Source organism: Cynocephalus volans, chromosome 1, assembly GCF_027409185.1.
Source record: "Cynocephalus volans isolate mCynVol1 chromosome 1, mCynVol1.pri, whole genome shotgun sequence".
In the NCBI taxonomy this organism is placed as follows: Eukaryota; Metazoa; Chordata; class Mammalia; order Dermoptera; family Cynocephalidae; genus Cynocephalus; species Cynocephalus volans.
The window spans coordinates 75,057,846-75,129,934 of record NC_084460.1 but is presented as its reverse complement, the minus strand read 5'-3'; the positions used below and the strand labels follow the sequence as shown (position 1 = coordinate 75,129,934).

At 38.1% G+C, this 72,089-nt stretch overlaps 2 protein-coding genes across 2 annotated transcripts in view; both read right to left on the bottom strand.

The window, feature by feature from the left end:
- The window catches only part of CPA3 (carboxypeptidase A3), a 23,107-nt gene extending 11,270 nt beyond the window's left edge, over positions 1 to 11,837 (bottom strand). The window contains exons 1-8 of the mRNA XM_063077422.1: positions 11,770 to 11,837; positions 11,600 to 11,675; positions 8,810 to 8,934; positions 3,857 to 3,959; positions 3,653 to 3,754; positions 2,527 to 2,628; positions 1,037 to 1,147; positions 35 to 128 (exon numbers count right to left, since the gene is read on the bottom strand). Coding sequence (XP_062933492.1) covers positions 35 to 128; positions 1,037 to 1,147; positions 2,527 to 2,628; positions 3,653 to 3,754; positions 3,857 to 3,959; positions 8,810 to 8,934; positions 11,600 to 11,675; positions 11,770 to 11,837 — 781 coding nt within the window. The remainder of the gene's footprint in view (positions 1 to 34; positions 129 to 1,036; positions 1,148 to 2,526; positions 2,629 to 3,652; positions 3,755 to 3,856; positions 3,960 to 8,809; positions 8,935 to 11,599; positions 11,676 to 11,769) is intronic.
- Positions 11,838 to 17,935: 6,098 nt separating this feature from the next.
- CPB1 (carboxypeptidase B1) lies at positions 17,936 to 51,277 on the bottom strand. Its single transcript, XM_063115730.1, has 11 exons — positions 51,207 to 51,277; positions 51,025 to 51,100; positions 44,545 to 44,669; positions 35,860 to 35,959; positions 35,671 to 35,772; positions 34,655 to 34,756; positions 31,790 to 31,900; positions 31,611 to 31,701; positions 30,746 to 30,948; positions 19,926 to 20,010; positions 17,936 to 18,123 (listed from the first exon to the last, which is right to left on the bottom strand). Exons 1-11 carry the CDS (start codon positions 51,275 to 51,277, stop codon positions 17,936 to 17,938), a joined length of 1,254 nt encoding a protein of 417 aa, XP_062971800.1.
- Between the last annotated feature and the right edge of the window lie 20,812 nt (positions 51,278 to 72,089).

Here is a 72,089-nt window from a genome sequence, read left to right as displayed (position 1 = left end):
TATAGCAATTTTCCTTGAGACTAAGTCTGCTACTCACCGTTCCATGAAATATTAAAATTCCTGTTGAGGTCAGTGCCGATGCATTTGGAGTTTTGGTTCTTGGAACGATTTTTTCTCCACATGCGGTTCTGCCGGGTTGAGTGATGGAAGTGTTTACACAAGACCCATTTGCATTCTTCAATTCGATCACTTCAGATTCTCTCTCCAGGTGCCTACAGCTTTATTTGAAACCTAACCAGTTAACTTGGGGCCTTTTATTATTAAAAAAATTGTTTTCTTATAATTTGTGATATTTTCAGAAGCATGGTTTTTAATATCAATATTCTTAGGCCTTGATGAAATAATTCAGTTAGGCTTTTAAGACTGTTGATTAGTTCTCAGTATTAGAAAATGTAGAAAGTGATCAATGGTGTTTTGAAATTACTTATAATTTAAATTATAACTTCATTACAACTTTTACCATTTATAGATTCAGATATAGGTCAATTTTGACTGTTGGAATATAATTTTCAGAAAAGAACTTGATGTGATAGTATCTGTCTAAAAGTTCAGGATTAATTGTTTAGCAACAGCAGGACAATAAAAGATCCTGTTAAAAGACAAATAGATGTCTGTATCTCTCTTTTATTTTTTGATACAATAATTCCACCTTAAATTCTGCCCCCAATTGATGTAATACAATGACTCTTGCTTAGAAATTAATGTTTTCATAATGCCTGTAAATGACTTTTATTCTCAGTAGAATATGCTTTTGCCATATCATATAATTATACATTTCCTTTATAAATATTGCTTTATTTCATTTTACCACATTGCTAGCTTCAACAGCAAAAATTTCATATTATTCTAAGAGCACCTATGCAACCAGAAAACCACTCTTGACTTAGTCTGAAATTGAGATTTTAAAAAAGTTACTTTTCTGAAGTGTAATTAACCTAGTTATCCAAACCTTAAACTTCATGCATAACAATCAGTGTGTACTAAAGCCAGTAAGAAGTCTATCATCTAATGTAAATAAGACAGTACAGAGTAGTACCTTTGTCCATGACCAAATATATCCATCAACGTTGAACACAGGAAGAACATAAAAATTCATTCGATCCAAGAGTTTGGTCATAATTTTGTTTTTTCCATAAGTTTTGGTTGCCTGTAGGGGTAGGAAAAGAATTAAGCTATTAGTGTAAAGTATAGCTACGGTGTGGAAAGCAGTGGTTATAATAGTAATAACTACTATTCCTTGAGTAGTTTGCCCAGTGTCACATGATTTTAACATATTTTTCCTAAACTGCACAAAAGTAAATGACCCATATAGATTACTGAAAGAAGCAAACAAACAAAAAACTTCACCTATTCAGACTAATGACACTAATTGAAATGCACGTTCTTTAAAGGATCATTTAATTATTGAGAATTGTAGCATTTCAAATGCATCATGCAAGATACATTTTACAGGAAAAATGTAAGATACATCTTACAGGAGGGAGGCCAGGTGGAAAATTAGCAGTACAACTTATTTTAAATGAATTCTTTCCCTCACATCCTTTATGTAAATATAGATTGAGTCTGTAAGCACAGGAACATGGAAATATTGAAGAGGACTCATAAAATAGTTATATATAGAATTAAAGAAACATTTTTTTATTAATTAAAAACTTAAGAATTTAGAGATTGACCAATCAACTTTTTTCTCATATCTTACTGAAAAGTTTTTTAATTATTTGGACTTTCTGTGGCTGACTAAAATTTCTCTTCCCACTTTTGGGAAATCTCTTTGAGGTACATCTCTATTGGAGCTAAGATATTTCTGGTAGCCATGTGATGTGTATTCCTTTATGGGTTGAGGAAGGAGGACTCTTGGTCCTCTGCTGGGAGAGCTAAAACAACTGCAGGGATAAAGTCAGTCAATTCTACTGGCACATTCTTTCCTAGTGAAAATATCCATGCCTGGAAAACCGTTGTCATGCATATTCCATCAGTGTGTTATGTGCAAAAACTGACAGAGAAAGTTAAAAGATAGTGGGACTCCAGAATACAACAGCAATAGAGTGAGAGAAATAACCAACACAATAAACTATTATTTTTTAAAAAGTGAGTTATTTTTCACTTAGAAAGAAAATTTAAGTATGAAAATTTCAAGTACAAGTGTAACCAATTAAATATCCAAGCAGGAACTAAAGTTCAATGTTTTGAGCTCATTGAAGAAAAGTCAAATTTGTATGTTGTAATATGAAGGTGGTTTCAGATTTTCCATACTTGACTATAGAAAACCTTTCATATTACAGCCAAATAAAGTTTATTTTAGCTTCATAAACTCTCTGCTGGAGTTCAAGAAGTTTGAAGGAAGATGTCAATTTTGTAAAAACTGCAGTGATGAGTAAAATCCAGAGCATTTATTCCCTGACAGCACCAAATATGGGCTCTCCTCGTTGAGTGGAACTGTACTTGTTTGGAAAGGGGCGTCACCACTCAGTGAAGTGCTGGAGACTTGACATCAAAGGAGGACTGTGAGAGTTCTGATTCACTTACCTGGTAGACAAACCACTGGCAGAATGCTGGGGAGACCCATTCTCGTGCATGAATGCCACAGTCCATAAAAATAGCCTTTTTTCTTTCGTCCTTTTTTCCGATCTATTTAAAAATAAACTTGAGATATTATTTTGCACCAACTCACACATTGATTCCTTGTCATACAATAACTCATTCATATTCTCACAGCAATTATTTCCCCTGTCTATTGTTGAATGAGAACCGTGTATGCACATTTTGTTCTTGAGGAGGACCGTGGCACATATCATTAAATGTCTATACATAAGTCTTAATCTATTCCATTTATGTTTTTCAAAATTTTTTTCATAGTGTTAGAGCTACTTTTAGAGTTTTTTAAAAAAATCATTATCTATTTTTTAAAATTTTATTCCTAACGACCTATGTTTTGAGAAATAGATTATAAAGTCACCTCTGTTTCTGTCATTTCCTTCTGTTTTTCTGGTTTCAAAAACTGGGAATGTTTAGCCCGGAGTAGAGAAGATTCTGTGTTATGTTTGGAGTGGGGAGGAGGAATAGTACCAGATATTTGAAAGACTGATTTTGAAGAGAATTTAGATTTGTTTTAGGTGGTTGGAGACAGTGAATAGATGTGGGTTCAGGGTAAGGGTGGGCTTCCCAGTTATAAAGGGATGTACAAAAATCCAGTAGCAGCCGAAGGGCCATCATCAGCTCTGCTACAAAAGGGAATCCCCCGTCACTGTGGTGTTGAAAAGCCTTATGTGCTGTTCTGGGGTCCTATGAGTCTATGATGCTTAAATTTCTCCTCATGACATTCATTTATCAGTTTCACTGAATTTTAATGGGTGAAAAACAATTTTATACACCAGGGACATCACAAACTTTTGTAATAAAGTTGTGGGATGAGACATTTGTCTGTGTTTGTCCACTGTGTGATCTCTGACCAATGCTTATTAGACACTTTCTTGTTTCCACCAAAAACCACCTGTCACTTCTATTCTTGCATGGAGGTCTAGAGTTTAGATGCTCTTCAAAAGATAAGACTTCTTTTTTTGTTTCAAAATTAGCTCAGTTGTGTTACAAATTAACTTTTAAGTTTATGTTTTCAAACAATAATAAGAATCAGTGGTTCTTGAGTTATTTTTACCTTGAGAATGTATAGTGGATTATCGTCAACAGTAGATCCAATTTTAATACGAGAAACCATTTCAGGATGCTTGTTCACCATTTTTTCAGTCCAAGCCACAATCTTAAGAGCAAAGCCAATTTTGAGAATTAGAATAAGAGAAAACTAAATGAAAACAAATGCTGAGGGTCACTTTTTTAAAAAAATAGGCATTTTATACTGTACCTTGTCCCAGTTATTGTATTTTGCATAGCTGTGCCTACTGGGCATATCTTCTTTAACATCAAACTGTTTCTCGATCTCTTCTTGTAGATCATGAATCAGGATTCTGTTTGACAGGGGAATGATAAAATACACATTTTATCATGGGAAAGAAAAACACAGTTATCTTTCAATTGCAGAAACCTTCTCTTCCTTCTCCTCTATCTTTAATCACGTTTGCTCTTTTTCTTCATTATTCTCCTCTAGCTGTCTCCTTTAGACATGTCATGTGTCTCGCTTCTGATCTCCCCATTTATCTAGGACTTTGCTGTTAATATGATAGTCACTAGCCACCAGTGACTTTAGAGCATTCAAAATAGGGGTTGCCTGAAAAATAGAGATCGCTGTATGTGTAAAATATACACTGGATTTTGAAAACTTAGCAAAAAAATTATGTAAAATATCTCACTAATGAGTTTTATATTGATTCTATGTTGAAATAACAGTATTTTGGATATATTAGACTAGATACAATATATTGCTAAAATTAATTTTACCTGTTGCTTTTTACTCTTTTAATGTGGCTACTAGAATATTTAACATTACACACGTGTCTTGTATTATACTGCTGCAATACTCCTCATCCTTCCTGAAGCACACACACATTCACGTACACACAACACAGGCAACAATGGATATTTTATGTACAAATCTACAGACCATCCCTTATAATTTCACACTTCGAGAGCTGGGAGAAACTTCAATTACAGTAACAGTAATAACAATGGAAGCAGGTACTTAGCAGTGGCCTGCGGTCAAACATTCTTGGGTTTCAACCCCAGTATGGCTACTTGATACTTAATGTGATCTTGAGCAGTTTGATCATCTCTCTGAGTCTCAGTTTTCAGTTTTACAGTGGGACCAAATATACCAGCCAGGACTGAGGTGAGGACAAAATGAAGTGAAATATGGGAAGTTATTGGCATGCTTAGGCACCCAGTGAACCCAAGAAAAGTAGTGGAGTCACAGAGTTGACAACCACTGTACAGACTCAACACATCTCTAAACCAGGCTCTGACAGTATGTAGCTGCTTGACTCTCTGATTTCTTCAATTTCTTATGATAACGAGCTGTGACACTGCAGAGCTCCACACTACTTTGTTGGTTTCTCCTTACAGATGAACTGACTGATCTGAGTTCTGACGAGGAACACCATCATGGTATACTCCTAATTAGAGCTTATTTAGCGCATGGGACCAAGTACTGCTCATGAATATTGATTCCCATTAGCAGCACTGACAAGCACGTCATTATGTACATTATTATCTAACTAACTGTATGTTTTGCTTTTGACTTATGAATCTGGGATTTCTGAGAAAATAAATTTGTGATAACAATTTTGGAATCAGGTGGAGCATGTTGCACTAAAACTCAAAGGAAGTCTGAGGAGGTTTGAAATGATATTTTGGGTGGTCACTACAGACAATTAATTGCTTTAAGCCCTAAAGAGGGCATATGGCTTTTGCTTCACCTGCATTAACGAAAGAAGAGAAACCAGGCAAAAGAGAAATTTTATGGTCCCAGAGCTACACATCAATTTAGCTCTTGTAATAACAGCAGCAGCCAAAAAGAAAAAAAAAATTGCGTAAGCTGAAATACGACCTTTCCTCAAATGCAGCTGCGTGAGGACATCAGAATGGTGCCAGATTGTTGCTGATAGGGACTAGAAATTAAGCCTAAGGCTGGAAATTAAGAACTAGGGCCAGATGTTATTTTCATGAGACTTTCAGTAACCGGCAGCCAGGCTTAAGCAGATGAAACCAAATTACTTTCTCTCAAATATTATTTTAGTGGTCCAAGATTTGCCTAATTTGTTAAAAAAAATCCTTAAATATAGGTGAAGATAAATATCACTGGGAATTCAATAATGCAAATGGCTAATGTTTATTGAGGTTTTTTTTATATGCCAGGCACTCTGCTCAGCACTGTATTTGCATTTTATCACATCAAACTATTAACTGGGTACCATTATCACTCCCATTTTTATGGAGATTAGGTCGATTTCCAAAATTAACATGACTGGTAAAATACAAGAATTGGGATTCAAACCCACAGAAGTCTGACTTCAGTACCCCAGGTGTGAACCATTCTACAACAGTGTCTCCACCACGAGAGTGAAATCCGTGGGTATTGCCATCAGACCTGTACTCTTCTTAGTCCTCAGAGGCTTGTGCGAGGTTTGCCCAATCCACCAGCTGTCATGGAAGCCTGTCTCCCAAGGTCAGGCAGCAGGTAAGAGGTATAGAGAAGAGGCAAGATGAATACTCCTTCAAAAATTTCAAGGATCCCTCTCTCTCTTGCTTTTAGAGAGTAACAAAGAAGGACTGGAGAACTGTGGGCCAGTGTAGATGACTACCATAGGTTCTGGTGTGTGTGTGTGTGTGTGTGTGTGTGTGTGTGTGTGTGTGTGTGTGTGTGTGTGTGTGTGTGTGTGTGTGTGTGTGTGTGTGTGTGTGTGTGTGTGTGTGTGTGTGTGTGTGTGTGTGTGTGTGTATGTGCAGTGGCGAAGGATGTTTCGGGGTGGCAGAGTCAGTGTTAGGGAACCTTATAAACTGGTCTTGACTCTCCTGATGGCCACATTACAGCAGAATGGGGGCTATTCAGAAAGCATGTTTTCAGGTTTCCACAAGATCTGATTTGTAATTCCCTAATTGGGTTATCATGCATCAAATTCTGCACTTAGTGACTTGAATTTCCCAGTGTTCGAGGCATGCCACTGTGTTGGATAAAAAAACTTTAAGGCATTAATTTATTCATTAGGAGGGAAAGAGAGCATATGGGGATAGCCTCTAGTTATCCCCTGTTGCACTGTGTGTGTGTCTGGGGGGGAGGGTTTGTGTGTGTGCACACTCATGTGAGCATATATAAAAGTAACCTTCATTTACCAACATTAATAGAAGTAAAGGAACCAGGGAAAGAGTGACTTCATGGTCCCAGTTAATCTTCACGAAACCCTTGTGAAGTAGGTTCCATTATTATGTCCATTTTACAGATGAGGTAAATGAGGTTGAGAGAAGTTAATAAATTGTCAACATTAAATACCTACTGCATGGTTTGAATGGACTGGACCCAGACAGCCTTGCTCCAGAAGCCACTTTCATACCTATCACCACGACCAGTGTCATCAATATCTGCAGCAGGACTAACATACAAGTTATACTCTTGGGCAAGTAATACATAAAAATGTGGCACAGGAGGAAAAATGAATGGGATGACACACTAGAATGATTTGTTTGATTGAAACACTTATTTCATAGGACTGTGAGTATACTTGGAATATGAATTTGTGTCTGACTGAACATTATTAGGTAGTTAGACATTAATATGAAGCGTTGATTATCACCGTGTCAGTTTGGCATATATTTCTTTTGCATTTCCCATGTAGTCTTATGTGGATCTTAATAAGACTTTATGTAATTGTACCATTTGAGTTTTATTATTGTATTAATACTTATTTTCTGAATTACCTTTCATTAATGAGTTTTTATTTTCTAAGTTTAACTTTGATCAAAGAGAAGACAATGTTAAAGATTGACTATCTAAAATGCAAAAAAAAAAATTAGTAAAAACACAAGGGTATTTAACTGGTGAATCTAAATATGGCATCTGCCTTGAGGCTCAGCCCAATAGATGTGCTTTTCTTTTGACATTTGTTCCCAGTCTGTTTGGGTTTGTTAGTATATACAAGTTGTTTGTTTTTTGGACTTGTCCTTTAATGATTTTGTAAAAATGTAAATACAAAGGGAGCAGGCATGCTACTTTAAAATCAAATCTGGCTTAGTAATTTAATTTTCTGAAAATATAAAAAATATCACATGCAGTTGCCTTAAACTAAATAGTGGTTTATGTGCACTGTCTAATGAAGGGTGTCTAAGTAAATCATTGTGTCAAACCAGCCTCTTAATATGGTTTTATTCAGCCTGGTGCCTGGGTCCAACCAGATGTTTCTTTTCTCAGAATCCTCTTCTGTTACTGACTGGCACCAAGTAACATATAATTAATATGCAAATAAAATTATCTATTTAATTAGTACTCGGAGACAAGATTTTACATAGTTCTTGTCTGCACAGGCCACTTTACATATTTATATTTCTGAGGAAGGTAATATCTAATTATGTGGCTAATTTGGGCCAATTTCTAAAAATCATGTCTTAATTAGATAAAACTAATTTTTATAGGTAGTTTAACACTTTGGTTGTTGATATAGATAGTAAGAAACAATCTTGGCAAAAGACAAAATGAAAAAAATACTATCTATGGGAATCTGGATTTAGACCTCTAGTTGAGTCAGAATTGTTTTGGGACAGGAGAGGTCCAGAGGGTCAAAGAGGAGAAAGGGCTGATGTGCATTATTGACAAAATGGAAGGATGTTAGCCACCTGCCTAGGTGTCTTGCAGTGATTTACTCCGCTATTCATGCTCATGTCAAGCAGTTAGCTTTTTTGTCTATGTTACAGAGATATTAAAGAAAACATAATACTTTATTTTTTACCCTGCTGTCCTAGCCAAATTGCATAAAATTTGGCACAGCACTATTTTATTTTAGCTTGGGCTGCACACTTTGTAAGAATTAGTTGGTCATAAGAATCAATCGATATCAGGTCTGCATTAATGAAGTAAAGTGAGGAGTGTAACAACCAAAGCACACATTTGAGATGCTTGGCTATACAGTGAACCAAGAGGCAAAGTGACCAGGGGTTATGTAGAGTGGGATGATTGTTTTTTAGATGACAGAATCAAGACATCATTTGAACCTTAGCATAAGCAGATGGCTCATAATGTTTAGTTTCCTTCTCCTTTTTTTTTTTTCTTTTTTTGGCCCAATTTAAAAATACCTCCCTTGTAATGCTTACCTTTCATTTCAAGGTCCCAAAACTTTGAGTATCCATCACATTTGAATATTTGCATAGGACTTACTCATAGTGCATTTTATTTAGATCCAAGGCAGACTGGACAGATTGGGATTCCTTCCCACCAACTTGGAAATCCACGGTCATGTTAGCAGCTACATGGTGGATGGAATCTGGATACCAGAAGTCAAGCTGCAGATGTAAGTTCAGTCTTAGTCACCATCATTTATGTGTTCACCCAACACATACTTATTAAGAAATGACCATATGTTATACACCATGAGTGGAATTTGGGATTTAGCATGACTAAGGAATGGACCTTTTATTATGCTCATGAGATTTTTGCAAATATATTTAAAAACTGTTTATTATTAGGGAGTGTGAAAGAAACCATTTATTTGTATTGATCACTTTTCCAGGACATTGTATCTATCAATGCAAAAAAGGATGAACAGCTCTTTTTGTTAATCTGTTTGCTCCCACAATGTGTGGTTAAATGGGATTATTTCACAATTGATTTAGCCACAACATCTGGTTCTAATTGGGAACTTAGATTAAATGCTTGTCTCCCTTGCCCACCCTCCCTAACCCCCAAGTCAGACTTCAAAACCCGATATTCCTGTAAACTCTGGAATTCCTGGAAGGAATTTAACAACAGAAGGCATAGTCTCTTCACCCTGTCATTTTTCTAGCAATATGTCCTTGGACAAGTTACTAAGAATCCTTGACTACCAGACCTCTCTTCTGAAAAATGAGACTAGTGAAACTCCATGGGGGCATTGTGAAGATTGTGAAATGGGTCTGAGACATGCAGGCATTTTACACAGGCTGATTTTCTTTTCTTTTTCTACCCCTAGCTGAGAATTTCAGAAATGTGGTGTATAAGCCCAGAAGGATAACATTTAGGTTAAAACAACTTTAAGAAGATTCTGGTTCTTGTGGTTCTTCAAAATTATACTCAATTGTGAAACCAAATGAAGTACAAGTCCCCAACCTGGGAGATGTGAAGGAAATGCTCAATTTCCACCCATCACACCAAGCTCGTGGGTGTGTATAAGTCTGCCTGGTTGAATTCCTGTCTATCTTTAGGTCAATCAATTATGAGGCAATACGAGGCTGCTATGAACAAACCCATATGTCAAAAAGCTACAGCATAAGTTGGACATATGAGAGATGCAGTGTGACTTAAAGGCAAGTTAGGCAGGGTCATCTTATTATAACAGCAACTTCTTTGTTCTAGCAGGGTAATGCGGAGCAAGAGTTTAGAGCCTGGTGACATTTCATGATTATTTAAGCACCAGGCACAGAGTTGGGTGTGTGGCTGCAGAGGCTAATAAGGGACTTATGAGAAGCAAGAGGTTTCATGTGGGTGTCAGAGCCATATATGCATGTTTCCAACATGTTAACCCATGCCAGGGGAAGGAACAGGGTGTGCCAGGAGCACAAGGAGCAACCCAAATGGGCCATGAGAGTCAATGGACAGAGAAGACTTCCTGCTGGAGACACTGTCTGAGCTGGGTCTTGAATAAGTAGGACTTAGCCAGGTAAAGAGAGAAACACATTCCTCATGAGAAAAGGTATACAGGGCCAAGGTGGGTGAGTTTTTGGTGTTTATGGATCTTGAAGGGTGAGAAAGAAGGTGCGGGGCAGGAAACTTAGACTCTGGTGATTTGGCAGATCATGAAGGACTTTGCCACACCAGTGCCAACAGGAAATGCTTCTGTGGTGCTTATCACAGCCAGGCCTGCTTCTAAGTGCCACCCAAAGCTTATTTAGGCTTTTAACAACCTTAGGCAGTAGTGTGATTATTATCCCCTTTTTACAGAGGAGGAAATTGAAATCCAGAGAGGTTCAGTAACTGGACTAAAGCCACAGAGCTAGAGCAGAGCTGGGATTTGAGCCTCAGCATTTGGCTCTGAAGAACATACTGTTTCCATACTAGGTTGCCTCCCATATGAACTTTGGATGGAAGAATGTACCTGTCTAGTTTTAGAGACAGCAAGGAGGTTGCAGTACAGACTTAACTTTGTGAGAGGCAGGACTAAAACCCTGGGTGCTAGTTAAGGGACTGTTGAAATCGTCCCAGTAAGAGATAGAGTGGACACGAACATGGCAGTGGTATCAGAATGGAGAGAAAAGCATGGATTTGAGAAACATTCCAAATTAGAATAGTCAGGACTTTTGACTGATTTGATGTGGAGATAAGAGTGTGTGTGACTAGAATAAATCCCAGATTTGGTTCTGGTTTAAATCTGATGTGTAGTCTTGGTCATTCAATTTATTGTCTTTGAACTCCAGTTCTTCTGAAGTTGACTTATGAGCCAGCCATTGCAAATCTGTTGGAGAATTTGAAATGACGTATGTAAGGCGGCTGGCCCAATGTGCCTTGTGTAGAGGAGCAGCTGAATAAATGATAAAGTGACTGTCTTAGCCCTTTGGATTTCAAAGGAACGATCTAAGAGTCTCCTTTAAAACATCCCCTTCTTGGGAAGGACATTATCCTTAGTACTTTAACAAATTGTGCCACCCATGGAGATCAGGATGGGAGAGGGGAGAATGCATAGGGCAAGGCACCAGCAGAGAGCGCGAAGAGTCCTGCTAAAGGTGTCAAAAATGCCTACTTATTTTACAGTTTTACCTAGAAAAAGCTGTTGTTTGCAAAGCTTTTGGGAGGAAAAACAGAAGGGGTAGCTGGGAAAACAAAAACACACACAAAAACAAAGTATTGGCCATTAACTGAATCATCCAGGTAGCTCCTGCTGTTTCCCTTTTGTGGGCATTAAAAATAAAATAAAAAAGAAACAGCTTTTAGGGAACAGAAAGAAAGAAAAGATAACTATCCCCCTACATGATTTACCTCACTAGTTTTGGCCAAGTCCTTTATGATGTTTGCTTGTTTTTCATCTTGGGGCTTCACGCGGAACACCTTCTCCCTTTAAGAGTGCAAAAGATAAAAAATTTGAGCTGTAAAGAAACTTCCCTTTATCCTCCTCCCACAGAGACTGGAGCACAGGAGGAGAGATCTACCTGTCAAAGCAGACAGGAACCATCGCAAGGGTGGTTGCGATTAAACCCACGGGCAGGATGAACCTCATGGCTCTCGTCTGCCTACCTCCAGACGCTCTGCTGGTTTATGCCTCAGCCTTTATCTTGACGTAGCTGATTTCCTCTTAGGGTTTTGTTGGGCAAACTGATTCCTCCCCTTCTATGTTTTTTTCAGTTGGGGATGGAGGGAAAAACATTAGCACTAAATGCCTGTGCTACCCATCCACCTTTTACGATAGGGAATACCCATCTAACAGATAAAGGATGAGAGACAAATTACTTTAGCAAATGACCTGCCCAGGGTAACAGAGCATATGTTCACAGAGCTCGGGTTGGAATCCAGATCTGTTTGTTGTCAGACACGTACTCTACCACTCTGCTTGGATTGAATGATGGAAGGAATCAGTTTTTAAATTTGCTCTTGGAGCCTGAGATGAATTTGGGTCTCTGGCCCCAAAACCTTGGTGGATGGTCCGGAATAGTGTAAAATGTATTTTTGAAGGTAGATTGTAAGTTGTTAAATTAAAAACATTTAAATTACAAGGTACTTTGAATGTGCTAAAAGTGCTGTAAGTGCTATGGAAAACATTGACGTGAGTAACAAATGCTGGCAAGGGTGTGGAGAGAAGGGAACACTCCTACACTGTTGGTGGGACTGTAAATTAGTACAACCACTATGGAAAACAGTATAGAGGTTTCTCAGACAACTACAGATAGATCTTCCATATGGTCCAGCAATCCCTCTGCTGAGTATATATCCAGAGGAATGGAAATCATCATGTCAAAGGGATACCTGCACTCCTATGTTCATTGCAGCTCTATTTACAATAGTCAAGAAAAGGAACCAACCTAAATGTCCATCAATGGATAATTGGATAAGGAAACTGTGGTATATATACACCATGGAATACTACTCTGCCATAAAAAAAGAATGAAATCTCCCATTTCCAATAACATGGATGAGCCTGGAGAAACTTCTGTTGAGTGAAATAAGCAAAGCGCAGAGGGATAAACATTGCATGTGCTCACTCACAAGTGGAAGCTAAGAGAGAAAGGAAGGAAGGAAAGAAAGACCACAGTGGTGCGGTGATCTTACAGAGGGAGGGAACATTCCTAGAGCTGCAAAGCGGAGTTGGGCGGGGGACGGGGAGGGGGAAGATGGTTGGAGGACAACTGGGTGGGGACACGGAGTATAAAAGCAATTTCTGGTAATTTGCATCTCATGAATATTCATAATAAAAATCGTCGGGTAGATTTTACAACGGTAATACTTGTGCTGTATTTGCTCTATACCTGTCTTTGTAAAGGAGTAAACATTAAAGAGCTACAGCACCCATATTTCAACTCCTTTCCCTTCTCTTTTCTCTGTCCTCAGAGACAACTTCTATTCCTAAAGCAACTTGAGGACACTTGAGAGCAAGAAAATATGAATGCTATAATGTTTTTTCATTGGACACTGTCTTCAGAGTCTGGAATCTGTGGGTGCAAAATAACTGCTTTTTGAAAGTTGAATTAATAAAAGCCATCTGTAGACCATTTTAAACAGTCCCTGGGGGGATCTTTAGTTTTAAACCCAACTCAGTTAAATATGGATTATTTGGAGAATAACACCTTTACCCAGAATCATAGGTAACATAACAGTGTAAGTAAAATTATCTAATTTCCTTTTAAAAACTCCCTCTTCACATTGGCAAATATATAGATGGTCATATAAGAAACTTCTCAGAGTCATGGTTGTATATTTTTATTATCCAAATAATATTGTTGGGGAGAAGCCCCTGTTACATGAGGGTAGTTCCAAAAATTCATGAAAGGATTCTTGTTATATTTTAGTTCTGTTTTTCCATGAACCTTTTGAAGTACTCTCGTACGTACAGCAGCAGTAACTCCATTACTCTCCATCTGGTGGGTGTGTGATATAATTTAAGACTTTTTTTTCTCCCCCTGCCCCAACCCTGCAAGTAAGGAAGAGGAGGCTTCTACAAATGCCTTCATGTTCTCGGCACGGAGCGAGCTCATCAGCACTAGAACTCCCCAAATTCACGCTTGCTCCACTGCTTTAACATAAGGTGCTTTTGACCAGGGCACAGTGAAAAGGAAAGAGCTTGACTTTGGGTTGAGACAGACATAACCTCAGGTGGCTTCCAAGCACTAGCTACATCACCTTGAGCAGGCTGCCTAGTCATTCTGCATCTTGGTTTCATCATTTGTAAAATGGAGATGCTAATGCAATGCAACAAGTGGGCTAAATGAGACAGCATGTGTGAGGGACTCAGTACATGCATGTGCCCTCTGGGCAGCTGTTAAAGTTGTCAGGTTCTGTAAACAGAGACTCACAGTTGGGCACTGCCAGGCTGCAGAACTGATGAGTATCAGCTTATGTCATGTGATACACTGAAGTAAGTAGTGGCCGTGACCTTTAGTGATGGAACCTCTCTCTGTACTTGTTTTAATGCTTCAGGAACGTTTGTTTTTTAAGGTTATAGCTTTGCTTTTTGGAGTTTTATTTTCTGATTCTACAGTAGTAAGTGTTCATTGAAAATAATTTTGTTAAATACAGGAAAGTTGAAAGGAGAAAAATAGAAATTCCCCTTAAGTCTAGCTTTCTGATATATTTTCTTGAAATCTTTTCTGTGAAACTGATTCTAAAGCTGTGTAGAGAAGGCCTCTATGTCTGTGTTTTTGGTCAGGTAGGAAGGACATAAATTCTATTTTATTTGGATGTCTGGGTGAATGTTTTGAAGACCCTGGTATTTCTCATTTTAAGATTGTGATGATAAATAAAAGCACATCTTTGGCTTCTTAATATCAATTGCATATTGACAATTCTGTGTTTCTGGAGTGGGGTATAGGTGGGTGACGCATTTACAACCCACCCACTTCCTCCCAATCTAGTTAGCCTGTGAAGACAAGTGCAATAGATGGATTTCAAGAATGTTCTGGAGCTTTTTTTTCTCAGAATGGATGCTGTCTTTTGGCAGGCATGGTTCATTGCAACTTTTTATTACGCATCAAGATTTATAAAAGATCTTGGCATATGTATAGAGTAGCATGAGTAGTTGTTGGGCACCATATCATTTTAGGATTGACTATGTAAGACTGTATTTCATAGATTCAATTAATCTCTTTAAAAAGTAATTTAAAGTTGAATGTATCATATAATAATTTTCCATCTTTCTGGAGCTTTGCACTCCTAGGATTTTTGTAGTGGTGTATGTGTAGCCACAGCTTAAAAATATCACTTAATTTTTTTAGCTTTGCTCATCTATGTATTTTTCAAACATTATCACTATAAAAGAAAGATCCTGGAAAATGAAAGTTCTCTTGCCATTTAATAGAATCTTTCAAATAATTCTCCGTCTTCAAATCCAATGCAAAAAACTCTAGAATATGCTTATATATCTCATAAAGGATATGTTGAAAGAAAAATTTGTTGCTTGTAGTTGTAAATGTTGAATTCCTAGCATTAAAATAAAACTACTGTGCAAATGCTGCAGATAAATTTGTCTTCAAAGGTGGCCTTTCTGGACAAATGTGGGGTGTGTGATTCAGGCAGTTTCAGACCTAGTAGAGGGGGAGTGACTACCTGCTCTATTAAGATGTGCAAAGAGGCTCATCAAAACTCCATTTGACCATCAGATTAACTTTGTTGACCTATCATGGTTCTTTCTTCCCTTGCTTCTAGGCCTGAAATTCTCTCTTTGACAAATTCATGTAGGTTAGCTGGCCGAAGCAGATGTGGCATGTGATTCTAGGTATGGAGGAATTCCATAATCCACACTGGGAAACAAGTCTTGTTATTTTCTAGCCATACTATCTGACAAAGGAAAGATTCAGGGGGCCATTCCCGTGCTGTTGGTTAACTGCTGCTTAGGGAAGACAAGAGCCTGGAGCTGAAGGGAGGGCTCAGAGCCTGTCCTGGGCTGTCAGGGTGGGAGTAGGTTAAAGGAGGGGGGAGGAGAGGTGCTCTCACAGTCCAAGGGCTCCTGAGCAGGCAGGGCTAGGTGGGGACTCTGAGCAGTCTCTGCTTACCCAGGCAGGAGGGCACCAGGCACTTCTGCATTGGGAAGGACTAAGGCAGACTTTGCTCTTTCTGTTTTCTTTGGTTTAGCTCAAGCAAGTGGAACTCCTAGCCAGCTTGCTGTTAACTTTCAGTAGGCAGGAGTAACAGTTAAAAATGTCTCAGGGGCAGGAAATCTCAGATTTCAAACAAGAATATTTGCATATTTGCTTTCCTATTCCATATTCTTCCTCTTAAAAATTCCTTGGAATTTTAGAGAAGCCCACATATATTCCTAATTTCTATTTTAAAGCTCTCAATTTAGGGATTTTGAAAAGTTATTTGAGGTTTGCCCACATGAGTTCTAAACTTTGGGCCTCAGCATCTCTTGGTTAGGGGTTGGTCTTACCTGCCAGAGGCGGGCTAAGAACAAATCCTGTGGAACAGAAGTTGGATATACACTTCTAGCAAGATACCTTCACTTAGGTAACTATGGCTGAGTTAGCCCTCTATTTGCAACTTGAATGTCACATAGAGTGGGAAAGATAATTTAGCTAAATTGCATCTATTATTTTTATTACCTTCAATACCACTGAAGAATTCATAGAAATTTCTTTTTTGCACTTGAGGGTCTCGTTTTTTCCCCCTCTCTCTGTCTATTTAAATAATCTAATACTAAATTATTTTGAAGATGATTGCTTGACGAATTGTAGTAGCTGCACTGCTACCATCTAGTGGACAAGTAGTGCAATTAATCATTCTTTGGCTTGATAACTTTCAAACAGTATGTTGTGACTTCAAAGGATTTTTTTTAAAAAATAGAACACTGTTGTAGATATTTTAAGACATTGTGTTCAATACAGAATCCTATTTTTCTTGAATCCACATAGAAAATGTTTTAATATTTTGTTCTATGATTTTAAAGTAAGAGAAGCCCCTAAAGTGTAACCTAACTCCATATTCTATTTTAAAATCTGAACTTCACACAATACTTTTTAACATTTGTACATTCAGTTCTAATTCTAGAAAACTTCATGAGTGTGATGTACAAGTGATGGAGTAATTTTTGCCTCTTTCGTACTTGGACTAACTGGTCCAGCCAGGACTTCTGGTACCCTTTTGTCTCACTTCTAATCTACTTCCCACATCCTAGCCTAGTTGGTGTTTAAAAAAGACTCTGATCATGTCATTTGCAATATAATATCTTCCATGACTTCCCATTGTTCTTAGACCAATGTCCCATATCCTTAGCATGACCTCTGAACTCTGCCTGATATTGTCCACGCCTCCCCGCTCAGCTCCTACACGCGCCGTCTTCCCTCAACCCTCTAAGGCCCACCCTCACTGGCTTTTTTCTTATGCCTCCTGAACAGTCGTGGGCACGGAAGGGATGCTGTCTTTGTTTAGCTAATTGTGACTCATTTCTCAGGTTACAGCACTTCCTGAGAGAGCCTTTCCTACGTCAGGTGTGTATACTGTTATATGTTCTTTTTGTGAAGTCTGTCCAGCACTTATTTGCTTCATGTAAATGAAAACACTAATTATTAAATATTTAATTAATTGGTTAATTATTTGTTTAATGTCTGTCTTCCTGGATGGCCCATCTGCCCATGCAGGGCAGGAGCACTATCTTTCTTTTACATTGTTCTGCCTTCTACTGCTTAGCAAAGTGCTTGGCACGAGTAGGCAGCTGATAACATAACTTGAATGAGGTGAAATGGCAACTAGACCAAGATGGAGTCTTTTCATCTATGCCAGGTTTTACAATCCTAAATTTCCCTTTATATTTCTTCTTACAAACTTCCCACTATAGCCTGCACATCTCCGCGCCCTGCTGGTGTTGGCCAGCACCCCAAGGCCTTTAACTCCTATGTGGCGGACCCCATCATTACCTGCACAAGGCTTGCATTGTCAGTTGTTCACACCATTTTCCCCCAAAGAAGTAGACAATCTGTCAGCTTTTCCAATTATAAGGATTCACTTTTATTATGATCAATATTGAAAGGCACAAGGAGTTTATTTAACAGATTCAGAAGCTTAAAAGAAAGATTGGGATCTGTAAAACATCCAGGCAAACAAAAATAAGAATTCAGAACAGAAAAGAAATGAAAAGTGAGCATTTTGAAATAAGGCTCGCAGCATTTCTCACTAGTAGAGATGTTCCAGGACATAGTTGGTAATGTACTTGATTGCAAGCAACGTCTCCTCACAGGTTGCCTTGATCTGGGATTCTGGGAGGAGAAAGCCGTAATTGCCTGTATCCCGGAGCTCAAAGGTGAAGGAATATTTGATTCCTTGGTCGTAAGCCCAGTCGTCAGAGCCTCCAGCAGCAGGATCTGAAATGTCCAAATAACAGAAAAAAAAAAAAAAAATCCTTAAATCTAGGAAGGAGATTAAAAAAATCACGTTTCCTTTTATGATTACAAATGTTTCATATTTCATGAAAATAATATGGGTAGGGCAATTTTGTAGTAAACTGGATCATAAAGAATATAGGGGTTGTTTTAAAAAAATTAGTCCAGTCTTACCTCTAAACATATTTTGCACAAGTACATGTTTAATACCCCAGAAAGTATGTAATTTGTAATGTAAAATTTATAGTGTGCTTGTATGCTTTGATAAGCTACACTATATAGTGTATAATTTGCTTAAAAATATATATACAATATCTGGGAGAAAATGTGTATCTCCCAGGAAAATAAGGAAAGCTGCACGATGAATGGTTAGAGGTGAGGACTCCAAACCCTGCTGAGACTATGCTGAATGATGAAATTGGAGCAGCTCGAGGGCAGGGTGGTGCCTTCCTTTTTGTATCTTCAGGGTATAGCAAAGGGCCTGGCACAGATCAGGCATTCATTCAGTTACTAATTCATTTAATAACAACTATGCTGTCACTAACACATGAAATATGTGCTCATTCATTCATTTGTTCATTCATTTATTTCTGCATTTATCTATTTATTCAGCCAACAGTTGTACAGCTCCCACTGAACAGCATGCCATGGGTTCAACTCTGGAGATGCCAGGACAAAGGAGAGACGTTCTCTGCCCTCCTAGGGCTTGCAGTACAATGAAAAAAGAACTTCATTGAACTAGTCTGAATAAAACATTCAGGAAGTCTGCAATACATAAATAGGTGGGTTATTTCAACTAGAACCCTCTCGAGAAGATAATATGCCCCATCTGATTCAGAGCAGTTTAAAACAAGGATGAGATACAGAAAATTGTATTCTACATAAAGCTTTTTTAAAAAAACCAACTACACAGGATTGTAGCCCTCCCAACTGATTGAAGGCTCCTTGATGACAGTACTGGGTTTTTTTTCGTGTGTGTATTTCTATTCCTTTCAGACCTCAGGCAGAAAGAAATCATTTGAAGGCAATGGAAAATATAAGTAGAAATTGAAAAATGGCGCCAGTGGAGAGTGTCTTCACAGAGAAATCTGAACTCTGCAGCGTCCGTGGCTCTGGGGTCCAGCTCCTACCACCTCTTACTGTATGTCCCTTGCCACCTGCTTGCACACACTGAGGGACTAGTCAGAGAAACTGACATCTACCCCTCACAGGTGGCTTGTGCCTCACGTAGCCCTTGTACTTGCAGTCTGTCTAGCCAGGAAAACACTTCTTATGCTTTCTTCCAGCACGGTCCTCCCAGATTAAGCTTCTGTGTCATCACCTTCAGAAGTTATCCCTTCTACTGTGGCTGGTCATTGGGCGTGTTCTTTTCTTGTATATCCTAAAGACACAGTGCTTAGCAGCCGCATCACAATGACTGTTTACTTTTCTTGCTTCCCTGCTATGGGTTCTCTGAAGACTGCTCCGGTCTCCCTACTTCCCTTTCTCTTTCCTCTTCGCTGCTGTCCGTCCTTCCTTTCTGTTTCTCTTAGCACCTAGTGAGGGTCTGGCACACAGTAGATGCTCAGTAGATGCTTACAGAGAGCAAACATTTCTGTGGGTTGAAAAGAATATGTTCTCTCTTTTTTTATGAACAGAAAACTGATCACCTAATCCATAAAAAATTTACTGGGAGGCAAAAGCTGGAGGCTTTAAACAATCAGAAAAGAAAGGCTCTGGGAACCATCTGCTGGCTCTTCAGGCACTTAGTTTCTTTTAGGCCTGGTTCTGAAGCCAAGACTCACAGATTGTCGTAGCTCCTGGGCCGTACGTGTACTCGGTGCCGTACAGTGAGGCCAGTTCTTCCGCAGCAGCTTTAGCCAGGGCGCTCTGCAAAAGAACCAGCAGTAAGGAAGGAAGCAAATAAAAGCACACACTGCCAAACAAATGAACAAACAAGTACCTTGTGCATTATTTTTAAGACATTGAAGATGTTTATGTCACAATTTGGGTTAGCATTTTCTACTCAGCGCCTATTTCAATTTTTCCAGCTAGCTTAGTCATATAATCCAAGTAATTCTTGTGAGAAGATATCTTCCCTGATGTCCTCCCCAAGCACTCACTCTGACCTTCTATATCATCTCTGGAGCCTATCAAAGAAAAGCAGGAGGCAAGAGGTCTTTATGGTTATGCAAAGAGGTTGTTACCCATTACAGGCAAACGAACAAAAATCAAACACACACACACAACCCAAACAAAACAAAACAAAAACTACTTCGCAATGTGGCAGGTTAAAAAGCCAAGACTGAGTCATGATAGGATTATGTGAGTTAGGACAAGAGAGTTAGAAACTGCTCGTGTGAATGATTGAATAGTCAGTGCAACATTCAGTGCCAGCATGGAAATGCTTAGAAATTGGCAGTTCTGAGGATCAGTGGTAGTTCCAGCTTGGAAGACTTTCAGACTGAAAAATTAGAGAACATTCATTCTATTTCAAACTGCAGAGCGTTTGAATTACAGAGTAAAAAAAAAAAGTAGTATTAACTTTTGTGCCTTCCTTTTTCTTAGAAAAAGCATCACCTGCTCATAAGAACCATTGCTTTCTAGCCCTCTGCACCCCATTCCTGGAGGAGAAGAGCTCTCACACCCAGAAACTCTGCCCTGTAAAACTGCACTGACATAGTGCCTCTTTAAGTGAAGCACTTGAACAGCAAGGCCTGACTTGGCTGTCTGGGGAATACAGATTTGAAGAACTGATTGTTTACTATGGGAGAATTAGCCATAATTCATTCTGGTTATGAAACTAGCTATATCTCATACTTTGGCGTCGTAATTACTTCCTGTACATACGCCTGGAAAACTGAGAGGCTGGTGACAAAATCATAATAATGTGATTTTTACAAAGTAGGAACTTTCTTCAGTCCTTATTCTAATATTAAAACCAATTTAGTAGAGTCTTATGTCAAATTGATGAGGCATGGCTATAAGACTTCAAGGATTCCAGCTCCCAAAGTGTTTATACTTCATCAGCTGATTGGTAAATTAGAAAATTTAAGAAGAATTATAAAATTTAAATCATGGTTTTCTGTTCTGGTCCACTGAAATGATGCAATCAGCTTCCTGGAACTAAGTTATTATTCACAGAGTTTTGGGTCGGAAACGTGAAAATTTTGGGATTCTGGTTCCCTATTTCCAAACTGATGAACTAAGACATGCTTTCTCTTACTGCATGGAATCTTTACTGTGGTGACCTGAAGGTATTGCTCCTGTTGTTTTATCTTATTGTAACCAAGACAGCAGACTTAGGTCTCGTGGCTCTTTGGTGTAGACCGTCTACCTGTTGCCAACTGAAGTCAGAACAATCCACAAACACTACACAGTGCTCAGAGTGGATTGAAGACCATCTTTAGAGATGTGAACATGGTGAAAGCCACAACCAACCAAACACCAAGGTGTCTTTTCTACTGTTCTACAATTTCTTCACCTTGCCGTTCATCAGAGGAAGTCTCTAGTTAGTTATTTTCTGTGAGACAGAGCCTCTGACTCTAAAGAACTCTTGCTCCTCCCCTAGCTACCTTCCTCAGCCTTTACTTCTGGTCTACCTTTTTTTTTTTCTTCTCTTTAAGCCTTGAATTATTATTATTTTTAGTTAGTAGAAACATGATTCTTCAGGATTAGTTCCAAACGTGAAAAGTTATGAGGTCTCGAGAAGACCATGTGGTCATTGTCATTATCTATTGAACTGTGTGTCGACTGTCCCTCAAGTCTCAGCATGTTTACTGGTGTAATGGAATAACTGAGCTTTCAGATAAGACTGAAGGGGCCTACTCGTGACCTGTGTCTCTTTTGACTTCTGAACTTATCCACTTAGTCATGACGACCATTAGGGCCACATGAAATTTTCAGTTTGCCTTTCTTCCAACCATGCTCCGGGTGTGTGAAGTGACGTCCAAGTGCTTTCCGGGCCTTCCCAGGCATCTTTTGGAAACAGTCACTCTGTCTTTGATGCTGAAGCAATATCTAAGATTGATGTTAGCTTAAAAAGGCTGTTATTTTGTTCCTGTCCCTGCTGCACACTGAAGGAACATCTAGTCTGTGCCCGTGTCCTCAGTTGCTCTCATCTTGAGCTATATCTCATCTCTCATCTTCTGAGGGTCATCTCTTCACCACATCTGCAATGGCTCTGTCACCTTCTGTTGAAGTCCAACCTCCTCTTTTGACAAAACAAATCATTGTGAACTAGTCCCAGCCTTCTCTCTCAGGCCATGTCATCTGTGCATCCCCATGTTCCTTCTGAGGCAGGTGTTCCTGGACTGCTTCCTGGGACCCTTTCCTGCCTCTCCTTACTTCCATGGCCTTGAGTACCCTGCCTTCACTGGAATCCTTTTGCTGTCTTTGCTCATATGAAGAATTGCTATTGTTCTTCCAGACTCAGTTTTAGAAGCTGTCTCTAACTAACTTTAGAAGCTGTCTCTAGCTATCTCTAACTGAGTCCTGCTCCTTTGTGGGGCCTCACACCTCTGTCAAAGTTCCTGTCACTCTGTGCTAGAATCAGTTGTTTTGCATCTGTTTTCACCCAGGTGAGCTCCTTGAAGGAAGGGATTCTTGGCTATTCATTTGTACCCATAGTGGACTGCACAGCACTTAGCACAGGGTTGGTTGACAGAGTCCTATGAGAGGGCTTAGGGGCATTACAAATGGGCAAGGTTTGGATAGGGGTGCAGAGTGCTGAGCTCTGCAAAGGCAGAACCCACTTGTGTGGAGATTGGGGTTGTTTGTGGGGAGAACTATGGTACCATGTGGTGACGGTGGATGGGTTGCCAAATTTCAACATTAACGTCTTCTGTGCACTTTACTTATTTCTCTCAATTAAAAAAAAAATCTGTGGACCCTTTTTCTTAGCCTCTCCAAGGCCAGGAGACAGAAAAGTCAGAACAGACATTAATCAACTAAAATATCATATTTCAAATTCCAATTATCTTCACAAAAATCCCTGGAATCAGTGTGGGTTTCTTCTTTTGAAGAGTTCAAATAATTTCACAAATGTTACTCATTTATCTTCCCAACATTATCTGTCCACATTTCATCGACACAGAATTTTCTAGCAGAGTGGAATGCCGTGTGTGGGTCAGCACACTCAGAGGGAATGTTCCAACCAAGCTGGATGACTGACCCCTGCCAGGAATGATAGAGAGGATGGTGATTCTTGCATTTGCTAAAACGTTAGAATGGTAACTCCTTTCCCTGATTGTTTCTGTAAAAAGGGACTAAGGCAGATGACAGAAGACCCAAGAAGCAACAACACAGCAGAGAGCATGGTCCACATCTTAAGACTCCAATTAATGACACTTTCTATACAACCTGCCATTTGAGGGACATTTTACATCCTTGCTCAATGGTTTCAAAATAAGAACTAACATGTACGTAATACCTTAGACTTTACAAAGAGCTCTTGATAAGAGCTAGGTATTTTTATCCCCATTTTACAGATAAAAGAACTGAAACTCAGGATAAAATAACTTGTCCAGGGGCACACAGACCCATAAGTGGCTGACTCGAGCTAGGTTCTGCTTTCAGCAAATCTTGTACTCTTTTTCACCTCTCCTTGTGGCCTTCAAATACTTCAAAAGAAGTGTTGCTGGAGCTGGTTTTACCAGTTGTAAAGAAGAGAAGGAAGCTAAATATAGATCAGCCTCGGCGAAAACCTTGCTTTCAGTCAAGGCCAAACATGGCCACTCTTTGTTAATCCTTAGATGTGAATTCCCTACCCCATCTCATGCATGTTCTCTTTTGTCATCTGTTTCCTTAAAAGACATTGTGGTCCTAGAGCAAAAGACAGAGGGCATCTAACATGTCACATCTAACTCAAAGCCCAAATAGTGTAATGTTCTTCTGGGCTCTGGGCTCCGGGGGCCTGGTGAGTAAGGAGAGGGTGTTCTTTTCCATTCATTTGTGTTCCCAGGTCACATGTGATAAAGAAATCCCTGTCTCATGATGGTGCACGCAGTCCTCGTCCCAACCTCCATGTGCACAGCCAGCAGCATGGCAGGGGCTGCCTCCTCCGATCGTGCAGTGTCCATTATTACAGCAGAAAAAAGCCCCAAACTGACCATGAGATATAAAACAACTCAAAAGAAATTTTCTTTAGAACTTTGTTTCTAATTTGAAGTCCTGAGTTTAACTGTCCCTGTGGGTGAATACATGTGATAACGGAAGCATCAAAATGATCTTTAGCTGTGGTTTCCTTCCTCCTGTCCTGTGATAATGTGTAACTTATACCAAGGGACCAATGAGAAATTTAACTTTTATAATTTTGGTGCAAAAGGAGAAGCCCTTAAGGTCTACAAGCAGGCACTGAGGAGAAAGCATTTGAAAAAGCAAATATATTTCAAGAAGAAGGAGGCCCTGAGATTAGAGAAGGCAAAAGAGTTAGGGAAAAGCTTGGCTTAGGAGGGCCGGGCCAGCCTGTCTGTGGAGCGCGTGGGAGTGCACTCGCTGAGGTAAACTAATGTTTTTCTTTGGCTGATCTGCATACATATTTTTAAGCTCTTTAAAATTTAAGGGAAATGTGAAGCATGAGTCAACTAAAGTTGTAAACTCCAGAGAATTTTTCTTTTGTTTCTGGTAGAAGTGGTGTTTTTCCCACATAAATATTAATGATAAATACTGTATAATGGGGATGTACAGTGTCTTGCACGTGAGATTTGCAGAACATTGTGAACTATTTCTGAAGAGGGTATAAAATTCTGTGAAAGCCGAGAGCCTTTGGCCAGGAATGTGACTCTCTTCTTATCTTGGTTTAAACCTTGGTACTCTTGACGCTTTGGCCTGGATAATTCTTTGTCGTGGGGGTGCTGACCTGTGCATTTTTGGATGTTTATCAGCACCCCCTGGCTTCTACCTGCTGGTGCCAGTAGAATCCCCAGAGTCATGATGACTGAAAATGTCTCTCAGACTTTGCCAAATGTCCTCTGGGGGTGGGTGGGGAGGGGCAAAATTAATGTAAAGTCAGATAAAGGATATGGTAAATGAGAGTTTATTTTAGGGAAAAAATTAAAAAAGAAGGTAGTTGGTTTTAAAGGTGCTCTGAATGCCTGTTCCTCTGCAGATGATATTACAAGTGTCTCCTAAACATCTCTGCTAGGTCCATCTTACTAACATATCACTTTACCAATAGGGTTGCCAGATTTCGCAAAAAACAAAATGCCCAGTTAAATTTAAACTTTGGACAAACAATGCTTTTTCAGAATAAGTCTATCCCATGAAATATTCATGACATACTAACAGTAAAAATTTTTATGGTTTATCTGAAATACAAATTAAACTGTGAGTCCTGTACTGGACCCGGCAATCCCATTTACCTGGGTACTGGCTCCAGGGCCTGCTGTGACACAGGATTCTTTCTGACATGCAAGTCCCTCCATAATCTGGTCGTCTTATTGATCAAACCTCACACTCACTCTTCCCTGACAAGAATGCTCAGAACCGGCTGATCTGCTCTACTCCTGTCCTCAGCTCCATGTGGTAGTCTCACCATTGCACGTTTGTTGACTCTTTTCTCTGCCGAAAAAACACCCTCTTCCTTCACCTGCCACTCAATCCCCGCCCACAGTCGAGGCTCAGAACACCCGCATCTCCTCCTCCTGAGCTCACTGGATAGCTGTAGCTTCAGCTACTCTGCCATTTCCCTTCTCTGAATCTCTACTACTGCCGGTAACTGTAAACTTCCAGTTCTGTACTTTCCTTGTGTCATTTCTGGTATCGAAGACTTACCATTTCAATAAGATCTCAAGTTCTCAGTGGCAGGAACCATGGTTTTTAATGAGCACTTAATAGGTGCTCAGTGAAATTCCTGACGATTGCCCGATAAGCCAGGGACTGACCAGGCCCAGCAGGACAAGTTTATCAGGCGAACAAGTCACTTAAAGTATATAGTGATAAATTGGCAACCAGTTTCTTTAATCAAAGAAACTCTGCTGTTGTCATTTAAAATGTTTTGTCTTTTAAGAGAGATTATAAATTCTCAGAAAAATCCTAAAGCAAATGTTTTGTACCCTTTGATGCTGGTAGCCTGCCTAGCAGCGGGCTGTGGTCTCGCTGCTCTTGTAATCAGGCAGGGACTTGGTAACAGCTGTGATGGGTGTGCACATGGCCCTGCAATTGTCTAGCTCCTAATCACAATATTTCTTCCTCTGATTTTTATGTTTATCTCTAATGATGGTCTTGCTTTATGCTCACATGCTTGGGTGGAGCGATCGACTTCTATCTTGGTGGCTCATTAACTAAAACTTTAATTAAGAGGTAGTGAGAGCGATGGACTGGAAGGTGGTAGACTTTAGAAGTGGATTTCTATCTTTTGATTATGTTCAATACTTTTTCAGAAAGACTGTCAACCAGAAGAATCTTGTTACCGTCGTCTTTCTCCTGAGTTAATGAATATATACCCATATATACCTGTCAAAAGAATGGGCCAGAATCATAAAGACTGGGTCCCGAGAAGGCAGTATGAAGGCTATTATGATCCTATTGATCAAACCTCAAAGACTTTTTCTGATGAAAGTTCTTCTGCAAATCAACTACGTGGGGTACCATCATAGAATGTGGCCACATAAATATGTGTGTCTCTCTTTGGAAATTGGTGCAACCTAGAAAATTCTTCAGGAGTCTTTACCTCTAGACCCAGGTCTACCCCTACAACTAGTGTTGGCTTAGCTAAGCCTTTAAGGTCTCAGCTGAAAAATGAGAAACGGAACCAGAAAATTTCTCAGATTTTTCCAGCTATAAAACTCAATGCTTCTATTGCAGAGTGGTAGAGACTCATGCCCTGGACTGACACCTTTGTCTAGTACACTTGCTTTCCATGTGGTCAATCTGGGGAGTGGGACAAGATGCTTTGTTGGCTGGATATTCTTCTGGCTTCTTGCTCTTCCCTTCAAAGTGGGGTTATTATTATCCATAGTGCCAGGTAGGTGTCTTTGAGGGTGAAGGGGAATCAAAGATAGGGAGCTGCTTCATGCCCAGTATGGCTATGTTGGGAGCCTTTTCCATATGCCTCCCGGTTTTTATTTCCTCTGACACTAAAGAGGTCACACAATTCAATATTTCATTATCCTTAAAAACTTTGGAAATGTAAATACATTCTTTTTCTGAGCCTTAATACTTCCTTGAAGATAATGGTAGCTTTATATTGAAGAAGTCTGTGCTGAGGAACTGGACAGTTTATGAAGCCATTGGAGGCTCATAGTGCACTTAGTTCTTTCTTTACATAATGCAGTATGCGTAAAAGCACTTTGCAAACTGGAAGGCATTGTGTGTGTGAGATACTTTTATTATTCCTACCCGTTTTTTTTTTTTTTTTTTTTTTTGTCTTTTTCGTGAGCGGCACTCAGCCAGTGAGTGCACCGGTCAGTCCTATATAGGATCCGAACCCGCTGCGGGAGCGTCGCCGCGCTGCCAGCGCAGCACTCTACCAAGTGTGCCACGGGCTCGGCCCACTTTTATTATTCCTTGTGCTTTTTACCGCTCTTTTGAAGATATATTTTCTGGGAGCCTTCTTTTGTAATCCACATAATTACTTTTTCTATTCTTTTACTTCATTGATCTTTTGCATTCCCATCTCCGCCTTTCTTTCCTCTGAAGGTTGTCCTATGATATGAGCACTTATCAGGCAATCTACATGTAAGATCTTCCAGAAATAAAGTCACATAAATTTTTATTATGACTCAGATATCAAAGGATTGCTTCTTACAGTATGTCCTAAATTTGGGCTGATAAGCCAATTTAAGTACAAAATAATTTCTTTGAATCTAGAGTCTTATCCTCCTCAAAGCATTTTTTTTTTGCTACAAATATAATCTTAGAAGTTTTATAAGTATAAAGAGAAGTAAAAATATATACAAATGACTAGGCAGAATTCTGTATGACAAAATCTTCATTGTATCCCTGTAAGAAAATTTTGAGTTGTCTATAATGTGGTATGATACCAAGAATTCATCTTCTGAATCTTTTACTACTTTTGTTTTCTGCAGCAGAGCCACATCTCTCCATCCAAGGATTAATACGGAAGTATTAGAGTTGGATGGAAAATTCATCTTTCTGAATCATCTTAATTTTTTCCCTTGAAATCCCCATTACAAATAAACACTGTGAAAATGCCAATATTTTTATTTTTGAGGGACTCAAATTCCTTTTTGGCTATACATATGTTTGTAATTACATTATAGTTATGAACTTGTTCTAGTTCTTTGGAAATAAGTGAATTGGAATTATGCACAATAAGAAAAAAGATAAAAGAAACTCTAGTTACGCAAACAATTTCTCAAAAGTTGCTTTGGGGTGCCAAAGTAAATTCAGATAACGAATGAATCAAGTAATCAAATAACATTCACCTTAAGTAACATGTCACTTTCTGGTGGCATTTAAATATTTCTTTTAACATATTAGGTAAAAGTTTAATTATAGAAAAAATGGTTGGAAATTACTTTTAAGTCAATGAGTGTGATATAAGTCTAATTAAGCTTTGCATTTTAGTCACCTATCTTACTATGGTCTGTGAAGGATGAGAGGTGGCATGATTTTTTCCTTGAACTTTTTTATTTTTGTGAGCATAAAAATAAACCTCCAAGATAAGATTATTTTCTGGCTTGTGCTTTTTTTCTTTTGAGAATAGATTATGTTTATTTAACTTTGATAGAATTCTTTTTATTCCACCTCTTTGTTAATTAGAAATTAAAAGCGATTTTGTAGGAGAGGATTTTGAGCAACATTTCTTTCTCTATTACTTCTCTTTCTTTGGTTTTAAATGAAGAATCAATTCTTAGGGAAGAGTCTCTATCAGTGCTGGAACATTTTCACAGTGCTTGGGGCACATGCGAATTGGCTCACTAAACTTGCTAACTCTGAGTCTTAGGTCTTTTCCTGGATAAAATTCCCATAGGAGGTAGCAAAAATTATGCATGAGATTCCAAAAGTAGGACTTCCTCAATTTTTTTTTTACAGGATAATTTGAACACTTTTAGCATAGCCCAGATACTAGGTTATTACTGTCTGCAGCCAGTGGTGACGAAGCCATCCCATCTCTGAAAAAGCTTAAACTTCTTCCCCACATAAGAAAAGGTATTCAAGCTTTGTGATGCAGCTCAACTCCAAAGAGCTCTTTCACTTTTTCCCTTAGTGTTAGTCTTTTAGTATTTACGACTAAGACCAGTTGATATTGAGTGAACTGAATATATCAGCTAGTGTGTTTTACAATTTTAGTTTTGGTATTTTGATAATTAACTCAGTAGTGTTCATTATGACTTTGACTTCTTCTTTTGATGTGGTACAATCAGAATATATTCATGTGACTTAAGCAAACCACATACCCCCACCCCCTCTCTTCTGCTGGCCAGAAATGGAGGTCAGCAATGAGGAGCTGACCACACCCATCTCTGGGCCCGCAGGGCTACGAGCACCCACTGGGAACACGTACAGATTGAGCAGAATTTAATTGTTCTGACTAGTAATGTTTTCCTTTAGTTTTTGGCTATGGATAGGGAAAATGGGAAGCTTTTTGAAATTTTTGTTTCTTTCAAAGAAAAAAAGACCTAGCCAACTATTAGCTATCAATTCTCTAGGAACTGGGTTATTTTTCTGTTTTGCTTTTCATAAAGTATTTACAGCATTACATGTTTTATGTGGTCTCTGAAAAAGACTGAATCTGTTAGTACAAACAACAATTTCCAGCTTTTAAAGTTGCTGGGTCTTCAGATTTATGCATTTAGATGAGCCAAATATCTATGTCATTGTCTACAGGGAATACATTTTTTTTTTTCCGTAATTCAAATGCTTTAAATCTCATACTTGCTCTTTCAGATCATTGGTTTCAACTTCTGGCAGCCAGATGTTTCATAAATTAAAGAAATATTATTTGAAGAGTTCAAACCAGCTTATTTTAAAAACTTTATGCATTGGTGGGTCAGATGTGTTCATGTGAATTGTTATAAAACTCATATTATTTAACTGTTCATGTGATTATGCCTTGATTGTCCAAGATTGCTAGTTTTTTGAGTCAGGGATACTTAAATTTCTTTGCATTGTTCTCTATATCTGGTAAAGACTCATTCATATCACTGTTCACTGATTGGTTTACTTCTGTGCCTCACCTGATCAGTGAAAGAAGCAACTTTAGGATCTCATTACTAAACCTGATACCAACCAAATCCTAATTCTTAATGACACGTGCCATGCTCTACCTAGGTCAAATCCAGCTCAAGGCAACTTGACAAAATTGACTCTGACAAAGATTATGTATGTGATCAAGGAACTTTCTTGATTATCCCAAATGCATCTGAAATGATCATGTGAGTCAGTATAGTGGTGAAGCCAGAGGAAATGGAATGACGGAATTGTCATTTTGAAGATTAGTGAATAACCACAGGTGGGGGACTATTCCCTGCATCAAAATAATATTTCTTTCAGCCAACTCCAGATTTCCTGTAAATCTGTAACACATTTTTTTTCACTTCTACTACCAAAAATCAATAAAGGAACTTCCAGAAAGTGTTCTTCTAGTTTTTTTTTTAAGGTTTAGTATTTTAAAAAATCTCCACAGTGAAATGCCATATCTACCGCCAAGGCTACTTACCAGCTCAGCATCATTCTCAGGGAGTTTGTAGTCATAGGAGTAAGGGTAGATTAGCATCTGGGAGTATGAATGGATTGTCAAGTATGCCTTGATGGAAGAGAGGTTGTCGCGGATAAAATCAGCAAGGGCCTTGGTCTCCTTTTCAGATTCTGCAGTGCGTCCACAGTAAGTGTCGTCGCAGGGACTTTGAGAGGCTCCGATTTCTGGAAAAACATATGTTGTTGTTATTGGCAAATGACCACCTACTGAAGTTCTCACAGGGGATGTTTCAAACTTTCAAATTAAGGATTTAAAAATAAGTTGTTTTCACAGAAGTCCTTAAAAATCATCCTCAATTATGTATGTGTTTTAAAGTATGTATACATTTAGTCACGGATTAGGACGGTATGATTTTAAGCTCACAAGGTAAAAAGTTGCACATGAAATCACCAATGGGTCCTGTGTAGAGATACACAATGAGATAAACATAGTGTAAGAACATTAATAAGAAGGGGACAAACTAAATATCCATGAAAAGATTCTACATTACTGTGATCGTTATTAATTGCATAACAATTCTATTTAAATAATTATTTAATGTCTTCCTCCCTCTCTAGACTGTATATTCCATGAGTAGTAGGATTATGTCTGGTTTGTTCAGTCTTATGCTTCCTGCATCTAGAATAGCTGGGAACACAAAGAGTGCTCAGTGCATTTTTGTTTAATGAATTTATAAACTTTTTATTTTCTGTGCTTTTAGAAAGTTAGAACTCTAAAACAAAATTTTATAGTTTTTCTTGTTTTAGACACTGTTGTGTTTTCTTACGTTATTTTTCCTCTTATGTTTTTCAACTGATGGATGCAAAATGGTCAGCCAAATACTTACGGCACCAACCGGCATCAAAATTTCTGTTAAGGTCTGTGCCTCTGCAGGAAGTTCCGGCCTGGGTGGAGCGGGTCTTTCTCCACATTCGGTTCTGAAAGAGGATTATACGGTTAGGACAAGTGTAATAGAAAGTGGTTGGTTTTAATTTCATCAGCCCCTCTCAGTACTGGTTCATATACCTTGGTCCAGGTGTAGATGTAGCCATCAATATTGAGTACAGGCACGACATAAAAGTCTAACTTGTCGAGAAGATCTGTTGTGTGGCTGTCAAGTCCATAGGTGCGGACAGCCTGTATGTGAATTACAAAGCAGAATTTCCTTAAAAAATTAGAGTGCATGATGCTGCTAAGATGTACACAGACTGGATGAATGTTGACTTTGGTAATGAAAATGGTATCCCCTATTGAGATAGACAATATTAATGTTTAAATAGCAGTCAACAAATTGCTAGTGATATTTTTGTTTACAATTGTTTCTAATTCTTCTCTGCTTCCAGGATACTTCTATTTCATCCATATATAACACAAAATTATTACTTTTTATTTTAACTTTTTAGTTTAAAGATGAACAGAAATTTAATACAATTAAAGACTTTTAAAGAACACACAGTCACTTGTCACTTGATGACAGGGTTACATTCTTAGAAATGTGTCATTAGGTGACTTTATCTTGTGTGAACATCATAGAGTGAACTTACACAAACCTAGATGGTATAGCCTCCTACATACCTAAGCTATATGGTATAGCCTATTGCTCTTATGTGAATAATACACTGAGTTATGACATTACAATGGCTACAATGTCACTAGGCAATAAAAGTTTTTCATCTCCATTATAATCTTATGGGACCACCAGGATACATGCAGTCCATCGTTGACCCAAACATTATGCAGCATGTGACTATACATATTCAATTCCTTTGAGATAACAGCTGCAATAACTTTTTCTCAACATTAGTAAGTCCTGGTCCTAGTAAGTAAGGAATGTCTATGGGTGGCTACGCATGTTCTGACTAATATCATCTAGGAATTTATTTTCTCTGAAAGCTCTTGTAGCTGATCTCACTAGAGGGAGTGCCTGACATGGAAGGAAAATAAGAATGCCTCCCATTATTTAGTGAGTTCACACTGATGGATTTTGGGGAGGCTCTCGCCAACTCTCCAAGCTGCATAATGATGGGAGTCTCCTTTTTTGTTTTCTCTCTTGAGAAGGGAATCCCGTTAAGGGACCAGTTCTCCTCTGTTGAGTAATGTGGACACATCTACCAATGAAGGACATCACGCCCGTTTAATATGTTCTTAGTCATGATCCCTCTGCTCCAGCATCATATTAAACTTAAATCCAACCCTTCCCTAGGTTTGCTTGAACAAACTTTAAAATATATAAGCCTTTTTGTGAACAGCTTTTATATTCTCTTTGGGCTCTATACTTATATATTCATTACAATCAGGCACAATAAAGCATACTCTTTAGATGGAGAAGCTCTAGAACCATGTTCTTTTAATGGTCTATAAATTGGAGATAATGATAAAATCTAATTCTAAAATCCAATTTTCTCCTTCTAAAGGGCAGATGGTGAGCTACTTGTTGAAGTTAAGTGATGCTAGTTGGATACATATCATGTCTAGAAACCAAGACCATAACAAATAAATACAGAAACGCTTCACACAAGATAAATTATGTTGTATATAATAATATTCTTATAATTTTATGGCACTTCCATGTTTTTAACTTTTAATTTTGAAATAATTTTAGATTTATAGTATGGTATAATAGTATAGGGAATTCTCATATACCTTTCACCCATCTTCCTCTAATGTTACCATCTTACATATCGATGGTACAATTATCAGAGAGAAGAAATTAACATGGGTACAACAATATAAACTAAGCGATAGGTTTTATTCAGATTTCACTAGTTTTTCCACTAATGTCCTTTTCTATTCTAGGATCCAATCTAGGATCGCACATTGCCTTTGGTTGAATGTCTCCTTAGTCTCCTCTGGTCTGTGATAGTTCCTCAGTTTTTCTCTATCTTTTATGACTCTGACACTGTTGAAGAATACTGGTCAGGGTATTTTGCAGAATGTCCCTCAATTTGAGTTTGTCTGATTTTTTTCATTAATTTTTTTTATGATCAGAGGGAAGTTAATGCATTTTGGGGAAGACTATCACAATGGTGATGTGTCTTTTCAGTGCTTGATATGAGGGGGTATATGATATCTACAAGTCTTATTTATTACTGGTGATGTTAACCTTTATCTCTTGGTTAAGGTATTTTCTGCTAGGTTTCTCCAATGTAAGTTTTCCTTTGTAATGAATACATTTTGGGGAGATATACTGTGAGACTGTTCGAATACCCTGTTTCTCTGTATACTTTTACCTACTAATTTTGCATCCATCTATGGGTTTGCCTGGAATGATTATTACTGTGGTGTTCTAATGGTGCTTTTATATTTTGCTCATTCTTTGTACATATATTAGTTGTAATTGTTCTGCAAGAAAGAGTTGTTCCTTCTTTTTTATTTGTTTATTGAATCATCTATTTATATCAGTACGGTCACATGGATATTTAAAAACGTTAATTTTAAAAGGGCTTTTACATATATCTTACCACTAGAATTATAAGGAATGAAAAACAATATCCCTTAGAGTAAGTACTACCATGCACTATTTTATTCTGAAGTATAGAATGATTATTATCCAGGAGAAAATGATCAAGTTGGTGGTTTATCCACAACCATTAACTTTTAAATGACCAAATCCACTATACTGGCTGTTAGCCTCTCCACCAAAGGTGGGTGACAAAGTTCTGATGAGTGAAATTCAAATAAGTAAAGTTTTATAACTGTTTTAAAATCTTGCCTTATAAAGGTCTGTGGGTGAAAGTTGAAACTAATTCCCCCAAAAAGGGAACTTAAAATGTGAATATTATTCTCTGTTATTATTCTCTCTTATTATAGATAGGTTATAAAGAGATTAATTGAAATTAGAAAAAAATACTCTCTACTTCCCTTTGCCAAAAAATCACTCTATATACTAACCTCTTTCACAAACCACTGGCAAAATGCAGGAGAAATCCACTCTCTGGCGTGGAAGCCACAGTCCATGAAAATAGCAGGCTTATTTGATCCAGCTTTGCCAACCTATTGCAAACAAAAGTAAAAGGGAAACTGTGATTCATCATGTGGCTTTCAAGGGCTGACATTCACTACCCATCTGGGCTTTGGACTCAACAGGTGAAAACTGACAGAAACAAGAGATATAGCCCATGATTAAATTAAAATATGATACCAGTGCAGTATGTTCTTGCCTCTAGATGCTCACAATGTTTGAGCTGAAAGCTTACATGGCTGTTTATTATTTTTATTAAGCTTGACAAGCTCATATTTTCAGACGATGCTTGATTACCCTATTTAATTGTACTCACATGGAGGTTATTTTCAGCTGCTATTATTAGGTGACATGACCAAGGCAACTGGATGAGTAATGAGAAGTAATCATGGTTGTTGCTAATCTTTTTTTTTTTTTTTTTTTTTAAATTTTATTTTGTCGATATACATTGTGGAGTTGTTGCTAATCTTGTAAGAATTTTTCCTTCTCTCCACTTATTCTTTGTCTTTTTATTTCCTTCATTAGAATTACATGACAAAAATGGCATTGGGGGTGACAGAAACAAATTGTTAATATGCTTTGTAATGTTGTCTGATAGACGTGAAGTTTATGAACCTCTTTAGCAAATGGATTTGCAAACAACAGCTGGAAGAGAAGAATATCATCAAGGTGGATGATCATTTACATTGCTTACAGGAATGTGGTTAAATTTATAGAACTCTTATTTTATTGCATTTTTCCTTTTGAATAAATCAAAATAATGATTTAGAAATCCACGTATGACAAAAGAAGCTGGGGAAGGTGTTTGACTTCCTGGGGGATATAGAAAGGAAAAGAGTTATAACAATGTTTAGGAGAAGTGTGTCTGTGGAACAGATGTTAATGTGTTAGAATTCATTGATTTAAAGCCCTCAGACATGGCAAGGTCATGGTTAAAAATGATTACCTTGAGGAGGTAGATAGTGCGTCCTTCAAAGGTAGTTCCTAAGACACTGCGAGAGATGAGGTCTGGATTTTCAGTGGCGACTTGTTCAGTCCAAGCCTCTATCTACCAAATGGAACCATTTGTGGATTAATGAGAAATCCTTGGTTCAATTCCCAAAGCAATGTCTGTCTAAATATGCGCACATCGTACCGATTCCCAGTTGTTGTACTTCTCATAACTGTGTCCAGTTGCACGGACCCGGCTGTCAAACTGAGCCTCCAGCGTGGATCTCAGGTTGCTCATCAGTACCCTGCAATGGACCAGAGGGGGTGCTCCTGTGAACATATGTATATTCTTCCCCGTGAACACACCTAGAACCCCAGAGCTGCTGCTTTAATAGATATATTCTCCATGGATTCTCATGTTGTCGTCTGATTATTCCTGCTGACTTTCAGCCTGAGGTGCGCAAGGGAGATTGTTACTGATCACAAAAAGTGAGTAAGCCATTGAAAAGGACACTGCAGAGTGCAGAAAAAACAGGCTCTTCCTTGGCCCAAACTTTGCATATTTGAGTGTCCTTAGACTCTAAACTTGGAAAATGGTCTAAAATGGGTCTGGGCCTTGGGCTTCTATGCAACAGTACGTACTTGAGTCCTATGTGTGGTCTTTCTTCCTCAGGATTTTCCTGATTTTAGCACTAAAAGTCCCATGTCCCAGGAACCTAATCAGTCCCAGGAAAATGGAAACAGTTGGTCACCTGGGGCCTATTTTCAGGTATTGGGAAAAACAGCTTGGTGGCTGGAAATTCAGAACTAGCTAAAGACTTATTAGGCAAAAAATACTGGGTTTAAAGAACTCGTTTCCACTTTTCTATCTTTCAGCTGGTTTAAAGTAATCTAAGAATGGTTCTGCAGCAAGGTAATATAAAAAAAATTGGTGACAGAAACTTTGAGGCCTGCCTATTTCTATACATGTGTGGTTTAGATGAAAGCTCCTATTGTAAGAGGCAGGCCTGAAGGTGTGGGTGGGTGTGACTTCATTTCCTTTTGCTACTTTGAGTGGAAAGTATGTTTGAAAGGGACAAAATTTTATGAGCGTTAATGTCCTTGATCACAGCACTGTGTATATTACAGACAGAGGCCAGTTTGTCAAAACCTCTATTATCCACAGTCAAGCCTTGAAATGGTTTTATCTGACACACAGAGAATTGCAGCCACACATCAAAAGTCTGCCTCTCCTCCGGCTGCCAAGGGCATTCTGATGAAGTATGTCAGGGACATCCTCTGAACCTCCCTCTTGATCGCTCCTTCATTTGATGAACTTGGGTATAAACTTGTGTCCTTCTATGGAACAATAAATTAATACTAAATGGTATCCACGTCCTAGCAAAAGGCAAATACTGTCTTAAAAGCAGTATTTTTTAAGAAAAGGAAAAGGAGCAGGTTTTAAAATTTATCCTATGGAAAGAAAATTTTCCATTGAGCAGCCCTCAATACTTTGTTAGTGTATTTGTTTTCTGTGGCTGCTGTAAATTGCCACGGACTTAGTGGCTTAAAACAACATAAATTTATTTTTGTATAGTTTAGTAGGTTAGTCTAACACAGATTTCACTGGACTAAAAGCAAGGTGTCAACAAGGATGTGTTTTTTTCTGGAGGCTCTAGGGGGGAATTGTATTCGTTGCCTTTTTCAGCTGCTAGAGGTCACCTGCAATCCTTGGCTGTGGACCTCGTCCGTCTCCAAAGCTAGCAACAGCGACGCGAGTCCCTCTTTCATCCAATCACTGGGACCTCCTCTTCTGCCTCATTCTTCCACTTTTAAGAACTCTTGTAATTACGTTGAACCAATCTGGACAATGCAGGATAATCTCCCCATTTTAAAGTCAGCTGATTAGGAATCTTAAGTTTACATATAACCTCAATTCCTCTTTGCGATGCAATATAACATGTTCAGATGTTCTGGGGATTAGGAGGCAGACATTTCCAGGGACCGTAAATCTGCCTGCTACAGCTAGGAACAATGATCATAGTAAGTGCCAGAGTTCTATTCGATACCCCAACTTGATTATTAGAGAAGAGGGTGGAAGTAGAAGGAATCCTGAATTAGAAATAAAAAGTTCAAGGTCATAGTTGTGCCTAATTCATAAGTTGTCTTTCGAAAAGGCATATAGTCTCTGGGCTTTAATTTTATAAATTTTAGAATGGAGACATTTGATTAGTGGATATTCCTTTTCAATTCTAAAACACACTGAATTGACTGAAATCCATAGGCCTTTGTCATTCACATAGCTGTCACCCAAGGTTTATAAAAAACATCAAGTTTTGCCAGTTACCACCTTCATGAACTCCAGGAAAACATGGAGGAAACTAAAGCCTAGACTAGAGATAGTTTAGGAAAATGATTTTCAAGGATAATCAAAAACGAAGAACAGACAAACAAAGTTTACAAAGCAAGCAAAACAAAAACCTAAAAACTTAAAAAAAACAAAATCCAAGAGGAAGTTGTAAATGACATCGATTTTCACTTTAACAAGATTTCCCATCGTTAGTGAGCAAGTAAATATCATATAGGTCACATGGCTTTTTAGTGGGTGCCCAGAGAAAAGACATTATCAGTTAATTGCTCCCAGGCATTCCACAGCCTCAAGACTTTGAGTACACATCTGTATCTAAGGCCATAACCGTGGCTATCTCTGATTTATCAGGAAGCATTTCTAGGTAGAGAGAGCAGCAAAGCTTCCAGAGCATATCACTACCCTTTCACCTGTACCCTACCCTCAAATTCAAATTATTTAGAAGAATCAGTGACTATGTAGGGGCTAGTGCTTTGTTTGGTACTAAGAAGAGACATTCTGCTAAAGTTATTACTGTGTTAAATATTAAATATCAATAACCAGGACAAAGAAGCATAAAGAATCAGTTAGTTAAATTTAAGATGGCACCCAAGGGTAAAAGTGCCCTCTAGTAACTTGCAAAACAGCATCAGAATGAGGTTGAAATGTGGTGCTGACATTTGCCTGAAGGCAGGGAATTGACCTCAAACGATCCTCTCCAGTCCTGTGATTATTTTATTTTATTAGTTTTAGGACAAAGTACTACTTTAGCTACATTACAAAATACTGTTACTAAGTAATGAGCTTCTATTCTAGAAGATTAAAACAATGCTTCTTAATATAATAGGGACTGCATTACAGCTCCAAAATACAGAGGCATGTATACTAGTTGATACTTTTATATGCTCCTTTTGTAGTGTCATCCAATTTTTTCTTCTCCTTTTTTTTTTTTAAACATGCAAGCAAATTAGATAACAGGGACTGCCAACAAAGCAAGGAACACAAAGTTTGAGAAGAAAAGAGAGAAATGGCTGAGTTATATCCCTCTTTCAGATTCCTGAAGATGGAATATTTGCTCAGTTCCTGGACTATGTGCCCATTGCTATTGAAGAACACTGCTGTGTGCCCATTTCTATCCAAGGACATTTTCATGTGTGTCTTTGAAATATGCACAAAAATGATGTCATAGGTATTAGCAACAGTCAGTCTCTCACTGGATCAAATAGGGTGGACAACCTTCCTGCAAGTTGTAGAAAGAAATTCTGCAGAGGCCACCCAGCAAAAGGTTCTGTAAACTTAGCCTCAGAACCATAAATTGGAAATTTATACCATCCAATTCCTAGTCTTTCTGTAACTAAGGGTGCAATTTAGGCATTTCAAACTATATCTTTTTTTTGCACACATTTTGAATTTTTTCCCATGTAATTCAGGTTCTAACTAAAGCTGCCAAATGATGTGAGTCTTGGTGAGGAGGATTAGAATCACTGAAAAAAGCTATTTTGGTGGAATTTTTGCAGAAGATGGTTTCTGATATGTACAAACACAACTGCAAGTTCTTGCCAGCAGGAAACTGTCTAAATACAAATTAGTTACCATATGAGGTAATAATGGGATGCTCAGGGACTGCTTGCAGCCCCAGCAATGATATTGCTGGTGTGCTTCTTGAGCATTTCTAGGGACTTATTATTATTTAATATTTAGAAAATTATATGCCAACAAATGTGCTAAGCAGTGAACAGAGAAGCAAAATGAACAAGATCTTAGCCCTCAGGGAATGTCCTATTTTCTAGATAACATTCATACACAATTCCCAAAAAGTTTACCACCAAAAAAGGAAGTGGATTTTCTATCTGATAAATGGAGATTGAAATGCGATTGGAAGTCATTTCACTGGTCTGTGATACCAGTAGAACTAGGACATCATTCAGGGGGCCGGATCAGTCTGTGGTCGCTGATCTTCCTTTGTCTTTCTTAAAGAATTATAAAGAAATTGTCATCTTTTTGAATGTGACTGAAGGCTTCTAAAGACTAGGATTTTAGGTGTCCTTCCTAGGACACCTAAAAGAAGAGGAAAATGTCATAGATATGAATCTTAATCACATTTTGAAACTTACTGGGTTATATCTTTGTTTTAAGAAGACAGTCAGTTCTTAAGGTCACATTTTGACACTTTCCTCAGGCAGAAGCAGGTAGCTAAGCTATGTGAGGCATAATAATGGGGTGAAACCTAACAGTTTCTGATGACCCTTAAAAAATGTATAATCTTCCTCTTTGTACAACAGGAAACCATAGCAGTATTCTTAGCAATAGTAATAACAGCTGCAATTTATTTACATATTGTTTCATTTTATTTTCACATCAGCCCTTTGAGAGAGGCATTATATCTTCATTTTATGGGTAAGGAAATGAAGCTCAGAAAGGTTAAGCAAATCACCCAGTGTTACATAACTGGAAAGCTGCAGAGCCAGGATTGGAATCTGGTCTTTTTTTCCAAAGCATTACTTTTTGCACTCTCCTACCGTACTCCTTCTGATGGAGGTACACATTTTATAGGTGACAATTCTGACATCTTCACTGGTACAAATACTATTCTTTTATATTAGTAAGATGTGAAAAACAAGAGAAAATTTCTAATGTTAAAATTATGTAGTTCACATTTTCGCAAAACATAATGGAGACTGGAGCCTGTGGTAGGGGACTGCTAAGTAAGCATGAATGTCTAGGACCAGAGCCCAAAACTTCCTCTGCTCCTCCCTGATCCACCACCCTCTGGAGGAAGAACTCTTTTTTGTACTATGAACCTAATTTCTTCCTTCTCTCTCACAAAAATGCCTCCAGGTCAGCATGGTCTCTCCCACTTCTAAGCCTTAGCATATGGTCTGTTCTCTGCCTAAAGTGTGATTTTTTTTTTTTGTCTTTGTCTGGCTAACTCCTATTTATCCTTCAATTCTCAGCTAAAGCTTCATTTCCTAGGACAGCCATTTCTGTTGCTTATAACAAAATACCTGAAACTGGGTGATTTGTAAGAAAATGAAATTTATTGCTTACAGTTTGGGAGGCTAGGAAGTCCAAAGTTCAGGAAACACATCTGGTGAAGGCTTTCTTTTGTGGTGACTTCAGTGATGGCAGGGTATCACATTGTGAAATGGTGGAGTGGAGAGAGCAAAAGACTAACCTCTTAATTCACTCCCTTTTAAAACTCCTCCACAACAAGCTCAAGGACAAAGACCATATCTCAATAGATGCTGAAAAAGCATTTGACAAAAGTCAACATTTCTTCATGATAAAGACTCTCAACAAATTAGGTATAGAAGGAAAATATCTTGACACAATAAAAGCCATTTATGACAAGCCCACCACCAGTATTACTCTGAATGGGGAAAAATTGAAGGCCTTCCCCTTAAGGAGCGGAACAAGACAAGGATGTCCACTCTCATCACTCCTATTCAACATAGTGCTGGAGGTACTAGCTAGAGCAATCAGGCAAGAGAAAGAAATAAAGGGAATCCAGATTGGAGAAGATGAAGTCAAACTTTCCCTGTTTGCAGATGACATGATACTATACGTAGAAAAAAACTCCTAGAGCTGGTTAATAACTTCAGTAATGTAACAGGATACAAAATAACTGCCCAGAAATCAGTAGCATTTATATACTCAAATAATGAATTAACAGAAAGAGAAATAAAGAAAATAAGCCCATTTACAATTGTCACCAAAAAAAATATGATACCTAAGGATCAATTTAACCAAGGAGGTTAAAGACCTCTACAATGAGAATTCCAAACCACTTCTGAAAGTAATTAAAGAAGACACAAAAAGATGGAAAGATATTCCATGCTCTTGGATTGGAAAAATTAACATTGTGAAAATGTCTATACTACCCAAAGTGATCTACAGATTCAATGCAATCCCCATCAAATACCAATGACATTCTTCACAGAAATGGAAAAAACAATCTTACCTTTCCTATGGAAAAACAAAAGACCCTGAACAGCCAAAGAAATCCTGAGCAAAAAAAATAAAGCTTGTGGCATAACTCTGTCTGACTTCAAATTATACTGCAAAGCTGTTGTAACCAAAACAGCATGGTACTGGTACAAAAATAGTCATTCTGACCAGTGGAGTAAATAGAGAACCTAGAAATCACTCCTCAGGCTTATAGCCATCTGATATTAGACAAAGACAGCAAAAACCTACATTGGGGTAAAGATTGCCTCTTCAACAAGTGGTGCTGGGAAAACTGGATATCCACTTGCAGAAGAATGAAACTAGATATGCATCTCTCACCATACACTAAAATCAACTCAAAATGGATTGAAGACCTATGTATAAGACCTGAAAATATAGGTGAAACACTTCAACAATTAGGTGTGGGCACAGGCTTTATGAACATGAGCCCCAAAGCCCAAGCAATAAAAGAAAAAATAAACAAATGGGACTATATCAAACTAAAAAGTTTCTGCACAGCAAAGGAAACAATTAACAGAGTGAAAAGACAACCTACGGAGTGAGAGAAAATTTTTTTGCTAACTACATATCTGACAAGGGACTAATATCCAGAATATACATAGGACTCAAGCAATTATACAGTTAAAAAAAAAAAAAAAGAGCCAATTAAAAAATGGGCAAAGGAGCTTAATAGCCATTTTTCAAAGGAAGACATACAAATGGCCAACAGATACATGAAAAAATGCTCAACATCACTAGTCATCAGGGAAATGCAAATTAAAACCACATTGAGATACCACCTCACTCCAGTTAGACTGGCTATAATCAAAAAGATGGTGAATAACAAATGCTGGCGAGGGTGTGGAGAGAAGGGAACACTACTGCACTGTTGGTGGGACTATAAATTAGTACAACCACTTTGGAAAACAATTTGGAGATTTCTCAAACAACGATAGATAGATCTTCCATATGATCCAGCAATCCTTCTCCTGGGTATATATCCAGAGGAATGGAAATCATCATGTTGAAGGGATACCTGCACTCCCATGTTTATTGCAGCTGTTTGCAATAGCCAAGATATGGAACCAATGTAAATGTCCATCAGTAGATGATTGGATAAGGAAACTGTGGTATATATACATTATGGAATACTACTCTGCCATAGAAAGAATGAAATACTCCCATTTGCAACAACATGGATGAGCCTGGGAAAACTTATGTTGAGTGAAACGAGCAAAGCACAGAGGGATAAATACTGCATGTGCTCACTCATATGTGGGAGCTAAGAGAGAAAGGAAGGCAGGAAAGAAAGACCACAGTAGTGACGTGATCCAGCGGAGGGAGGGAACATTCCTAGGGCTACAAATTGGAGTGGAGGGGCATGGGGGAGGGGGAGGTAGTAGGTTGGGGGATAATTGGGAGGGGACAAAGGGTACAAAAGTAATTTCTGGTAATGGGTATGCCCCCAGTATGAATCTGGCCCTCACATCATGGGCAGGAGAGGGGACAACCAGCTTTGTATCTCATGAATATTCATAATAAATAAATAATAATAAAAAATTTAAAAAATAAAAAAAAATAAAAATAAAAATAAAACCCCTCCAAACCATGCCCATGACCACTATTTTTAATCCATTCACTACAGCGTGGTCCTATAATCTAATCCCCTGTTCAAGGCCCCACCTTCAATTACCATAATAGAATTTCCCACCTTCAATTGTTACAGTCGGGATTTAAGCTTCAGTGGGGGAGGGGGGGTGGCACCCAATCTACAGCACAGACCTTCCTGACCCCTAGACGTGGTCTATTCCCCTGAATCTCCAGCTTTTTACCCTTCTCAACATCTATTATACATTAATGCAATTCTTTGTTTAAAGTTTATCTTCCCCAAAGGAGAAGACCATATCTATCCTTTTCAGTACTTGGTACATGTACGCACTTGATCTCTATTTGTTGGATCAGCAAATGGACAACTGCCTCTACTTTGGAGGACATTCTCATCTTTAAAGCTTTAGAGGAACCAGAGTGGTATTTGAGGAGAGGAGACATGGGGTGACCAGCTTAGTCAACTCTACTCTTGGCCTTTGAGGAATCACTTTTCTTTCTTTGGATCCTTCTCTTCATGCCTTCTCCTACTATTAGAGATAGTGATGGGGCCTTAGGGAAAAAATGACAGAAGGACAGTTCAGGCTGACTTAGTCTTTTTCTTAAGCTCAAAGAGCATAAAGAGCCCTCATAGTTCATAATAGGTCTGGCTGATCATTTCTGTCCAGAAGACCTGATAAGATTTGGAGCTAAAATTGTGTCTAGCTGATAATAGCATCCATTGGTTTGGCTTGGACTCATTATCACTTGTAAAAAGCAGGTCAGATATCTGGCTGAAGATCTGAGGTTCAAGAGTCAAGACTATTTTCATTGAAGTAGTAACTCAACATAAATCGGCCAGGACTGAAGTCTTAAGGTTGGGAATTCAGGGCCAGCTCTGCCATTACCTGTCTGTGGGGCCCTGGAGAAAGTATGGTCTTGGTCTCATTTTTACCTTCTCAGTTTTATTTAAAGGCTCAGATGAAAGCATGTGTGGGAGAGAATTTTAATAGCTGTAAAACACAAACTTACTTGTATTGTAGTTCGTTCTGCTCCAGAAAGTCCTCCACACTGACAGTATCTTCTGCTTTCACACGGAAGTCAACTGTACTGTGAGATTTGATTAGTGTGGCTGAATCTGGTTTCCAAAAGTCAATCTGAATAAAGGACAAGATATACTATACTGAACACCTATAATTCAATGGGTGAATTATCATCTGTGAGCACACTATTGCTCTACTCCATTGAGTTACTTTCAAAATGAAATTATCCATGAAATCTGTTAAACATATCTCTTTTGAGTAAACATGGGCTGACACCAAGCACTTAGATGTCAATAAGAATGTTTACAAATACATACATAACCTTCATTCATTATCAACGAGCATGAAGAACATAGAGGTATTCACCATACTGCTAGTTAATTTCAGTCTTCTATAAATGCTCTTTTCCATTTATTGATTTTCTGGAACACTTGCTTTTTGTGATAGCAGTATTTGTGGTAATAGGTAAATTGTTGAATGAACGATGATGAATTAACTAGAGCCACAAAATTTAGTGCAGAGGAATTGAACTTTTCCTTTTACTTTTTAATGAACTCATTTTATGAGTCTATCTTGGAACTCAGTTCTGTGCAAGTCACAGTAATGTATGGAGCCAGGAGCATCCCTGACTTGTAGGTTTACGTCAGGAAGGAAAATGGTATCTTTCCATAGTGAATATCTTGGCACCATAATTAGAAACAAATTAGTCTTGTGGATCTAGTAATGTAATGATGTTTTCATTTATTCATCAACTATTACTGAGGACCTACTGTGTGCTAGGCTCTGTGCCTGAGATTAGGAATACACTGGTGGGCAAGTCAAACATAGCCTCTGTCTTCATGGGGTAAACTTTAGAGAAAATTAAGCACAAAATAACAGAATGATATATTTGATGATTCTAATGTTTTTATCTGTGGATGTGTGGTTTTAAATACCCCTTTTCCATGGAAAACCATTAACCCGGACATTCTGTGTCTTGTAGGTGTCTGTTTTCCTCTTCCCTCGTTGGGCTGAGTAGAGGCCTAGAAGTCTGGGGTGAACCTGACATTGGGTCTTTCTTTGCCCCTTTGTCTCACCCAATCCCTATTTAGGTGTTTGTGCACTAGTCTCAGGCTCGAGAAGTGACTGGTGTTGATATTTAGGACAATTGCTTGGAAACTTGGAAGGGAGTTTGGGCCCTTAGAGGTGTATAGCAGAAACTGATGAGGTAAGGTTTTAAGATGACTCAGTTTCAGATACACCTGTGGGGAATCCAGTAACCCATATCCTGTCCTACTAGTCTTCATACCACTGTAGAAGTCCAGTGGGTGCTAAGTCATGAATCAGGGCCATCGGGAATGCCAGGGTAATGGAGGCAGGGACACTGAGATTCCACCAGGAGGGATTCCAGAAGAAAATGTGGGACTGAAAGGAGAAAATACTGAGGTCAGATAAGGATTGGCTATGGGATGTGTCCTATTCAGTCAAAGATGGGAGGATAAAGGTGGAACTCAAATGACAGTGAGGAGGAATAAAGGCAGCCATGACAGAAACAGAGAAAGCGAGGGGCTGGTGGTGAGTTCTAGTTAGCCAGCATTGTGAAGAGAAGGGCAATGAAGATGAGCTCAATAGAAGAGAAAGCATATCTTTAAAAGTTAGCTCCGAATTTGTGTTTCTAATAAAGACCCGAGGTGGGTGAGAGAGGGAGGTGTCTCTTAAGTGCAGACAATGAGGTTTGGAGTTGGTAAAGCACATGAAATCCTGTGTGCATCTGCTGCCACCTCACAGTGCCCTGCCAAAGCACAATTGCTGGGACCTTTTAGTGTGCGCAGGGGACTCCCACTGCCAAGATCTGCATTCCTGTACCTGGGGGCTTTTTGCCCCCAAACTGGGAAAAGCCAGACTATCAGCTCCAGGCAGGCAGGCAGGCAGGAGGTACCAAAGGAAAACTCCATTCAGGCTTAACCAATGACCCTCAAAAGGGGTTTGAATACGTTAACTCCCTCACCTCTCAGGCGGGATAATTTGAAGCATATGGTTTGTACCCTTTCCTAGAATTTCCCTTGGGCTAAACTCCAGCTGTCCTCTGTGGTAGCTGGCTTAATAGTGCCCCCCTTTGTTGTCTGCCTTCTATTCTCTGTATCATTCCCCACTTCTTTACCAGTGTCCCCTGCACTTCCAAATGAAATCCTTTCCATTGAACCTTTGTTTCAGGGTCTGCTCTGGAAGAACCTATATTAAGATGCTAGCTTTCTACTCAAAGCAACAAATGCCTGTGTGATATCCTTAGTGATGGTTCTAATACAGCCCTGATTACATCTAGTGCCACTTCACAACAGCCTAATTGCTTATGAATGGTTTTCTTTCTGATATAAACTGAAAATTGCCTTCTCTAACCTCCTAAGCTCTTGTCCTTTGGTCCTAGCTCTGCCAAATATTGAAAGACTCTCTCTATATGCAGTTACCATTAAAATTCTGCTATGGGAATGATGAATTCTTTAAAAGGTGGGTGGAGGAAACTCATAAGTATGTTTCACATAAACTTGCAGACCTAATCTGAGGTTGCTTAAAAGTTACAGTTTGACATGGAGAAAATTGGTCAGTAAATCTGTCAACATCCAACACTATGGAGTGCTGCAAGTGTAGCACCAACTTATTATGCTGGAGTTAGTCCCCAGTTCTTCCTAGGAGAAACATAGTTAGATATCAGGAGCAACATGGTGGCCTCATAGCTGTTTGTCAGTGCACCAAATATGGATACAAATAATAAACTCAAAGTCATGACACAGGGAGATAAATAGGAATTTCAGGAATTACTAAAACCTCATGAATGAGATTTATATCTGAAATATGAAAATAGAGAGATATATATGATGTAAGATGTAGGGAATTTAACTATATGTTAAGAAGTAATAAAATTGAAGTTATAAAATTGTAAATGTAGGAAGCTGAGTGGCAAAGAATCATACAGAACATTAGATGATAAAGGAATATCCTTAAGTGACAGCAGTGTGAGAATATCGACTTAATCGTTAGCTAGCTAATAACTAAAGAGTCCTTCCTAAAATATATCACAAAACTAGCACAAAAACAAGATAAAGTAGCATATCAATCTTAAATTCTTCTGGGAATATGATTGGCATATGTAAGAATATATATTGGAGTTGGGATCTTTGATTCTTCACAAATCTGAACAAATTTGTTTTTTCAGATTGCATTTGAAAGTTGAGCATCTGATAGACTCTTCATTTATCTTAATGAAAGTTTCCTTTCTTGTTGGAAAAGGAAAGGACTTCTACTCTAGGCCTAATTCCAGGCAGCGGAGAGGAACTCACTGGTGTCATAGAAATGATGAGAACATTGGAAGACAGCAACCATATTACTCTAAGCATAGACAAAAATGCACCTTAAACTTGAGAAAAACAGCGTTCAAGAAAGTTTAGAGAAAAGAGAGTAGGTTTTATGGTGAATGTCTCCAATAAAGGAACAAGTGCAACCCTGATGGCAAGGAGATAAAGTCCTTACTATACAATTAGGTGAACAAGGAGGGGCTGCTGGGGTACGATGTGGTCACAGATCTCTTCAATACGTTTGGCTTTTCAAAGGACATGTTCAAACGCTGGGAGGAAGTACACATGGCCAAGGATGAATACAAAGCCTGGATGCCCTTGTAATGATCTTATCAGGAAGGCTACAGCCCAGAATATGCTCTACCCATAAGATTTCTAAGGAGAATAAAAATCTCTCTTTTAATCATGTTGGAGATAAACAGAATAAAGAAGAAATCTGTGTCCACCAGGATAAGTAAAAATATTTTCCCATATTCTGATTTAAGCAAAAATATCTTTTTTTCCCCTTTTATTTGGCCACTGGATAGTAGGGGATCCAAACCCTTGACCTTGGTATTACCAGCATCATGCTCTACCAGCCAATCCTACCTTCTTTGGAAGGAGAACATTGAAGCCCAAGGTAGATGAGGTGATCGGTGATTATACCAGCCATGTAAATTGCATTCAAAATCCCCGACTTAATGATAGTAATAATAGCAAACTCTTACATAGTCCTTACTATTAATTTCTTTTTAAATGCTTTACTTATATTAATTCTTTTAAATCTCACAACCATCCTATAAGGTAAATAATATTATCAGCCTCATCTTACAAATGAGAAAGTTGAGACCCAAAGTCCAGACAGATGTCCAAAGCTAGCAAGTGGTAGGGCCAGGAATTGAACCCAGGAAACTAATTCCAGGTTCTCTGCTCTTGGTCACCTATAAAATGCTGAATTTTAGATAACTAAAAAATACTGCAGATATGAATGCAGAACTTTCTCAGCAGTCTCAAGAAGAATCAGAGCTTGAAGGGCTCACTGGGGAGTGGAGGAGCACATCTTGGATTTCACAAATGGGAAAACAGGTGAAGCCCAGAAGCAAGAGCTCTTGGGGCCTGGCATGGATTCTGGCAAAACTGCAGAATAAACTGGAAGCAGATGGATTGTGAATGCTCAGAAAAGAAGCTGTGATCTCTGGGAGCCAGCATGGCTTAAAGCAAGAGTAAGTCAGGCCCAATTAACTTCATCTTCTTGGAAGAGACCACTAATCTGGTCGAAGGATGAATTTTGGTCTTAGTAAAACATCTGATGAAGTCTCTGCATTGACATCTGTTATAAGTCAGAAAGCGGCACAGTTAGCTGTAGGTAACATCCAAGTCACTTGGTTAGTTAAGTAAACTTACCCAAGGAGAGGAGGTTAGTATATCACTATCGGTGCTTACTGCTGTGTTTGGCACATTGGAGACTGATGATAAATATGTATTAGATGAGTGAACTGTGAAGGGGGTCTCTAATTCTGTGCTGACCCTGACCTACTTAATATTGTTCTTTATCAATGACAGATAAAAGTCAAGAAGGTGTGCTTATCGAAGTTGCTGGTGATGCAAAGTAAGGAGGAAGAATTATGTCCCTGGATGACTGAATTCGATCTCAGCATGCTGAAACAAGCAATCAAGGTAAATTTTAATGGCATAAATCTAAAATCTTGCATTTAGGGAAGAAAATCAATTAGGCAAGCACAGAGTGGGGGGATACCTTGTTTGAGGGTGGTTCATGTGAGAAAACAAAAAACAAAAAACACCTAATAATTTTGATTGAACACAGTTTTAATATAAGCTAAGAATGTTCTGTGACTGCTCAAGATGCTAAATAGAATTGTAGGCCCCATTAATAAATGTCTGCTTTACAAATGAAGGCAGGGGATGAACCTGTAGTATGTATTAATCAGAGCACACCTAGAGGCACATTGTCAATTCTGGTAGCTACACTTTAAAAAAGAAATATAGGCAGAAAGACTGAGCTGTATCCAGAGGTGACCAGAATGATCAAGAGTCTGTAAACCAGTGTTGAGAGAAATGATGGAAAGCCTGGAAAAGAGAAATCTTAGAGGTAACACAGTATTTGGCTCAGCTAGGTCTAATGGGTCAGAGTTAGTGAAGGTAGCTTTTAGCTCATATAAGGAAGAAAACAATTAGAATTATTTGAAGGCAAGTGGGCTATTCTGAAAAGTAGTGTACCTTACTATCCATGGAAGTACTCAAACAAGTTTTATTAGGGCTATCAACCAGGGATGCTATTCCCAGGAGGATATTCCAAACTTGAGCGGAAGGCTGGAATGGATGTCTTTATATTCTCTTCCAATTTTAAACTTTTGAGTCGGTGACTATGACACTCTCCAACTTCTTCTTCTTTCCTACACTCCTTAAAAGCTAAAAAATGATAATAAATAGATACATGGGTATGTAGTACCTAGCAGATTATTTTAGGTTACATATTCATGAAGAAACAGCATTGACCCAAGTAGAACTATTTGTGGTCAGCAATAGCTTCCTGTATAATATTACTACATATATAATTCAAAATGTCAGTTCTCACTCCATACTTAGAGATTTTTTTAAAAAGCAGCATAAAGATTTCTGTTTCTTGAAAGTAAAAGAGAAGTATGGAAATCACTCATGGCTTTTACCTTCTTTTCTCTTCTCATGTCATATCATTAAGGGGATCTGAATCAAGGTCATGAAAACTCAAGCTGTTTGATTTGGAATGAAAGAAAATCAAAGAGAACAGATGATACATGGGATGTGGAAATGAATTTGAAGTTGGACAAAAGCCCAGTTTTTCAGTAATATCCAAGTTGATCATTTTTCTCGTTTGCCTTATAAAGGAAGTGACTGCACATTAGATGTTCTGTGACCTTCACGACAGTTCCAACTCATCAAGTTGTCACACTCTGTTAGCTCTTTTAAAAGTTAGCATAGATTTATAACACTATTGGGCTTATGGCAATCGTGGCACTGAATGTTTTCCGAGTTAGTATTTCTTGCTACCAAAAGTGCTATAGTGAATATTTCATGTCATTCTTCCTTTGATGGAATCACAGTGCAACCTAAGATTTTAAAGTAGGTGTGAAGCAAACCTAAACTATGGAATTGTTACTTACCTGGGTGGTGCTGTCCAGTTCATGGATTAAGTTGATATCATTTTCATTTTTAACAAAGACACGGAACACCTTCTCACTGAAAGGTGAGATAGCAGAACAGAAAATTTAAAATTGGGTAATGCATCCAAATTTGGGGGCTAGCAAGGAAGAAGGATGTGCTCTTAAAGGAATTGCTTACTTACCCTTCAAAATGCTCATCAGAATTATGAGCAGATGCCAGGGCCACAGTCACCAAAACCAGGAACACCAACATTGTGTCTGACTAGGTCTATTGGGTGAGTCTTACCAGCTTTTATAATTCAGAGTGTTCTTTGTTTTCTTCTCCTGATTGTAAATAGGCACTATCAGATCTTGATTAATGGTTTTCTTGGCATTGCTGCCTTGGTAGCTGTGTGAAGTCTGAGAGAATATCTCTCTCAACACCTGTGGAAACAGAGCAAATAATCTCAAATTCAACTTACCTAATTTGGATGTCAGACCTTGAATAGTCTGGGTGTAAATGAGTTTTAAATTAAGTCTATTTTTTAGTCTTTTTTTTCCCCATTTTGAATTGTTACATACAATAAATTCTATACATTTAAGTTTAAAGTTTGGCGAGTTTTGACAAATGTATACCACATGTCATAAACATCCCAATCAAGATATAGAAGATTTCTCATCCTAATAAGTTCCTGTGAGCACCTTTCCAGTCTATTTCTGTGCTTCCCTCAGACAAATTCTACTTTGATTTCTAGCTTTATACATTAATTTTCCAGTGTGATATGTAAAGAGGTCATACCATATATATTCCTTTGTATCTGGCTTCTTTCATTCAAGATAATGTTTTTGAGATTTTTCAGTATTTTTGTTAGTATTATTGCTCTGTTCCTTCTTGTTAACAAGTGATTATCCATTGTAGGAATATACCACAATTTGTTTAGCCATTTTCATGCCAATAGATATTTATATTGTTTCCAATTTTGTATTATGAATAAAGCTGCAATAAACATTTTTGTACAAGTCTTTTTGTCAACATATTTCACTTGGATGAGGGATAAATATCTACATGAAATTGCTAAATAATAATGTACATATAGGTTTAATATTATAAGACTCTGCCAAACATTTTCCCATAGTGGTTATACAGTTTTAAGTTTTCATCAGTATATAGTTGCTCTGCATTCTCTCCAGTGTTTTGGTATTTTTAGTCTTTAATTTTGATAATTCTAGTGAGTGTGAAGTGGTACCTAATTATGATTTTAATTCACATTTTCCTGATGACTAACAATGTTGAACATATCATGTGTTTATTGACTTTTTGTAAATCCTCTTTTGTAAAGCATCTTTTGAAGTCTTTTGCCTTTTTAAAGAAATTGTCTGTTTTCCTTTTCATTCTTGTTTTGTAGAAGTTCTTCACGTGTCTGGATGTAGGTCCTTTGTTAGAACTATATATTGCAAATATTTCCTCCCAATAAGTAGGGTGCATTTTCATTTCCTCAATGTTATCTTTTGATGAGAATATTAAATTTAGATAAAATTTTAGTTTGTCAACATTTTTCTTTTATGATTAGTACCTTTACACTCTTTCCAAAAGATCTTTGCATATCCCAAGGACTCAAACACATTCACCTGTATTTTCCTATCGAATTTTTGTAGTTTTAGGTCTTTATGCATGGTATAAGGTATGGGACAATAATTGTTTTAATATGGATATCCAGTAGATCCAGTACTATTTGTTGAAAAGGATTTTCTTTCCCCATTGAACTGCATTGGTTTCTCTGTCAGAATTCATTTGGCCATATATGTGTGAGGTAATTTCTGGAATTTCTATTGTGTTCCATCGATCTATTTGTCTAATTTTATACAACTACCACAATGTCTTTATTACTATACCTTATAGTAAGTCTTAAGATCAGATACTATATAAGTCCTCTGACTTTGTTATTTTCTAAGATTGTTTTGGCTATTATAAGTACTTTACATTTTCATATATTTTTTAGTACTAGTTTGTAAATTTCCATGACAAATCTTGTTGTGACTTGGACAGGGATTGCATTCAATCTATAGATCAATTTGGGGAGAACTGATATCATTGTAAGATTGAGTCTTTCAACTCATAAGCATGGTGTCTCCCTACATTAATCTGAGTCTTTGTCAAAAAGTGTGAAGAGTCTGAGATTTTATTCTACTGGCAAGATAACAAGTTATTCTGCCACAGTGTCATAGACATTGGCAGAAGACATGAAACTCCTGGGTTGGAAACAAAGGATTTTATTACTCATGGCACAGCAAGCAGCAAAAGCTTTGTGTTCATATCATTTGCTTTACTCCCTGGTCCCATTTCTATCCATTTCCTGGGTAGAAAACAGACCTTTCCTTTGCCCTGGAGGGAGACACCATTTATATCTTCCAAGCTATTTGCTATACAGAAAGATAGTCCAGAATAAAAAGCTGTCCCAAGACAGGCAGAAACAGAGGGGCCCACAGAGAATTGTCTCTCAAAAATATCTACTTCTTTCTACACCTTCTTGATTGAATTTTCTCATGAATATGCTACTCAGTTGGTCACTCTCATTAATCTGACAGGGGCTGTAGCTAAATCCATTCGATTTCTCTACTGTGCCATTTAATTGAGGTTAATATCAATAGAACTCCAAGCAGCATGATAAGGCCAGTTGGCAGCAATGACCTTAGCCATGCCTCCCTATGGTACTGGACCCAACCTGTGGAACAAATAACATGAACTATCAGTGTCTGCCTTAAAAAGCCAGGCAGCTTTCTCCTTGAGTTTCAGTATTGCCTGTTCCACTTTACCTGAGGCAATAATGTGGACACAGCAGGATCTATTCCCTATTGTGCAAACTCCACCGTGGTGTTGAGGAGGAAGTCTGCTGGCAATTCTATTGTCCATGACAACACTGGCCAGTGGGCTGGGGCTGATCTTGATGGATGCCAGGGCTAAGGTGGTGTGTAATGCATTTTGTGTATGTGTGTGTCATTTAGGATCCAATCCAGGATTGCGTTCAATTGCCACATCTCTCTAGTCTCCTTTAATCTGGACTAGCACCTCAGTCTTTTATCTTTCATAATATTGACATTTTCAAAGAGTACAAGTCAGTTGTTGCATAGAATATCCCTTAGTTTGGTTGGTCTATTTGTTTGTTTCTCATGATTCCATTAACAAATTTTTAAGGAATTAAAGCCCAATTACATAACTTCCCGAATATAAAGGATATAAGTGATGGTATCTTTATTTTGTCAACACAACTGATTAAAAAGTTAAAAAAATGTAGGCAATTCACTGACTTTGACAAGCCTGCCTCTTTTTCAGGTGTTATTAATTATTCCTTTCTCTACACCTTCTCATAGTGCTTTGCTTTTATCTCTGCAAAATTTTTAAAAATTTTTGTATTCTGGTTGAATACAAAATTCGTGGAAATTTCTCCTTTCACTTGGATTGTAAGATCCTTGGGAAATCAAACCGTGTCTTATTCACTTTAATTTGTTGTATAACGTGTGTGGTGCTTTGTTGAGTGGACAGATGTATAAATAATGATAATCTGATGTTTTTGCAAAAATGCCATATTATTTTGCTTTCTTAGGAAGGTCAAGTTTTATTCTTCCTTTGGTGTAATGGCAAAAATACCTTCTAGAATTTCCTTTTGGGGCCGAGCCCCTGGCGCACTGGGGAGAGTGCGGCGCTGGGAGTGCGGCGACGCCCCCGCCGCGGGTTCGGATCCTGTGTAGGAATGGCCGGTGCACTCACTGGCTGAGTGCCGGTCACGAAAAAGATAAAAAAAAAAAAAAAAAAAAAAAAAGAATTTCCTTTTGGTCATGACTGCATGAAGTTATAAAACCATCTCTCCTCTAGCTCTAAACATGTATTTTTAGAATTGTCAGTTTTCCCTGAGGGGATCTTATTCCTCAGACTCTTTTCTATATTCAGAATTATGATCAAGTGTCCACACAGATTGTCTTTTTGATTGCCATGCCCATCTTACATTATGTTCAGGACACCACATAGATAGGAAATCATGGCATTTGCTCAGCAGTCATGAATTTATTCTAAATTGTTCTAACCTAGTCTTCTCTGTACACCACAATTTATCCTGAGGATTGTTCCAGATTCTGACCTCATTGCTCATTATTCTAGTTTAATTTTTCCTCCCCTCCAACCTTGCCTTTTGTATTTGTCTCTTGTTAATGTGTTCCTAGCTTCAGCCTTTCCAACCCAAGAACCGCAATTTGGGCTCTTTCTTGACTTCACTTCCCTAGGTTTCCGTAAGTTCCCTCTTGGTTGCAACTAAAATTAAAACTAAACTAGCTAAATGAAAGAGAGAACTCATTATTCATACAACTGACAAGTTCAGCAATAGTGTTGGTTTCACAGGTTTAATTGATGATGTTTGTTAAGCCTGGGCCTCTTTTATGGGCCAACTTTGCCCCCAAAAGATTAGGATTAGTGACCTATTAATGGCATATTAGGATGGCCATTGATAGGCATAGTTTTGCATCCTAGTGGATTGGTCACCCTATTGGAAAGATAATTTCTTCTTACCCCAAGCCCAAATCCAAGTTTTCAGATTAAATCTTAGTGTTCTGACCTGGGACAGTGCCTGTCTATTCTTGAAACAATTCTTATGGTAAGGATAATGGGATGTGCTGATTGGCCAGTCCTGGGTCATGTGAGATCACATCTAGAACTTTGTACAAACTCTACACAAAATATTTAGTGTAGCTACTGCTGCTGCTGCTGCCACCATTTCCAGGACAGATTTTGAGCAGTCCTCACTTCTGTTTGTCACCAGCTCCCAAGTCCAAGTCAAGGTCATGGGTCAGTGCTGTTGATGCAAGGGAGGCTGGGAAACTGAGAGTCTGATTTCTAACTTTGATAGTGGGAAAGGTCTCTTCCTACTATGGCTCCTTAGTGAGAGCATTCTCCACACTAAGAGAAGGGGTTCAGATCTGGATAGCTAGAAGGAATGTCAAATATTCACTGAAAGAGGACATAAACATTTGTGGATGACCCGTGGTGGTGTACTTGGAATTATAAACACACTAGAGTGTTTATCTCAACTGATACTTATTCGTGAATCTAAGTGGAGGGCAATTAGAATTTTCAGTTGGTGATTAAAATTTGTTTTGTTAGGTACAATAATTTTTACATCGATTTTGAAATTTCTGCTTTTTATTTCATGTTTATATTTTTAAATTGTTCTTTCTTATGCCCAATTTTGGTGATTAATAAAGCAAGGGGCACCTTTGTGTCTATTTGTGTTTCTTGTGAAAGCATTAGATTTTGGGGAGTCTGTAAACGACACCATGGTGTTATAATTCATCCTATGTGATGTCTCAATTTCTGGAAAAGAATTTCCCCAAGTCTCTTCCATAGTATGAAGTAGAAAAGGCTACTGAGGTCAAATATATTTGCTTTATACTAAAACAAGCAAACTCCTTTTGTATAGGGTTTTTGGAGTCTTTAATATGTATTATAAATCATCAAAAAGGGACTCTGGTACATAGCATTTTCCAAATATATGTCATGGTGGAGGGTTGGGTTGATCAAGTCTGGCTAAAATTAGAAAAATTAAGGCCATTTCTACTATTCCAGTGTGTTTGGCTGTGAAACATTTTCTTCAAAAGTATCAGTTTGGACCAGTGATTTTTGGAACACATTTTGGGAAGCTCTAGAGTGAGTTTATGGCTGTAATCACATTACCTTAAAGATTTGACCCTGTGGATCTTGAGCAGATCTTCTGTTTTGTTCAGGGCCAAAGAATGTATTCTGATTTTGGTTGTGAGGTCACTGGGCTAAGTGCTATGGGCTATTCAGAGATAAAAAGGGATTGATTCCTGCTCTTCAAGCCCTGCTGTGCCAGGCATGCAAATATTAAATATCTGTGTTAGGCACAAATATTAAGGGAGTAGTTTTCTTGACATCTTTCTTCTTTGTTTTAGAGGATGAGTTTATCAAATGGGTCAAATGATGATTCTGAGTAAATAAATCATTCTTTCAACTTGAGTGCTACCTGGACTTGGTGGGTGAGGAGTAAGGAGAAGGCTCTTTTTCACCACTGAAGATGACACCAGGGAAGAGAGATAAGTCAGGGAATGTGTAATTTCTTTTAAAGGAGAGAAAATAGTTCGAATTACTTGGAGAAGTTGGTGCATATATTTGTGTCTGTTGGATATTTAATAGAAAACATTTTACATAAAAATTATTCCTTCAGAAATCTTGCATCATTATCATTATCATCGATGGCGTTCAGAACATGCTACCCCAAAACAGAACTGCAGAAGATCAGAACATGCTATCCCAAAATATGTCTCTTTGGCAGAAAGATTATTTTGAGCTGATTATTTTGGGAAATAACAGACACGAGAGAAACTCTTCAAACAGAGTTGAAATTACCCTTTTGTAAGAGAAATTATATCTATAAAGAAAATCTCCATTTGTAAGTTGTCTCCTCTCTGTACCAGGAGAAGGGTGATTCTAAATCACTGGAAACTCTTATTGACCGAGAAGGCACTGACTGAAATCTGTGTAATAAACTTACCCTTGTTTATAGTGCTTTTTCTGGTCATATCCTCGTAACTGGGTTTCCCCTCGCTCTTCTTTCTTTGTTTCAGCAGGTTATGCCATTTAAGCCATCTCTTGGAGATTAACTCTTGAGATTTAGTCATTTGTCCCTGGTTTTCTCTTATAAATACATGAGGTATACATGTTAATAAACTTGTTTGTTTTTTTCTTGTTACTCTGTCTTTTGTTACAGAGGTCAATCCCAACTACAAACTCAGAAAGGGTGGAGGAAAAATAATTTTTTCCTGTATTATCATCATCATCATCACCATCAAATTCTATCATTAATTTCTAGACCATTACCTATGAAAAGAGAACACTGTTGTTTTGATTCTGATGGTTAGAATGCAGTGGGATGTTATATGATAGAAGAGAAAATCTCCTAAATGGGGAATTATTTCTGAGAAGAGTTAGCTTTTCATTTCATTTGCATCTAAGCAAGATAACTGATTGGTTTAGTCAATTCAGTGAAAATTCTCCTTATACCTTTTTCTTAAATGAACTGTCCAGTTGTTTGTGAGGCAGCTGGAATTTTTATGTAATGTGCTGGATATAATGGATTAATGACTCAATCGGCTGGTGTTGCTCCAATGAGGGCAAAAACAACCCGAAAATGTTATACAGGTGGACCCATGTCCTGTTAGCTTTGTGTAATTACATTTAATGTTTGAATAAACTGCCTTTTTTATGGATTTAAAGGGGGAGGCTAGTAAACATTTTCTTGATTGGCTTTTTTCTCTGGCATCTACTAATGTTGGTATGTGTTTTTTTTTAATACAGGATCATCATCATTAATGGGCATAGTCTGCATATCTCTGATGGTAATATTGTTTGTTACTGAATTGCAGACCAGTATTTTTTAAAAGCTGGGAGATAAACACAACAACTTCATCCCATAAATCTTACCACCTGAGTCATCAATTTGAGGTTCCTTATTGAAACAAGGAAAACATCTTTAATCATGCAAATATTTGGAAACTGCAAGCATATCTCTATTTGGAATTTGGGAGATAATTAAAATGGACAAGTTATGATTGATTAACACATAAAGAATAGGCTAGTTAAAAGGCAGTTGGTTCTCTTTCTGTCCTTACACCAACACTCCATCATCAGGAATTAAGAAAACAGCGTAACTAGGCTCCAGCTTCTTGCTGAGGACAATTAATCAGGATAGAAGAGTGGGGAGGTAAACTGAAATGATGCCAAATAAATCAGCCTGTTTTTGTTCCTACATTTATCTTTGTTAATTCTCGTAGGCCATCTTAATATTTTGATTTTGATCTGTGTATTAGGTGATGGATTTTAAGGAAAAATTCCCAGATATTTTGAATGATTAAATAAATAAGTTGCACTTCTATATTTCCATATTGACATCTTTATTGTAAGTGAACTTGTAAGAAGAGGCACCTTTCTATCTTTAATTCAACTATGAGAAATATTTAACCTTTATAGTTTATGAGGTAATGGGGAATTATTTTTATTATTGAAATGCTGTAACAGAACATTAAAAGCTCCTTCAAACCTTTTGAGGAAAGGGCAGGGTTTTAATAAATAAATGTTAATAATATAAAATGACATATGGGTAAGAAATAAAAGCATAAAATCAATTCAAATATCGATATTTTCTGACAACCTGTTTACTGCTTACCTGATATGAATCTTCAAAAAGGTCTGTGTTCTACTTAGCATGGCTCCAGCTCAATTTCAATTTATTCTTAAACTTAGTTTGGAAGGTCAACACAGATAAGGCACACAGATAAGGCAACCGATGCTGTCATTTGGCAATCTGGTTCTGTCTAACCACCAGATTGTTTTTTTTTTTCTGTTCCCCAGATTCTAAGTCATTGAAATTCTCATATTTCTCGCTACTAGACAAGGGTACTTCAAAAAGTTCATGGAAACTTGTATTATTTTTTAATTCTATTTTTTCCGTGAACTTTTTGTAGTACCCTCATATTGCCATGAAGAATTTTATAGGCAGACCTTATGATGACCAGTGTGGTTGACACTTGAGAGAATAGGTTGACAATAGATTCTCCTGGAATTATTTGAGCAAGTTGGCATTTGGGTGCTCAGAAATATGATCAGTACAATGGATGTTAGGACTTGGATTTTCACCCTTTAGGAGTGAAATATTTTATTTTATTTATTTTTATTGTGACACAATTGATTATACATATTTGTGGGTACAGAATTGAACAACACCTGCGTACAATATGCGATTATCAAATCAGGAATAATTAGTATATTCCTCATTACAAAACGTAATCGTTCTTTGTGTCCATTATCCAGTTTCTCTCTGACCCCCCTCTCCTTCCCCTTTCCCACCTTTAGTAAACACAGTTCTGTCCTCTCCTTTTGTAAATAGTAGAGAAATATTTTAATGTTGGAATGTTTTACAGTCCCTTTGGAGGACCGGGTGTTATATCACCATACTTTTAAGTAATAAAATTCTTCCAAAGAACTTCCAGTTAAATTGCTAAGTTGACACCTTGTTTGAGGTTTAAAAGATGATTCCAGAATCGTTGATTGTTCAGTTTCCTTTTACCTCAGAGTTTTGTCTCCAAACGCAAGGACGGTTGAGCTTTCTTCACAATTAATGACCTAATTTTGCAGCACTGCATGCTGCTCCCCAGCATTGATCTAACTCGGAGGCAAGTCTGTTAAACACGGTGTCAGCGGGAATTATTTTGACAGCTGCCAGAAGCAGTAACATAAACTCAAGAAGTTTTCATTTTAGAATGTGATGGTCCAGAATTTTGGTCTGATGTGTATATACTAATGGACAAAGATAGTAGCCCAGTGTTCAAAAGAAGAACTCACACACACACAAAAAAAATTGATCACAACGATTAGATAAAACATTAATTTTCTCAGGGAGCATTGGGAATAAGGATGAAACACACGAAAAAATCCCCTCTAATTTCAAATTAGAACAACAGAATGAATGACACATTCTTCCCCTGGATGGTCTCTGGTATCACTTTACTGTCATGAGTAGTAATTCCAAACCACATGAAATGCCATCCCTGATACACAGAGTACTGGCTGTTGACAGGTTCTCTTAGTCAGAGGAGAGCTCCCCTGTGGATGGGCTACAGTTTTCATCCTTAGGATTGATGTCCACCATCAGATTACATGATAAACTTGCTCGAAGCATGGCCTTGTGTTTTCTAACAGCGTTAGACAAACACTCCGTATCTGCATTTTAGAATGGTAACCCAGGATAAATCAAATAGCAAATTAAAGTTAGGTATGCCATCTGCTGCCTTTATTTTATGAATTCCAGCCTATAGGCCATGGACTGGGCATGAATGTGTAAGCCATTGTCTTTTATTGTTGGACTTACTGCAAACATTGGACAAATGTTCATCCATGCTGTTGGTCTTCTTAGAAAGAATAAAATTCAGCAAAAGTGATTTTTTTTCAGTTGTTGTAAGTTTTTTGTTTTAATAAAAATAAACCACAGCAGAAGAAAAAACAGCATGTACTCATTTCTCCGAGTGCAACATCTCAGCAGGTTTTAGGAACTCATCCACAAGGGGTAAATTGTTTAATGCGTATTTGTAAGCAGAACTGTAAAAAGCCATATTAGGCTTCATGATTTTATTCTCTTCTTCTGGTAAAAGATCATTACTTCTCCCTGGGCCTCTAATGGTTAAGTCTCTTACAACTTTTCCATTTCTGAGAAAGTTCTTGATGTCTTCTGATGGTGACTGATGCCATGTCTTTACTACACAGTGGTTTTTCTAAGAAATTGTGTTTTTCCAGCATTTCTGAGGAAATTTTCTTTTGTTTTCCTTTATTTATTTTTAACAGACAAGTTAAAACATGTATTTATGGTGTACAATGTGATGTTTGGATATATATACATTGTGGAATGGCTACTCAAGCTATTTAACATATGTATTATCTCACAAACTTTTTTTTTTGATGGTGAGAATGGTTAAAATCCACTCTTAGCAATTTTCAAGAATGTGATACATTGTTATCAACTGTGGTCATTGTGATGTACAATAGATCTCTTGAACTTATACTTCCTGTCTAGCTGAAATTTTGTGTTCTTTGACATTTTTCTTATCAAATCAGGATAAACAGAACAAGAAATTTTCTTATTCTTCAAAACCTACATTTTAAAAAGTCTCCATGTTTTTAGAAGGCCAATAGCTATATTTTCCTTGAGCAGTTTACTGTAAATTATGAATTTACAGACATGAAATAACATTTTGGTGCTATCATTTGGGGGTAGTTCTACTTTTAATATCGATAGCAAGTTGGTTCTTTAGCAGCATTTGCTCGGACACTGTGCTTACCGGGACTAGTAGAGCTGCTTTTCAAGGACTTTTGTAGGTTTTTAGCTAACACCGTAAAATGAGTTCTCTATTTCTGAGGCTAATAAAAGTCTTAATGATATGTGCATCCAACAGATGGGACAGAGGGCTATTTTGGCAGTGGGCAGTTGAAATCGGCCCTCAGTTGTTTGTATAAGGCTCTCACTAAAGTCAACAAAAGGTAATTTTCACACACAATTTAGTTCAGAGTATAAAATGTTGGGAAGAGTAGCTGGTTTAAGTCCAATGGGCATAAGGGTAGCAGTTGGTAAAAGTTTTGTTTGATGGCAAATTTTAACTGACAGAGTGACAGGTTGATCAAGAGAAATATGGGGCTGAGTCACAAATTATGGACCATGGCAGAGCTACAGAGGCAGTGAAAGGACACAGCTGAAGCAATCACTCCCAGCATCTCTGGCACAAGCCTTGATAATTAAAACAAAAACAACAACAACAACAACAACAACAAAACAAACCAAACAACAAGAAAATCAACTCTCTCTTTCTGTTCCCAGTCTTCTTCCTTTTCCACTCTCTCCCTTTGGTATTATACCTATTTTTGAAATCATTTGTTTGCTTATGTTTCCTCTTAGCATTTTGCCTTACAAATGTTTACTAAACAAATTTTTCACAAAAATCAATAATGCTGTGTCGGAGCATCATAAAGGTTGCCAGGAGGATCTGAAACATAGTGTCCACTCTGGCCAGCAGGGTCAGGTGTATGGCTCAGATCTGATGTGAATGATGGACTCCACACGTTCACCCTGGTTATGGTGAAGGGACATTGAGATGAAAGCAGGTAAGGTTTGAATGGGGCCAAGAAACAGTCTAGAGACTGTTAGACTTGTTAGGCTCGCAAGTGAAAATTATGGACGGAAATTGTCAGTAAAATTGCTCTTTCATTCACTTATGAAATGAATAATTAATGATTTATGCATATTAATAGTTTACATGCATTTTGGGAATTAAATGAAAAAGGAGTCAACAGTGTATTTAACATGCACTATCTTATCTAATGCTGGTGAACTCTGAATATGGTTTAAGTGCATGCATGGCAGATATGCAGAACAGGTTCATATTCTGGTTCTTTTTAATGTTCAATCTTTGAAGGAAGGTACAGGGACTCTATTCACCAAGAATGTATAAGAAATGAAAAATGAGATTATAATCACAGAATTAGTACAATTTTGTTAGACTATTGCAGGGTTTCTCAGTCTTAGCATAGCTGACATTTTGGGTGGGATGATTCTTTGTTGTGGGGACTGCTGTGTTCATGGTGGGGTGTTTAGCAGCTTCCCCGGACTCTACCAAGTAGATGCCAGTAGCAACACCCCTCTGCCCCCCCCGCCCCCACTCAAGTTGTGATAACCAGTGAGGTCTTCAGACATTGCCAGATATTTCCTCAGGCTAAATCTCCCCTGTTGAGAACTACTGGTCTGCTAACCATATGATAACATATGGTTATTTTCCTTCCAAACCAAGCTACCTATTACCTGAACTTTTGTAAGACTGAGGCAAATTAGTAAAAAGGTATATGTGTAGAATGTTTAGTTTAGGCATTACCTATGGCTTTTTGAGTGGCTCCATCACCATCCTTAAGAACCTATTAAAGCATTAAATAACAGGACAACATCAAAGACAATGAGGTACTTAAATGCCAGCATGAAAACAATATTTGCTGCAGTAGATTCTGCTCTGTAACTGTGCAGAGCACAGAGGCTGGTGGCCTTGCAGGCAGTACAGTTTTGTTAGGTGAAGTGGAACAACTGTATCCGGGGCAAAAGAACCTCTGAAACACGGCCTAGGAGTCGAGGCTGGGAGGGGACAGGCTGGAAAGCAACAGCTATAGGCCTACTAGGAGCACAGTGATCACTGCATGGGAGGCTTTTCCTGAATAGGGACAACTTGATTTCATTGAAGTTCCTTGGCATTCATTCCTTCTGAACATCTGCAAGTGTTTCCAGTCTCCCAGGAAAACTGAGTTCTTTGCACAGTCCAGCTGGGCCTAGAAGCTGTGACCACGGTCAGTGGGACTGGATGCTTTCTCACTGTCCCTCATGTCTCTGGGCTCAGTCTTCCCCATCCTTGCCAGGTGAAGACAAGCTGTGGAGAGGCAGCCAGGAGCTGTGAGCTTACGTCTGTTTTCTTCCTGCTTTAGTTATGGTACTATATCCCCAAAGTGAACTGAAGAAGAGAGACCCATTGTCTGCTCTTTCATGTCCCTTTGTGATCCACTTAAATGTTTTTTGTATCCTTGACGTTTTCCCATAGACCTCAGCACATTCTGGATTTTGGCCTGCTTAATATTGTTAGTAAAAATCTGTGCAAGCACCAAACATTCTTCCTTATATATGTTTCTTATTTTTTCTCTCACCTTTAACACATATTTTTTTTAAAAAAACACTGTTTCTTTAGAATTATAAAGAGCCAATATAATTTGTTAATTTTTGAGTTATAGGAGCCTTAAAAATGTGCAACTGCTCACTGGGTGATGTAAAGAGGGTAGTTTCAAGACTAAATTAATACATCTTTGTTCAAAGGGAGACTGCACTCAGTGAGATTCGAATGTAGAGGCTGAAGTAGACTTTAGACGTAAGGGATTACAGATGATTGTTGTGTGGGGGACCAGAATATGCTGCCCTCAAATATGAAGGATTGTTGAGCTGGGGGCAATCAAGAAGAAACAGATACACGAAAGCTCTCTGCTTGCCATTTGCCTAAAAGCAGCACATAGATTTACAGAGACAAAATGTATCCTGTACCCCTCCCCGCCACCACCAGGGAAAACTAAGGTTAACTGGTTAACCACTCAAGACAACTTTAGACCATTATTGGCCTGTTACCTGAGATGGTAACAGAAATTTACACCAATGAGCTTCATTAAAACTAACTTTTAGGGCCAAGCCCGTGGCGCACTTGGGAGAGTGCGACGCTGGGAGCGCAGCGACACTCCCACCGCGGGTTCGGATCCTATATAGGAATGGCTGGTGCACTCACTGGCTGAGTGCCGGTCACGAAAAAGACAAAAAAACAAAACAAACTAAATTTTATCTGCCAGTTATTTCCCTTCCCCCAAGTTGCTGCTCCTAGAAACTCCAAGTCCTCTTCTTTGTCTTGTTACTGCTTAAACTGTATTTGCACAGACATTTTTGCACAAGTAATAGACTGTCTCCAGTAGGCCTTGGTCTTTCCAGATACCATAGTTTCCCAAACTGACAAGGCATTTTCAAACATCTGTGCCTTTGCTCATGCTTTGCCAGCTGTTGAAACATCTTCCTTTCTGAAGTCCAGCTGATGAAATCCTTCAGTTCCTTACCACAGTTTATTAAATCCAAGGCACATCATTTTGTTTTTTCCATAGCTTGATATCTCTCACTTTTCTATGGTTCTTACAACTAATAGCATAACATAATCAAATTGGAGGCATGTTTTTCCTACTGGTTGCCTTGGGTTGAATGTCCCCCCAAAACTTAGTCCCTACTGTAACTGTTGAGGGTGGGAAATCCTATTATGGTAATTGAAAGGTGGGGCCTTGAAGAGGTGACTACATTGTAGGATCATCCAGTAGTGAATGGATTAAAAACCGGTGGTCAGAGGTGTGGTTCTGAGGGCGTTTAAAAGGAGAGTGAACGAGAAGGTTAGTCTCTCTCTCTCTCATTCTCTCTTCTCCACCATTTTCTGCTGTGTGAGACCCCTGCATTGCCATAAAGTCACCACCAAAGAAAGCCTTCACCAGATGTGTTCCCTGGACTTTGGACTTCCAGCCTCTGAAAATGTAAGCAATATATTTCACTTTCTTTTTAAATCACCCAGTTCTGTGTATTTTGTTATAAGCAACAGAAACGGACTCTAGTACTCATATACAAAATAATGGTTTATTTAATAATTAATGGCAATTTAGATTTAATAAAATACAGTATATGAGTCTGCACTGTCAGTGTGTTATCCAAGTGGAAATGTGCTGTGGGCAGTGGGAATTGCTGGTCTGGGTTTTTGGAAAGGTGAAATTGCAAAATATCCCAACATATCTCAAAGTCTCAATCTGTTACAGTATCAGCTCTAAGGCCCGCAGCATTCTACTAAGAGATCAAGTAAACTGAGGATCGGTGAGGAGTTAATAACACAGTAACCGGCACATAATGCTCATCTCAGGCAGAGCTCAGGAAGAGAAAGCGGGAATCTTGGACAGATATTTCCAGGAAGTGAAGGGACAAAGGGAAATAGGGCAGTAGCTAGAAGGGTTTGTAAGTTTTAGGATTGCTTTTCAAGTGCTGAGACCTTGAACATGTTTGCATTACAAGGGAAAATAACTAATTAAGAAGAGGTAGATTATGGAGAAAACTGAATGCTGACCCCTGAAGGAATGGGAGTGGCCCAAAGGCAGGGAGACAGGACGGTTTGTCAGTGGGTGAAGGGAAGGAGACCTGAGGGCCTGTCTGCAGGGTGGTCTCAATCTTCTCTTTGGAGTAGAAGGAAAGGCTATTTGCAGACAATGGGATTATGTGGCTGGAAGGGAGTCTGAAGAGAGTGGGGTTCAGGGAAGCGGGGAGGCCTACACTGATTCAAGTCTAACACAGAAGGCTCAGCTGATGCTGGAAGCATAAAATTACAGTGTCCTAGTCCATACCTCCTGGGACAGTCTGTAGATCAGTGAGGGCAAAGATCTATGGCTGAAAATCTCTGAACTCTGATTAATGCAAAGTTGTATTCTTTTTCATCTATGAAGGATGCAGCTTGATATTCGACACAGAGGAGGCCCCGTAACTATCTGCTCAATGAATGGCATTGATGAGAGAGTATATTGGCAGGTAGGGAGATTTAGAGAATGCTTGTTCTCACAGTTCTATCATTTTGTTTCCCAAAGAAAAAAAAATTAGTTCTCATTGATAATTATTTGGATATTATTTTATAATATTGCATATTTCACGCTGTTTTTTTTTCTTTTTTTGCGTGGGAAATCTTTTTAATCAAGCTTTTCCTCTGTAACAAAAGTGTTTTCATTTCTCTTGCTTAGATACAGAATAATTTCTTGATCAACCTACTGCTTTTTGTGTCAGGAATAGGATGTTGTTCTGTAGACACCTCTGAAAATTTCTTTTTATGTGATATTGTATTGAAACTTTGAGTTATATACTTAAAAATTAAAATACTAATGCGTATGTGAATACGAGTAATGCAGCTAACAGGCTGTTAAAATTTACTTGGCATCTGCTACAATTTACTGTCATTCACTAGTAACTACCTCTAGTCTTCCTGTCTGGAATAAAAATGACATATACATTATATTTACTACTCTGCTAATACCACCAAAAAGCCTCACAATTGTCATTTCTGGACTGTCTCCTGTGAGGCGATGTAGCAATTTAGTTCTTTAAAAATGTGTCCTTAAATACATCATTTCATCCCCACTCTTCTTGACCTTTTATGTTTGATGGACAGTTCACATTTGAAAACTGGGATTTAGGTTGATTCGTAAAAAGGCCAGAAGAAAAAAATTTGTTTTAAAGCTTTTTAAAATGAGAACAACATGCAGGATAGTTCACTAATTTACCAGAGATGCTAAAAGATAGGAAAATTTCCCTGCCTTGCTCTGCTCTGTTCCCTGGATTTCCATAGTGGAGAGAGATCTGGAGTACAGTCATATACTTGTGCATTTTGAACAGTGTGAATGGGAAAGAGGTGATGATGAGAATGTGAAAATGATATCAAGACAAATGAGGACATTTCTGCTAAATTGGTAGTGATAGATTAAGACCTAGAATATGGTCTCCATTCACTTACTCCTTCCTTCATTCATTCATTCACTAAACTAGTCTTTTATTAATTTGAAAGGTTTTTAGGTGGTACCTTCCATGTGCCAGGCACTGAGGTAGGCACCTAGATTATAACCGTGAAGAGCAGTTTAAGTTGTCCACAGCAGAGAAAAAAGCTATTTAGCAGATGCTTTTTCCAAATAATTTTAAAAAAAGTGAATTTGCTTTAGAAGAAAAAATTTACAACTTTTGGTTACTGAATTTAAAGACCTTTGGGGTTTCCCTCCAGCACTCTGATATAGTAGTTTGGTTGGCATTTTTCCTGAATCATATGTGGATTTGGTATTGAGCGCTTCTAAGACCAGGAAAAACATAACCAAGGGCAACAAGAATCATTTTGTAATGTGAAAGTTTCAGGACCCCCAAGATCGGGTCTTCTGGGTCCTACATCTCTTGTCAGAATCTAACATAAAAGAAAAAGAAGTATTTTTCAAAAATAAAAGTGTAATGTTAATTACAAGCATATTAGACAATAAAAATATTGTGCTGTGTCCTAGTCATCTAAAATACTTGAGCATTTCCTGACACTACTGACCCAGTTGTGTCAGGAAATGTGTTTGCTTCAGTTGAATGTGACATGTTAGATCGTTAGTTAAAAATGCCTGCTCTTTTGGGTACCATGTTCCCAATGAAACATGACTTGATTTTTAAATTCAAACTTTTCTATATCAAAATGATTATTCATCCAGTGACATTTATGGAGTGAAACTTCTTATAAATTAGCAAAAATGCTATGGTAAGTTTTGGTAAGGAAGCCTAGAAACTAGTGATGCTATCATCCAAGAGAAAAGCCATTTTTCAACATAGGTATAAATCAAGTTACACCTAAAACATATCAAATTCTAACTCTTAGGGATATAGAGTTGTCCAGTGAAACTAGAAAGACAATATCACCAATGTCCAACATCTGTACATTTTCTGAAGTGTGGACATCCATAATCCTGGTTGAGCCACACCAAGATCATTCCAGTTTCTTTCTAGATTTTTCTTATATAACATTAACAAAACAGTGATTTCTAGCATCAATCCATGCTAAACTAGGAAGTGCACTTGAGAGATTCCTTATTTGTTAATGCAATAACTTTTAAATAGAAAGATTTTCATTTGGTACTAAAATATCAGAATGGAAACACATCTATGTTCATTGTCTGCCAGGATTAGGATCAGAGATGATCCGAGTTCCATAAATATGCCCCCTCTACTGCAGGCCCACTGGAGAAAGCAGAGAGTTTGAATACAAAAAGAAACAGGCCCAAAGGAACACTCAGCCTCCTGTTTTCTCCTGGTGCTGTGCATATGCCGATGGTGGCCAGGTGGAGGATTTGGCTAGCCCAGCTAATTGCTTCTATCTGGAGGAATGAGCAAATAGTGGAGTAACAGAGCGCTACCCCTAGATACAGATTAAACAGCACTAACGCGCACTGAGAAGAAATTAACAAAGCTCCAGAATGGAAAGTGACTTTAAAAAATTCATTCTCTTTTTATTTCAACTCTACGGTTAATGGGAAATAAATAAATGAAAAGACCAAGGAGAGGAAATAGTAAATGATTATTGCCACAACACAAAGCTTTTATAGATCTTATATTTGAATGGGCTGAATAAAGGAGATGGATTTTTAATCATTTTCCTAGTTGTAAAGATCACTATTACTTCTTAAAATATGGTTTTGGAAATCCCCAAGCTAAGTCAATGTGTTTTGGATTTCAAAGTAAAGAAATCACAAAATTTAGATTTATTCTCCCTAATAGAAACATGGTTATAGCTGTCCTCTTGTTATACAGGTGAATGTCATTTTTCTTATGCTATATCAAGGCAGATGACATGGTCCTAGGCATAACAGGAGCTGCTTATACTTGAAGTTAAAATCATACTTCCACCAGCTTTGATGTGTGAAGAGTACCACAGCATGAGCCCACCATTGGTATGTATCACGCCAAATATAATAGGAACAAAATAGATTCCTAAACAGGTAAAGGCATTTCACATCATACAAAATTAAACCAAGTTTCCTTCTTACATTCAAAATATTATCTGGTCAGTTGGCTGGATCATCTAACGACCATTGCGTATTATTTATTGAGAACTTACTGTGTGTCAGGCTCAGTACTAACAACGTAACATGCACCACCTAACTTGATTTTCATATTTGCTCTAGGAATTACCCCTTTATTATATTTGAAGAAACGGAAGCTTAAAGAGAAATAACTCCTCATAGTTGCACAATTGATCAGGGAAGCCAAGATTTGTATCAGACATTAAGTTTATTTGTACTGAAAACAGCCAGCAGGGCAACCTATGTAGTCCAGAAATAGATGAGTCATCTGAAAAAGAGTGGACTCAGGCATAGCTTTCACGTAGATGCTTCTATCTGCTTCCTGGTTGGCTTTCCTCCTGATGGATTATGAAAATCAGAATTATGAATATCAAAATAATACAAAATGCTTCATGCCAGAGTATCGAAGTAATTGGAATAGATCTCATTTTCTTTAGCTAAACAGCATAGTATTAAGTGCTTTTCTCCAATTGGCTTTCTTATAAATTATCATTATTTTTTTGACAGTCTTCTACCCAGATGGCTGAGTGTTTTGTTGTAAAATTAGTTCAGATGGTCTTACACAAAATTATGTTACATGTTACACGTGCTTTGTTGAAATGAAATATTTAACATTTAGCGAATTCCCTTTCTCATTGGCCAGTCTAATCTATCCAGCACAATTTAAAAATAGATTTCATTTATGAGTCGCTTGTTTTCTTACTGTTCCCATATTTATTCAGTATTTTTCTTTAACTGCTTATTGGAGATTTAATGGTCTTCTGAGTTACTCAGTGGCAGCCCAGAAGGCCAACTAGAAAGTTCATTGGCCTCTAAGAGCATAATCACATAGGTTGCCACTAGAATATTATTTGAGTAAAAGGGGGGTAAGTGGATGTGAAGTATTACTACAATTTTCTAGTGTATGACTGTGTATTTGAGGTATACGGATAACAATTTTAAATGCTTGAACTTTCTTACAATCTTTTTGACTGTCCATAAATATTTTCAGGGTTTCGCTAATATTAATTTCTATTAAGATATGGGATGAACTAATGAAAACTTAATCTATAGGAAGAACTTGACATTTAAGTGATAAAAATTATGTCTGCGAATATTCTACTTTGGAGGTTAGGTAACTTTGCTCACTGTGTTGACTAATGTTAGCAGACAATTGCCCACTCCTGTTCTGAGCTGTGGAAGCTGCTTTCTTTCTCTTACTCAGGACAGAGGCCTGGCCTGGACAAGCTGAATCCAGCCCATATCTTGGCTTCATTTCTTGGTGCCATTTCGCTCTTTGCCTGAACCTCGGTTGCTTGCCATAGACAGACTGCTTCAAGGGTCTGCTCCTGTTGGGCCTGCTGAGTGTATCGAAAAGTGGATTATGGCAAGGCAGAAAGGAAAATAAAGTGAAGGAAGAGAATAAGAGGAGGAAGTGAGGCAAGAATAAGGGAAAGATGGAGGCAGGGAGAAGAAATAGAGAGAAAACTGCAGGCAACAGGGATAAAGGGAGAAGATCATGAGAGATTCAAGACAAGTCTGGAGAAAGGGAAGCATAGAAAGCCGTGGAGAAGGCTTTCTTCCTGTAGCGTTCTTCTTCTAAAGCAGGGTTCTCAACCTGGAATCCATGGAGAAAATTCAGGGGGCCCATGAAATTTGCCATTTCCCTCAGCTATGAATATAGATTACAAACCTTTGTAGTATAAGCCCCACCCATGACTTTGTCTCTATTAGAAATAACAAATATTTTCATATCACAATGTAATTATTGCAGATATCTTGAAATATTACTTATACTCGTAACTACTTTGAAATTGCTACTATCTTATTTAATGCTTTAATAAAGAAGCACATGTATTATTATATCATACATTTATTTTTAAATATTTGCTAACTGTATTTCAATAATGTTACCTTTCTAATCCTATGAATTTTATTTTATGCATTTAAAAATATTCTAAGAGGGAGCTCAAAGTCTTCACCAGATAGTAAAGGGGTCCACAGCGTAAAAAAGATTAGTGGCCCCTGCTGGATGGCAAAGTTTCACACAGGAATGGATTATAGTGTGCTGAGGTGTTTATGCTCTTGGTCCTCAGGGGGACAGGGCCCCGAGGCCCTGATCTCATCAGCCCTGTGTGTGCAAACATAAACTTTATGTGTTGAGAAAGGTTGGGAACACTGCTTTAAGTTATTAGGGATTTGACAATTTTAACATTGGTCTTCCAAAGACACACGCTTTTTCATGTTATCTCATACGTGGTGTTATTATCTTTATTTTAGGGAGAGAGAAGCTTATTACAGAGAAGAATAAGAACTTAGAGGAACAAGA

Bases quoted from the DNA above. Each gene is read 5' to 3' on its own strand.
- CPB1 (XM_063115730.1), bottom strand. From the start codon at position 51,277: ATGTTGGTGTTCCTGGTTTTGGTGACTGTGGCCCTGGCATCTGCTCAT. The intron at 34,757-35,670 runs GTAATCATTTTT...TGTTTGCAATAG, and splicing joins GCACTATCTACCTCCTCAAG to GTTGGCAAAGCTGGATCAAA. The intron at 31,702-31,789 runs GTATATGAACCA...ATCCTCTTTCAG, and splicing joins ACATCTACACCTGGACCAAG to AACCGAATGTGGAGAAAGAC.